Source organism: Larus michahellis, chromosome 12, assembly GCF_964199755.1.
Source record: "Larus michahellis chromosome 12, bLarMic1.1, whole genome shotgun sequence".
Lineage (NCBI taxonomy): Eukaryota > Metazoa > Chordata > Aves > Charadriiformes > Laridae > Larus > Larus michahellis.
In genome coordinates this window covers 15920709-15990987 of record NC_133907.1, presented here as the reverse complement: position 1 = coordinate 15990987, position 70279 = coordinate 15920709, and the positions used below count along the sequence as shown (strand labels likewise).

Here is a 70279-nt window from a genome sequence, read left to right as displayed (position 1 = left end):
TCTAAACCCATTTCTCAGCTGAACATCTGTCCTGAAGTACAGGGTTGTAATTCTGCTGTTGGACTTGGATCATGGATTCATAGAATAATGTAGTTAGGAAAGGCCACCTGGAGGTCTCTGGTTCATCCCTGTCCTCATACCAGAGCCAATTAGATTGGGTTGGAGATAAGCTTGCCCAGGTGAGTGTCAGTTGTCTCTGGGGACAGAGATGACATAACCTCCTTAGACTTGTCTCTCAGTATTTGACCACCCTCTAGATTAAAATATTTTTCTGTATGTTTAACTGGAATTTTCTGTGTTGCAGCCTACATTCATTGCTTCTCATTTTATCCCTCTGCACCTTTGAGAAGGGTATAGCTCCATACTCACTGCATGCTTGTGTTAAGTAGTAATAGGCAGCAGTAAATGTCCTGTCACCTTCTCCAGGTTGAAGAAACTCAGGTCTTAGTCTCTGTGTGTCCTGTGCTTCAGCCCACTGATCATCTTGGTGGCCCTCTGTACTCAGATGCTCTCAGGTATGTCAATGTTGTTGTCATAGTGGGGAGCCAAAACTGGTTGCAGGTGTCTTTAAAGTGCCAAACAGGGGAGAAGGATTCCTCTTGACCTGCTGGCTCTGCTTTTGTTTTGTTGGGACAGCTCCGGATAAACTTTGGCTGCTTTACTGCATGGGCAGTCAAGGACCTTACGCTGAGGACTGGAGGAAAGCCAATGTCACTCCAGTCTTCACAAAGGGCAAGAAGGAGGAGAAGGGAACTGCAGGCCGGTCAGCCTCACCTCCATCCCTGGAAAGATGATGGAACAGCTCGTTCTGGGCCTCATCTCAAGGCAAGTGGAGGAAAAGAAAGCTATCAGAAGTACTCAACATGGATTCACCAAGGGGAAATCATGGCTGACTAATCTGATAGCCTTCTATGTTGACATGACTGGATGGATAGATGAGGGGAGGGCGGTAGATGTCGTCTGCCTTGACTTCAACAAGGCTTTTGACACTGTCTCCCACAGCATCCTCATAGGGAAGCTTAGGAAGAGTGGGCTAGATGAATGGACAGTAAGGTGGATAGATAACTGGTTGAAAGACAGAGCTCAGAGGGTCGTGATTAGGGGCACAGAGTCTAGTTGGAGGTCAGTGACGAGTGGTGTTCCCCAGGGGTCAGGGGTCAGTTCTGGGTCCAGTCCCGTTCACTATATTCATCAATGACCTGGATGAGGGGATAGGGATAGAGTGCACCTTCAGCAAGTTCACCGATGACACAAAGCTGGGGGGGGTGGCTGACACACCGGCAGGCTGTGCCACCATCCAGAGAGACCTGGACAGGGTGGAGAGTTGGGCAAAGAGGAACCTTATGAAATTCAACAAGGGCAAGTGCAGGGTGCTGCACCTGGGGAGGAATAACCCCCTGCACCAGGACAGGTTGGGGCTGACCTGCTGGAGAGCAGCTCGGTGGAAAGAGACCTGGGAGTCCTGGTGGACAACAGGATGACCATGAGCCAGCCATGTGCCCTCGTGGCCAAGAAGGCCAATGGCATCCTGGGGTTTATCAAGAAGAGTGTGGCCAGCAGGTGGAGGGAGGCCATCCTCCCCCTCTACTCTGCCCTGGTGAGGCCACGCCTGGAGTGCCGGGTCCAGTTCTGGGCTCCCTGGTTCAAGAAGGACAGGGAACTGCTGGAGAGCCCCTCACTATGGGAAAGACATTGAGGTGCTGGAAAGTGTCCAGAGAAGGGTGATGGAGCTGGTGAGGGGTCTGGAGTGCAAGTGTTATGAGGAGCAACTGAGGGAGTTGGGGGTGTTCAGCCTGGAGAAAAGGAGGCTGAGGGGAGACCTTCTCACTCTCTGCAACTCCCTGAAAGGAGGGTGTAGTAAGGGGGGGTTGGTCTCTTCTCCCAAGGAACAGGTGATAGGACACAAGGAAACAGCCTTAAGTTGCACCAGGGGAGGTTTAGATTGGATATTAGGAAAAAATTCTTCACTGAAAGTCTTGATCAAGCATTGGAACAGACTGCCCAGGGAAGTGGTTGAGTCACGGTCCCTGGAGGTATTTAAAAGATGAGTAGACGTGGTGCTGAGGGACATGGTTTAGTGGTAACTTGGTAGTGCTGGGTCGATGGTTCAACTCTTTGATCTTAAGTGCCTCTTCCAAACTAAAGGATTCTATTAAATGACTCAGCCTTGTTGCTTGCTTGCTTTTTTGTTGGCAAGAGCACATCTGTCACTGAGAGTTCACTAAATCGTTTACAACTAATTTTTTAGCTGTTTTATCTTTTTTTTTTAATCTACATCCGATTAATTCAGTATTCAGTCTTGCTCGAAGCTGAGCATCTTGGTTCCCTGAATACGGACTGTCAGTCCCAGAGCGATTACCTCATGATGGTTTTAGCAGGAGCTAATGAACGAAGAGCAATCGCACCGAAGAGAGCCCAGCATCTGTAAGGATCGAGGCTTGCGGGTGCCCCCTTCCCGGCGCTGAACCCCCCTGCATCAGCCCACATGGCATCCCACATCTGGCGCCATGAGTCACAGAACAGTGACAGACCACAGCTTTTCTCACTTGTGCGACTCTGCTGAGCAGATGTCACCCAGGCAGGGTGAGATGTGAGCCGCACGCTCCCTGGGTCTGACACAGGGTCCCGGAGAGGGGGGAGATGGGTCATTGTGCTGTATTGCGACTACAGAGAGCTTCGCACAGGCAGAGATGGGGGGTGAAGTGGGGAGAAAAAAAAAAGATATGCAAGTTTCATACTCAAATTTGTGAAACTTGGCAGGTCTGGTGTACGGACCAGCAGGGTGATGCGCTTCACCGTAAGCTGGTGGATGTTCTCTGTGGAAGGTACAGTGAGGAGGCTGTCCCGAGCGCTTCTCCCCTCTGGCGTTCGTCTGGCTCGCATCCTCAGCCAGGCGGAGCAAATGTAGTTAAGGCTTAGAGCAGCCCGGTTCATCAGCCTCTCCCTCCAGTCTTGTTTGCAGGCTGGTTTTGAAAGGCAAAAATCAAAGTGAGAATTCCACCTTATGCATAAATGAGGTCCAGTTTGGGAAAGTGCGGACGGTATGTCAGAGGGATGTGGAGAGGCGCTGTCTGCTCTCCTTCATAAAATAGGAATTGACTCAGATTGACGGCTTCCTCTCTGCCCCACTATTCCCCAAATACTGGCAACCACTGGCTGAGAACTGGGAAATGCCAAAGTCTACTCTAGTTAATAGGTGTTCCTCAAATTTAGTCATTCCTAGCTCTTAAGTTAACAGCGATTTTTAAGTAGATCAGGAAAAAATACCCTACAGTAATACAGAAGTGCTAAAACAGACTTGGTTTCCACACTGGGAAAAGGTCTTGTTTAATGCTGTGATGAATTTCATGTTGTCTTTTAACATCTTAAGTAGTTTCCACTGGCCCACTGCCTTTAGTGTGGCTGTGCGGTCCCAGGATGGTGATGAGCACCGTCGTCTTGGGCAGTCTGCCCCCGCAAAATGATTGAACCTGGTGTACAGGGAAATAAATGAAGGATTGTACTCCTAGGCGTTAGGCAGGTCTCTGATTTGGACAAGAAGAATAGTCACGTATTTATTCAAATCTTTCAGATTCATTTTCTGTTAATACTTTCCTTATTGTTACCGGTGAAAATACTATTCTGTTACCAGTGAAATACTATTCTCTTTAACATACAGCAACTCTTGCCGCTGTTTTTCCTCCACTGTTGAGTTGGAAGTGATAAATGGAAAAGTGTACAGCCTGTAGTTTATTTCAACCAGATACACTAGTTTCCATGATTTTTAAAAAACGACTCATTTGCAATACAATTTTGCTAAGTTCTCCTCTTTTTGGTGTTGTTTGGGGTTTTTTTTGCACAGCTGGATGCTCTGAGTAATGGAGATTGATGGAGGTATAAAGATAGCCTTGGGAAATAGGGATCACTGTGAGTGGAGAACAAAGGACGGGTGAATGAATGTTCCGCTGATGAGACTGTGATTCATGACCGGGCTTGTTTTCATGGCGATGGTTCTTTTTGAAGATGATACAAAGTTTCTCAGAAGCCAATTGTGGTTTTGAGCCTTTGGAGCTTTTTTTGTTGAGATAAATCAAATGTAGTTAACGTACAAAGCCTCAGTAGTTTTCGCAGTAGCATTGTTTGCCACTGGACAACTCTGCACAACTATAAGAAACATCAATTACAACTGAGTACTCTTTTCCTTTTTTTCTTTAAATCGCTAGCCGTCATGAGTGCTTGTGGTTTGTTTGCATGCCAACTTAGAAAAAGGAAAACCAAACAGACTGAAAGAAGAAGAAGGGGGGAAAAAAAAAAGTCCTGTGGAAAACTACTTCCAGGAGTTAAATAGGATGAAAACAAAAAGCGTTTAAGGTTCTGCAGCATCCTTTTTGAACTGGATGGGGACTGAGGTGCCTTCTGCTTGTCTGATTTCCCTGAAATTCCACAGCAGAGAGATTAAAATTGTTAGGATGTTTAGAAAGTCTATAGCAAAGTTTTTACTACTTGTTCCATCCATAGAGTCCAGAGACAGTTTCCAGCGAAGCTGTTACTTTTCCGTAGCACTCCGGTTCTGGTTTCATCGTCTGGGAAATCATTTCCTTCAGGGAATATTAAATGGGCCACATTCACAGGCATGTGCTCCTTTTTCCTGACGGAAGAGCAGCCCTTTAGAAGTAAACTGAACAGCATCTTCGTTGCAATATTGCAGATGTTGGAAGCACCTTTAAATGCTTAGTAATCAGGCTGACACTCAGATTTTGTTTGGAGCCAGTGCTTATTGTAGGTATCTGCTTTGCGTTATTGACTGGATTTCCAGTCAGAACAAACATTTGGTGGTCCTGTTTTTCTTCCCCTCCAAAAATTGCTTCCTACGTGTATTTTATTAACTTCGTATAAACTCCGTTTGACCTTTTTTGGCAGTGAACGCCTTTTGCTGTTGTCTGACCTGCCACCGAGATGCCATTTTGTAGGTAAAGAACAACACGTCTGCCCAAACCCTCGCGCGTAGCAGAAAGCAGCAGTGATGGAGCGATGTTCAACAAACTGAAGAGAATAAAGCGAAGTCAACCACCTGGCGTGCTCTTTTAGTGCTCCAAATATTTACTTCCCAAATGGACAAATTATTATGAATTGAATCACAGCAAGGAGGTCTTTTAAATACTAAAACCTTCTAGTTCTGTGCCAGGTTGTTCTGAGGCCTTTTCAGAGTGAGGGACCCCTGGCTGTTGAATTACTTTAAATGCATCCGCTCCCATTTCCAGTCTAGAAGACTTAAAGAATTGCTCTCTTTGACCAACAGGTTGAAAGACCCTTAGCCTTTAATGAATTTATATATTTTTTTTTTAATGCCACACTTGTTTATTATGGAACACAGGGGTAAGTGAGAATCTTTATTCTCATGGTTGATTTCTGGCTGTTACTGTTTTAAGCTGTATAATACTGTCATTTACCTATTTGAGGCAGCTGCGCAGCGTGAAGGGAAACCCATATGAGATCCCAAATGACATTTTAGCTGAGGAAACTGCCAAAAATAGCAAGGGTACCACGAGAACACTGTCACTGGCTAAATCCACCTGATGGCAGAGAGTGAGTGATGAAGGTGCTTATTAAAGAATATTAAAGTCAATAGAAAATTTCCACTGATTCAAAGGGGGCTGAACTGGATCACCAGGGAAGGGTATATTTTTGTCTTTGCCTGCCTTTATATTTATTAAATGAATGCCACATGTGAATTGTGTTATGACACTCTTACAGCCGTTTTAGGGCTCCCATATTTCAGGCCAGGATTTAATCTCAAAGGATTTCTGGATAGAAATACGTGAGCATATGTCATGCAGCAATTGTAATGTTTTTTCCATTTCACTGAAAAATCTTGCACAAATGACTAAAGCCTTTTTTTTTTTTTTTTCCCTGAGAGAGGTGGGAGAGGGACTTAGCCATATGTTGGCCATCTGCATATCATCTGAGAAGTTTGCCAGTAAAATCTTTGTATTACCTCAGAGAGTAATCTGCAGACACCATGAATTTAAGAAGGGCACTTTGTGAGCGATTGACGTCTCTTGCAGGGAGCCCCGTGTGTCTCTGGCCTTGTGAGGCTGCTCCAGATGGGGATGGTTTCTTAGAGGTCCCATGTCATATCTGCCAGCCTTGCATGGGTGTTCCTGTTGGATGGAAGGTGGCACTCGGTGCTTGCACTGATGCTGCTGAACTGGTCCTTTTGTGGAAGTCTGTTACGGGGGGGGGAAGGGGGTGTGCGAAAAATTTTTATATTCTTCTCCTTAGCTTCTTCAGATATAACTGTGCAAGAAGCAGAAAATACCCAAGCATGTTCTGGAGGACCAGAAGAACCTAAACTAGCCCAGTATGCCAGACTGACATTTGGGTGTCTTGGCCCTCAGATCAGGGTAATTTACTGGGGAAAGGGGAAGAAAATTCCATCAAATCCTCCCTAGGTATAAAACTTCTCCCACTATTGTTCAATGTACTGGAAATAGCTAATCAAAAACAGAGCTCTGAACTCCTGCTCACTTCAGGTTCCTCGATATATTAGAATCATAGAATGTGTTGGGTTGGAAGGGACCTTTAAAGGCCATCTAGTCCAACCCCCCTGCAGTGAGCAGGGACATCTTCAACTCAATCAGGTTGCTCAGAGCCTCATCCAGCCTGGCCTTGAATGTCTCCAGGGATGGGGCCTCCACCACCTCTCTGGGCAACCTGGGCCAGTGTCTCACCACCCTCAGTGTAAAGAACTTCTTCCTAATGTCTGATCTAACCCTGCCCTGCTCGAGTTTAAACCATTGTCCCTCATCCTATCACTACATGCCCTTGCAAACAGCCCCTCCCCAGCTTTCTTGTAGGTCCCCTTTAGGGGCTGAAAGGCTGCTATAAGGTCTCCCCAGAGCCTTCTCTTCTCCAGGCTGAACCCCCCCAACTCTCTCAGCCTGCTCTCGTAGGAGATGTGCTCCTCTATGTTGTTGGATCTGAAGAAATCAGGAGCGTTGTTAAAGCTTGTTAGATAACTTACCAGCAGAACATGTCTAAGCTGGAGCTTTCTGGAGCAGGTGGTGGTGATGTGTTCGAGAATGGCATTGAGCATGTTATGAGTGCTGGGATATTAGAACAGGTCCTGTAGCTGTCTGTGTAATTAGGGTGAGGAGCCACAAGACTTTGCTTCCACTTTACACGCTTAAGGAGCTACTAAGAGTGAGGAAATGCCTCGTGGGTCTCGTGTGTGTGTTCCTGTGCTTTATGTGTTGATGGGAGCTAATGATGCCATTGAAAAATACGTAGTGAAGTCCAGATACTGGCAAAATGAAAGCTGAAACAGCTCAGAGTGGAGATTGTATGAACGGAGACAGAAGGAACCGCTCATGGTGGGCCAAGATTCAGCACTGCCCATGCGTGGGCACACCCGTGATGCCCCCAGTGTGTTATTATGACCGTTATGCGTTATTGTGACTTGCTAACTGTAGCCTTTAGCAGGCTGGGAGACTTCACTCCCTGCCTTTGGTGGGGTCCCCATCAAAAGTGACATTGGACTTTGTCTCATCCCGACGGTTAGAAAAGCATGCAGTGATTGAGGTGGTTTGCATCTGACGCAGGAAGCAATTATATTGACTATCAAACGTATTGCAAAAATCTAAGATTATGTTGTTTTTTCAGAAATGAGTAGCTGTTTGTTGCGCACTTTGAGTTTTGGAAATTTACTGTCTGTGACTGATCTGTTCCAGGTATGGCAGTGGCAGTTGGGATTTTGCAAGGCAGTAGCCATAGCAGGCTGTCCCACGTGTTTCCTTCTGTATGCTGGAGATCGCTGTGTGGAGAAGGCTGCCCAGAAGGGCAGCAGTTCAGAGCTCAGAGGTACACAGAAAAAAATGTGAAGTGCTCACGTGTTTGGTAAGGGAGGCCGTCTTTAATTATTTTCTTTTTCAGCACTGATTCTGCAACTCAGTCCTGTCTGAGTTAAATGGGATGCCGGATGTGAGCAAATGCTGAATTGGTCTATTTAGTGTGTTTATAGAGTCATTTCTGGCCATAGAACCATCTAATTCAACTTGAAATGCTCTAATGAAAAATGTTGTGCTTTCATGCTTTTTTGCATTGGCCTTGGATGTCATTTTTAATGTCTACACCCACGCAGTGAGTGACCTCAAGACTGCTGTATGTCATGAATAGCGTGTCCCACAATACTCAGAGAAGCGTGTTTGCCGTACGGTTATGATAATGTAATTTTTGCACTGTAAAATAGAGCTCCCGCAGAGTTGGCTTTGGGCACGGCATGTACAAGTTCTTCCTTGGCTCCTCAGTTTGGCTATACACATCTCCATCTGGTTCTCCTGTAATGCATTTCATCATGAGGTTTTCACTCTCTCTGCATCCTAAAGGGACTCTTTTGAATCTTTTGTCACCATCATCCCAAGCAGCATCACAGATGCTGTTGACTCCTCTATAGAAGTCAGGAAAAATTGTTCTACCTTCCATCAAATCTTTCCTTGAGCAAGAAGATCCTAAAGATTGACATGGAGACTTCTTTGTTTTCCTTCTGGGGTCTCCCAGAGTTTCAACAATTAGTTTGGAAAACTATGAGGTGTTTAGAGCTAGTTTGGTATAGTCATCAAGATGGTAATTCTACCGTTTGTTTTATCGATCAGGATAAACTTGGATTTTTATGGTCTTTGAGTGTGACAATAAGCAATCAGGTCAGGACTTTGGATGGGAAAATACAGTGTCTGTTTTAAATTCACACAAGATAGGCAACATTTGGAAAAGCTAATAGTGATTTATTTGTGCTTAATCCTACTAAGCTGTAATTAGGGTAAACTTTCCATTAGTCACTAGGAGCCAAATGACTCTGTCCTGGAACATTACTGGGTCTGTCTCTAAGCTTGAATTCCCGTAATTTCAACATGTGACAACTGAAAATTAAACGCTCCATCTTTGTCCCATGTATGTTTTATCATCTGTGTGCTGATGACGTTTCAGATAGGTCCCTTAGGGAACTCTTACACTTGCAAACAACTCCTCAATATAAATATCCGTTCAAACTAAATACAGGAAGCAAATATTAGGTGTACATGTTTTACTCATTTCTGTATGCTATCAATACCTCATGCAACGTGATCTTTACCCAGAAAAGTAAAGTCACTAAGGCTAATAACAATTCCAGAGTACTTGAATATATATATTCTTTGGTGTGATAGATGAATGGCAAAGAAAGCGTAACCTCTTTCTAATCAATTCCAGTTACAAAAAAGGCTTATTAATAAATCAAATTTGTCAAAAGGCACTACATATAAATGCTATGTTAAAAAATATGTGCATATGTGTTGAAAACCAAATCCTCTTGTCCTCATATGAAAGGATCTTTCCTTTTCCTTCATCGCATACGTGCACCATCCTGTACTTCGCCGGTTCAGCTTCCTTGTCTCTGCCTCCTCGTAGCGAGTCTTGATGCTTTCCGCTTCCTTTCCTGACGGCCATAAGCTCTGGCTGACATCTTCATTAACGACTGGGGTGATGGGGCAGAGTGTACCCGGAGTGTACCTCAGCAAGTCTGCGTGTGACAAACCTGTGAGGAGTGGCTGATACGCCGCAGGGTCCTGCTGTTCTCCAGAGGGACCTTGCCAGGCTTGAGAAATGGGCCTGGCAGGAACCTCATGAGGTTCAACAAGGAGAAAACACCCGCCGGGGAACAAGCCCAGCCATGGGTACGTGCTGGGAGCCACCCAGCTGGAAAGCAGCTTTGCAGAAAAGGACCCCAGGCTCCTGGCGAACATCAAGTTGGAGACGAGCCAGCAACGTGCCCTTGCAGCTAAAGGGATCCTGGACTGCGTTAGGAGGACTGTTGCCAGCAGGTCAAGGAGGTGATCCTTCCCCTCTGCTCAGCACTGGTAAGGCCACACCGTGGGTACTGTGTCCGGTTTGGGGCTCCCCAGTACAAGAGAGGCATGGACATACTGGAGAGAGTCAAATATCAGGAAAAACCAAACACCTACCTTTTTTTTTGTGTGTGGTGAGGGTGACTGAGCACTGGCCCAGGGAGGCTGTGGAGTCTCCCTCCTTGGAGATATTCAGAAGCTGTCTAGACACAATCCTGGGCAACCAGTTCTAGGTGACCCTGCTTGAGCAGGGGTTGGGCCAGATGAGTTCCAGAGGTCCCTGCCAACCTCAACCGTTCTGTGATTCCGCAAAGCTGGAATGGGAGCTGCTGTCTAGAGAACAGCTGTTTTCTTTGGTTTCTGGCTCTTCTTCCTTCCCTTTCCTCTCTTCTTGCCCCCCTCCACCCTGATAAAATATAATTTTCCTGACCAACTGGATATTCCGGTAAGAAAATGAGATTGTTGCCACAAAAGAAGTTGTTGTGTGATTATTGATAAGATTTTTGCATCAACCAAGGACAATTTCTTATAGTTATGAGAATTTTGAAATAACTTGATAGGAACCTACATCTTTACCTAGTAAAGGGAGGGGCCAAATTCTGTTTCCTGAGCCCATTGCAACGTATCATTCTTCCTTCCCATCCTTTTTATTGTAGGTGAATGGCTTACAGATTGCTGAGCCAGGATATCTGAATAAAGACATACTTATGTATATTTAAAAAAATTCAACCTTGCCTCATACGTGACAGCTGATGCATTTTATAAAAGACCAGGAACACAATAACATCCAGTCATCGCTTGGGCTCTTTCCTAGGTTAGTCTCTGCCATCTATACATATCTCTAAGACAAACAAACATTTCTGTTAACATCTGACCTGTGTTTTGGCTTTGGGTTGATTGTCAGAAGAAAAAAGTTCATAGGCCTTGAACCCCTTTATAGTGTCATCCGTATCATCTTTCCCTGCCTGGCAGTTTTTTGTAGCCCTCAGCTATGCTTAGAAATAAATCAGGAAGGAAATTGCCTCTTACTTAGACCTGCACAGAGCATTAGAAAACGCAGTGTTTGGATTAGAAATTCAAGGTTAGAAAATATCTGATTGCGAAAGTTAAAGAGCACTGGCAGGGGCAGCGGTGCGGTCCGCCAGCAGGCAGGCGGAGTGAACACGGAAGGCACGGTTTTAGCCCTGGGCGTGCACGTGGCTCCTGTGGTGACTGGCAATAGCAGTGGGCCGAAGGGAAAATACTAAAATCAAGAAAGGCCAGCAGAAGAAAAAATTGCGTACAGGAGTCGGGGGAAGGAACGTTGTAGACACAGAACAGAGGAGGTAAAAAGCAAGAGCTGGAGTCTGGTAGACGAAGAGTCTTCGATGTTGGGGACAGCTTCTGGGTCCGCTCCCTTCTTGCTCCCTGTGACCTACCACATCTCTCCTAGTACTTAAACTAAGGGCTTTCTTCCTGTGCCATCGTGGATACCTCAAGATTAAGGCAAAGAGCTTCAAGGACAGGAGAAATATGTCTTCTGGACACCTGTTTGCTGCTGCCTTGAGCTTCATCCGTATCTTCAGAGCTGTTACCGAGCCTTTAAGGGTTGATACAGCATTTGATAATGTTTTTCCTCCCTGTGGCCACTGGTCGGGTGCAGAACATAGAGACTGCCCCCTAAATTCATGCCTGGGGGAGGTGCTGGGAGTTGCCCATAGTAAGGCTGGGCAAAGAAAGAGACTGATTGCTTGTAATGGTTTTCTTCAAGATGTACGTATGGGATACACATTCATTTTTTGCTGTCCTTTCCTTTCTTCCTCAAAGTCTTGGAAATGTGTTCCTGCTTTTGGGGTCTTTATGCGTTGTGTCCTTGGCAGCAGGAGAAGAAGGACTGAGGACTCTATTCCTATGGATGCAGCTGGGGAAAAAATTCTGACTTTTAAGTCATGAGGCACAGATACATTCTGGGTTCAAATACACGTGTATTACACACCTTGGCGATACTGGTTACTGGCAGAATGACTAAAAACCCTGGAGGTGGATGTACCGATGCTCAGCTGGGGATGATTAAAAAAACTGCCTTATTGATTTGGGTCTGTCTGTTCAGGTAGAATAATCTATATACATTCTTGTCCTGATTTTTGCTGAGTGTGTGAAAAGGGAGTTAACCCTGAAACCTGCATTTTCAACATGGTATTTTGGCTGTGCTGGCAGCTGGTGCTGTGCTGCCCTTGTGGGCAAACCCAGGCTTTGGTCCCTCACTGGATTAACTGGTCCTGGTTTAGCGTGGCTGTTTGTGTGCCGTTGGTGCAGGCTTGATGGTGCCAGTTAGACAAAACTGCAGTCTCTGGTTAATATGACCCTTCAAAGAACAAACAAAAAAAACCCCAAACACACGAGAAAACCCCAAACCAACAAGAACCCAGAATTCTTCCTAAAAGGTGGGTCAGTTTTGCTAAAAATAGCTATTCAATGTCAGTCTCCCCGGTTGTCTGCTCCCTGAAAAATCATCCTGTTTTGATAGCATTCACTCCATGGAAAAAAAACTCCCATTGTCCATTTAATTTTAAGAAGGGCAAATCCAAGCTGTTTGCTTCAAAGCTCTCTACTTTGATTGCTATACACATGGGGCAGTTTGTAAATATACGCTTGAGAAGCTAATGAAAGACAGAAGCCTTATTGTGTTCCCAGTTTGGCTTAGCACTTTGGGTTTAACATTAGACATTGGCAGATGGTCTGAAAAATTCGGCATTTGCACAAAGCACAGTAGTGACAACATGAATTCAAGTGTGGTTTGCAGGTTTTGAAGTTTGGCACACAGTCAGCAGCTGGTGTGGGCCTTGGTTTTGGAGATGTCTTCGGTTCAGCATTTTTCTAGAAGGAAAAAACCCATGAAAATTCATATAAATATAAAATGAGTCTGGGTCAGAAGAAAGCATAGGTGGAAAGAAAGTGAACCGAGGGAGCTTCTGGTTTGAGATGAGCATGCGGCTGTTAGCAGTATACAGATGTGGTGGGACTGGATTGTGGGAAATGCTGCTTGAGACCAACGTACTGAGTAAAACGTCATGAGCCCCCTATTTTGAGCAATTAGAAACACGACTGAACAGAGCGAGCGTTGGAAAATGCTCTGTAGGGAAAAATGAGGCAGCAGCACAGAAAGGGACGCAAGGATCTGCAAAGTCACCAATGTTATCAGGAAAATAAAGTAAGGAATTACTCTGGGATCCCCAAACTTTTCAAATGAAAGAGTGAAACCTTTCATGGGGCTTGTTCCCACTTTATTTCCCAAGCTGTGAGCCTGAGAGAGGGGAGGTGACTTGGCGATGCTGTGCTTCGCGTGGCTTGTCAAGCTGCCTTTGGGGCTCGGGAATCCTTTGTGCATCACATTTGTGCATGGGAATCCTTAACTGCAGGCACGGGTGAGAGAGCTGAAAGAGATCTCTCGGCCTCCCCAAGGAGTGCCGCTTCTGTCTGGGATTTTGAAAAGTGGAAAACTTTGGGTTGGTCAGCACGTGCCCGGGACCTGGGAGAGATTCTCTGGAGCCCAGCGGCTAGAGGCACCCAATGTTCTTCTTTAACTTGGTAGTTTCTCAGAAGTTCCAATTTTAAGGTAAGGTGTTCAGTGGTCTTTGGCAAATACTTTGACAAAGTTTGATGGCAAGAATGTTCTGCTTTGAACCGGAGGGGTGGAACTAAGTGACATCCTGAGGCCCCTTTCAACCTGGGTCATCCTGCGAATTTAGGAAGCGTTTCAAGGAAGGTTAACCACACAAGACTTCCATTAGAAAGGAAAAGGAGCTCTAAATGTTTCTGGTTGCAGCAATGACTGATTTGGCTATAAGTGTCTATCAAGATATACAAAAAATAAAGTAAAAATGCTATTTTCTACTCTTCTAGACAATTTTTGTAAGATCGGAGCCCAGCCCATGTAATACTTCACATTTAAGACCTATGGGTAACATCACATTAAGGAAATCTATCAATCTGAATCTATTGATCTGATAAAATTGCTAGGTTAACCCTTTCAACTGAATACCAACTTCTTTGTATGCCTCTGCTTTAATTATTTTTGGCAGCTGTGGTTAAAGATCAGCAGATATCGAGTTTGTGCCCCCGGGCTGCAGAGCCTGTGCAGTTTATCCACTCGGTGTGACTGGGAATGATACCGCTTTATGGTGGATGCCTAAAGAATCTCACAAATATTTCAGCCAGCTCAAGGTTAAAGTACCTTTTGTGTAATAAAGGACTGTAAAAAAAACAAAAGCAAAAGCAAATCCCGCGAGACCCACCCCCCAACCCAAACAATAACCTCTGACTAATCTAAGATGACATAGTTTTCATTCCACCATTAATGTTTTGCATCGGCTTTATTTAGAACTTCAAACTGCATGTCAATTATTTAAATTGGGGAATGGCTGTAAAAGCCTTGCAAATGAACGCACAGAGGAAAACTGTAGAAGTCACAAACCATTCAAATTCAACAATGTTTTCTGAACTGCCACTTACCTTGGAAGATTTCTTGTTCTCTGCTTCTTTCCTGCTGACTTTCTGGGATCTTTTAGTTAAATCTTCAAAGAGAACAGCACAACATAACATTAAATCAATTAAATGTCAATTAATTGAGACGCTTAATAGCGCTTTTGTGGGACAGAAGGCAGATAAGCTGCACTGCCACCTCGTCGCTGCGTGTTTTGCCGCGAAGCCGTTTGGCCACGTGGTGTGGCCGAACCCCTGCCACCCACGTGAGACAGAAGCGCTTGTGTTTGAATAATTTCAGAGAAACAAAATTAAAGGACTCTGTGTAAAAGGTGGGGGTACTTCTGCACATTAGTCGCGTGAACAAAAATAGGAAAAAACTTTAGAATTCCCTTTTTTTTTTTTTTCTATTAAAAGGTGGGGTTACCTGCGTAATTTAGGCAGGAACTAACACACGTATGCTGGTTTTCACAAGCAAAAAACCTCTTTGCTGATTTGGCGTGAACTTCATCTATATGATGCCACCTTTCGTTCTTCAGTTCTTTGTTCCTTCTTCGCTCGCCATCTTGTTTTATGAAACGTTACTTGCAAAGGCGTTTCGTTAATGTACCTGTAGCTCTGAGAGGTTTGTGAATATTTGTAGAGTCGAAGCTTGGATCTGGTAAATTTTGGGGGGGTACTGAGACTATGCCTGATGTAACTCTTTTTTTTTTTCTTTTTTTTTCCTTTAGATCAAATCACTAGTATTTGTGAACTTCCTCACACTGTCCCTTGAGGACTAATAGCATTTACTGTACTTGTTGTTATTATCATATCAGCTATAATGCTATTTATTACTCTATATAGTATATTACTGTATACTATATAATGCTATTTATTACTATATATATTACTATATATAATATATATATTTATTACTATATATAAGCTCCATGACTAAGGCTTGTCTTGGGATCTAACACAGTGAGACTGTTAAAGCATGAGACGCTTCCCAGCTCACTAATCTCTTACGGTATTTTTGCTGCCTTTATTCCGTGTGTGTGAGGTTTGTAACAAGCACCACCTGTATTTAATGAATGATTGGGATAAAAAATTTATATATGCCTACTGACGAATGGTGGTTCCTTGGCTTTTCCGGTATTTGCTATCCATCTCTTCTTGAATATTTAATAGTTACCAGGATTTACAGAATGAAGAAAAGACATTTTGGGTGGGCTGGGGGGGGTGTGTGTTCATTTATTATCCTTGCATCATTGTAGTTAGGGTTATACATCTCTAAGAAACAGTGGGAAGGAAAACTATACTTCAAGCATGTGAAGTTATTGTCACTGAATAAGAGCACGTCTTAAAAAAGGCATTGCACTCACCAGGATTAGCGGTTTACATCCAGTTCCAGCTGGCAGATTAAGTTGGGTTTGCTGTGCTGCCCTTTGAAACTCTCTGATGGTAACCGAGATGCTTGTAAGCCGTTTAAACCTACATTACTTTAACTTTTCTATTTGTACAGGATTGTCTGTATTGCTTCGCCTAGAAAATTTTTTCGATAACGTTCAGTTAAAGAGTACGTGATGACATTACACAGAGATTTACCCGTTGGTGTGGTGTAAATGTGCTTGAATTATTCCAAGGGATTCGGTAAAGAAATGATGCCCAACGGGTAGATGATAGGGAAACGTAGGGTTTATTTTGGGAGTTCAGTGCTGTAATTGTCTCTTCTATGGTTCCTCTGGGTTGGGTAAAACACCTGCTTTTCCCAGCTGGCCTCTAATCTCATATTCCTCATGCTCTACCTACTGTGTTCCCAACAGCTGCCCAGGTGACCAGCTCCTTGCACATCTCATCTGTGGCGACACGGGAAAATGTAATACAGGCTTGGGAAAATATTGATAACACACACCTCTAACCCCTGTTGATAAAATGTGATTTGAAGTGCTACGAAAAGCATGTATTAATTAGATGATGGCACATTTTACTAGTTGATGCTAGCAAATCTGCTTACCTTTTAGGATGTGATTCAACTCCAGCCTCGGGTTTTATTGAATTTGACCCAGACATAACATCTTTTGACACCGTGAGCACTGTGATTGATTGACGGGTGTATAATCAGCTGATTGCAAATGAGTTTTATTACGTATGGCTACAGCAACACTTAAAAACTGGGCTGTAACATGAGTGCCTTCATCCCTGCTCCACGTGGCCAACCAGAAGGAACAGGACCTTGTATAAGAAAATACCACTGAGACAGGAAGCTCTATCGAAAATGTTGAAACCAAGCTGACAAGAAATTTTTCTGTTAGATTGTACAAAAATAGGTTGTACGTGTCAGCATGACAAATTATAGCTGATAAATCATAAAGAAATTGACGGTATTGGAAGAGGAGAGGAGGCTGTGGTTATTTAAACACTCTCTTAATATTTACTCTAAATTAGTTGTTTCTGTGGCGGTGACGGGACAGACCAGCCTGTCAGCCTTTTGCCATGACGCTGTTGTTATAATAAATATTACTATTTGTGGCACCATTGTCCCCCCTGGGTGCTGCAGGGTTTCTCTGGGGCTGGAGGAGCCCGAATTTATATGTAGGTTATCAAGTTATAATTCAATTATTTTAGCTAATAAGTGCTAGAGGTGATGTGGCTTCTGGTTGTCTGAAATAAAACCCAGAAAGGTTTGAGCACGTGCCACATCAGCTCCAAAATGAACTATTTCAAAACCTAGGTCAGATTCTATTGAATGAGAAAAAGGTGAATGATTCGTCTCAGTTTTATTACTCACTTTGTATTTTTTCAATTTTCTTTTGGCATGGGGCAGTGGAGGATCAGACTGGCCTCTCACCTTTGAATGAATGGGCTGCAGGAAGGCCTTGGGATACCTCTGGAAATGCCTTGTGCCCCGAGAAAGTGGGAGCAGCCCTGGCCAACGGTGTTACAGGGGGTTTTGCATCCGTATTTTCCTTTTTGGAACAGTCAGCAAGGACAAGCAGGACTACGGAAGAGGTGAGCGTTATGCCAAGATCTACTCTTTTGAATTACTCTTGCGTTTTCAGCGTCAAATAGTCATTCTGTTTGTATGCATGCAGGAGAAGAACGGGTGGAAGGGTGAGCCAGAGGTTACGCTGTTCAGCCCCTTGGTCTGCTGTGGATTTCTTTCCTTACCTTGGCTAATTATGTCGTCTCTCTGTTGACTATGAAATGGGAAAGCGGCGCAGCCAGGCTTCACCACGGAGCGGTGAGGCTACAGGGATGCTCTTGCAGGTCACCAAAGGGGGCAGAGAGGAAGGATGGGTTTTTGTGAGGCATCGCAGTAGCATCCAAAGCATGAGAACCTGTCAGCATTAAGGGGGTTTTGCTGTCTTGGGTGTCTGTTGGCAAAGCAAGATGGGATGATGTAGCTTATCTGCCATGTTTACGGCACGGGTGCGTGCGAGAAGATAAACAAGTTGAAGGGAATGTGTTTTATGTCTCTGATTTTAATTGGAATAAAAAAAATCATTGGAAACGTGAGACTGAAGGCATCTAGGATTGCAAGGACCATGAAATGATATGGCTTGGGAGGCTGCAGAACAGCACAAGCTTTAATAAACTTGTGGTCAAACAACCTTGAGTTAACTCAAGATTCAGCGGTTCAGATTTCATTGGAAATGCACGTGTGGGGGAATGGTTTCTCCTTCAAGAAACACTCTCCTGAGCAAGAGTGCAGAGAAAATGCAGGAAACAAGGTAAGAAACCAACCTGCTTTAAGCAAAAGCCCTGAAAGCCTACAGAAAGGAGCTAAAAAAGAGAAGCTTTGTTTTTTTGAATTATTAAAATTTTGACACAGTTATGAATGACAATCTGCAGCTAATTGTCCCCAAATACCTGTAAGTTTCTTGAAAGAAAAAAGTTGGCCTAAATTATGTTGCAAGGCTCAGGGCAGACACTAGGAAAAAAGTTTGTGAAGAAAAGAGTTAAGCGTTGCCCCAACATGGTTCTTCTCTAACAGGGCAGATGGTCACCTGCTGGTAATGGAAGGGACAAGCTGGTCCTGTCTTGGATAAAGGGGTGACCTCTGGCTCTCCCTTGCAGTGCTCTTTTCTCCCCCTGGTTGAAGATTGCTTGGCACACAGGTAAATCGAGGTTATATTAATACCTTAGAGAACTGCTGATTTCTCTGCCACAAGAGCGGATCCTAAAAACCCAGAAAGTCATGTTCACTTTTTCTATTTGCACTAGTCTTTCAAAGGAAGATGAATGCCCATATTAACAGAAAAACACTTATCTTCAATATAAAAAGCCTTACAGTATGATAGGACCTGAAGTGAAATCTGTAAAACTAAAGTAAGTTGCCTGATGTTTGGTTTTTTTAATACTCTGATCTGTGGTTTCCCACATTGTCATTCTCGGATGCTGTGGCTGCATTGCCGCTACTAAATCATTTGTATTAAATTGCAATGTTGCAGTAAGCTATCAAAATAACCCATATCAATCAATAATTGTATTTTCTGCAAATCTTGTTAATTTGGCACCGAATGGCAGCTTTTACTAACCTACTATGGAGATCGGTGGGAGATCTTGGAGGCTCATTTTGTTGCTCCTTGGCAGGGTGCATTCCGTCTTCTCTTCTATTACCATGTGAGAACCGGCAGCTCTGAGCAAACTGTAGCAGAGCAATAGGCTTAGGAAGAGGTTCTTACTTTCCATCCTGGGGAGGAAAAATTCCATTGTCATGAAAACCAAAGTCGGTCAAAACCTGCATGTAGAAGAGATGCAAGGATAGGAATCTCAACAATGGCTTTCCGTCATGTGGTGCAGCTTTAGCAACATACTTTCAACGATTCTTTTGTTTCCAGCACTTTGCCTCTGATACCAGAATATGTAAGATTGCAGATGCCTGAGTGGAGAAACGCTATCTCAAGAATAACTCTTTTAGATGGTCTTTGTTTCTCGATTCTGTTCTCAAAAGGCTTGTTTTCCCAAAAGCTGTGAGTTCCCCCCACTGAGCTTTACAGTGCTGTCAATTGTACGACCAAGGGGAAGAGAACTGCTGTCACATTTGACAGCTCAGTCACATCATCACATTTTTCCCAGAAAATCTTGTTTACAATTTTATGCTAGAAAACCTAGAAAAATAATGATAATTTAAAAAAAAACACACACACAAATTATGTTTCCTAATAGTTTTTTCCATTTAAAAATAAGTCGTGAAGAAATACCTTCTTTTATTATACCCTGACGTGGCTGCTCTGTGATCCCATAGTGAATCACAGCGGTAACTCAAGCATATTATAGACGGCTCAGCATTGTAAAGCATTTATGGGCCTTAGGGCTTAGTTTGTACTTGATAACTTCTAAGATGCAACCAAGTCTATGGGATTTGAGCATACTTATGGAGAAAACTGAGCTTTGTGGAGTGTTGGCCATATACCTTGGAAGAAGGCCATTGGTCGTGGCCAACCCTGCTGTGACGCAGTGCAGCCACCCAGGGTACACAGAGCGTAGCACCATCCCAGGCTCCTTTTCTTGTAGATCCTTAATACTGTTGAAGTTCAAAGTTGATTTTTATTTCCATGGGCATTAGTTTCACGCTGTGTCAGAGTTATGGGAGCCTTCCCCCAGAGGCACTGCCAGCCTCCTGATTTATTGGTGGCTTTTTGTCAGCGAAAAGCTACTAGTAGCAGTAAGAAGAGGGAGTGAAACCAAATATTTGGAGCAATTAATCTGGTTGTAGTGACTTAATTACTGGAGAGTTAAAAGATGAAGAATTTCTGCATCGGAAGAGCTTCAATCTAATCACTGAAAACTGAGACTGTGTTACACTTGCTTTTTAGATAACCATTTAGGTCATAATCATAACCATTCAGGTCAAAATTAGAGCTTCTTTTTCTGTAATTTTACTAACCTGAGTATTCCTGGTGATGTTCATATTCTAGGTGTATGCTTAAAATTCAAAAAAAAGAGATGAATAATGGCTTGCGTCCCCCAAAGCTTGTCTACATTTTCCAAATATGCAGTTGGTCAAACAAAATGTATCACTTAAAAATCTTAGCTTGCTTGACACTTAGTATACTAATTTTTGCAGGATCTAGGCCTATAGGGAAGGAAGAAATTTTTTACGCTGAGGGTGGTGAGCCCCTGGCCCAGGTTGCCCAGAGAAGCTGTGGCTGCCCCATCCCTGGAGGGGTTCAAGGCCAGGTTGGGCGGCGCTTGGAGCAACCTGGTGTGGTGGGAGGTGTCCCTGCCCAGGGCAGGGGGGTGGAACGAGATGGCCTTTAAAAGTCCCTTCCAACCCCCAAACCATTCTGTGATTCTATGATACAGGGAATGCCTATGACAGGTAGATATAGACGTTAGGGCTCTAATTCTTTCCATGCTCTGAGCTGGAGTGACGAGAGCAAGCTGTGAGCCGTAAGCTGTTTAGATTTGCACATAGAGGTGTTCACACTGTAGACTTTGCTTTTTTAAGCAGCTTTTTAGCCCAGTTGCAGAATATGCTCTACAACATACCTACGATCTTCAGATCAGTGTGTGCTGCCCATCTGGAGTATTGGCGTAGCTGGCACATAAACTGTCTGCTGGAGACAATGTCAACATGCCCCCAAAGTACTGTTTAAATAAAATTCTTCTGGACCAAAATGTTATTTCCACTGTATTTCCTTGTCCTTATCTCAGCAAAACTGCCAATGAATGCAATTGCGCCTGTGCAAATGTAATAAAATAGTAGTTTGACAACTTGCATCTGTTCACTTCAAACAGAGTGACATCTGAGTGACATCTGGATGGCCGTGCCCAGAGAGTTGTGATTAATGGGGTGAAATCCTCTTGGCGGCCGGTCACCAGTGGTGTCCCTCAAGGATCAGTTTTGGGGTCAGTTTTGTTTAATATTTTTATTGATGATCTGGATGAGGGGATTGAGTGCACCCTCAGTAAGATTGCAGATGACACCAAACCAGGTGGGAGTGTTGATCTGCTTGAGGGTAGGAAGGCTCTACAGAGGGAGCTGGACAGGCCGGATCCATGGGCCAAGGCCAACTGTATGAGGTTTAATAAGGCCAAGTGCCGGGTCCTGCATTTTGGTCACAACAACCCCGGGCAACGCTACAGGCTTGGGGCAGAGTGGCTGGAAAGCTGCCCAGCAGAAAAGGAGCTGGGGGTGCTGGTGGACGGCCAGCTTAACATGAGCCAGCAGTGTGCCCAGGTGGCCAAGAAGGCCAACAGCATTCTGGCTTGTACCAGGAATAGCGTGGCCAGCAGGAGCAGGGAAGGGATGGTGCCTCTGTACTGGGCACTGGTGAGGCCTCACCTCGAGTGCTGTGTTCAGTTCTGGGCCCCTCTGTACAAGAGGGACATTGAGGTGCTGGAGCGTGTCCAGAGGAGAGCTACCAGGCTGGTGAGGGCTCTGGAGACCAGGGCATGTGAGGAGAGGCTGAGGGAGCTGGGCATGGAGAAGAGGAGGCTGAGGGGAGACCTCATTGCCCTCTACAACTCCCTGAAAGGAGGTTGGAGAGAGGTGGGGGTTGGCCTCTTCTCCCAGGTGAATAATGACAGGACCAGAGGAAATGGTCCGAAGCTGCGGCAGGGGAGGTTTAGGTTAGATATTAGGAAGAATTACTTTACTGCAAGAGTGGTCAGGCACTGGAACAGCCTGCCCAGGGAGGGGGTTGAGTCACCATCCCTAGAGGGATTTAAGAAACGTCTAGATGTGGCACTTCGGGGCATGCTCTAGCGGCAGAGATTGTAGGTTGTTTGGTTGGACTCGGTGATCTCAAAGGTCCTTTCCAACCGTGAAGATTCTATGATTCTATGAACACGCTCTAGTGTTAAAATGCAAACCTAGCTGCAGGTGTTCATTTCAATTCTTATGCACGTGTGTTCTTTTTTTGCCAAAAGCACTGAAGTGGTAGGAATTTTACAGCCTTTGAGCGACTGCTTGAACCTGGAAAATGCATATACTGGTGAATATGCTTTTCATCTGAAAACTATACCAACTGGTTAGGAAGGTAACACTCCGCAGAGCAACAGAGTCTGCTAGATGTGTGCAGCAGAGCCCATGAAAAGGTGAGAGAGGTGGAAAGTGGAACTGGAAGTGAAGATGAGAAAAAGGTGCGTGTAATCTTGAGTTTCATCTTTTGCATCGTATCACGAAACTCTTGCCCATGTTTGCTTTGTTGGTTATTCTGGCATTAAAGAGATGTTTACTTTCCAATTTTGACCATTATTTTCCTAATTTTCTTTCTGTGACTCATCAGAGGCTGTTTAAGGCAATCAAACTGTGTTCCTTGGCTCCAGCATGCTTCACATTTGCTTTGGAACAAACACTTCATTTTAAAAGAGTTTATTTTCCTATTGACCTCCTAACAACGTAGAGGTAAATTGCTTAAATAGTAGTATCTTTAGAGGGTTCCCATTTATTGCTTTAATGAAGCTAAAATGTACTAGGAGAACTTTAACACTTTTTTTTAATTGTTTATGGGGACTTAGTCTCGCACAGCGCTGAAATCCCGCTGAATGTTAGTGCTGACCCTTAGCTGCAGTTCAGCAAATTGTGTAAGTAAATGGTTAACGTGTGGCAGTGCCCTGTATTGTCAAGGGAATGACAGAAGTACATTTAAAAACAAAACCAACCGTTTAAAAGTTTGCTGACTGTCATCAGAGATGGCAGTACCCTTTTCCGTGCCATTTCCTCTGTGCTTTGGCCTGTTATGTTTGATATGTAAATAAAGTATTTTAATACTTACCCCAATTGTTAGCTCTCACGAGCCTTTTTCCTGGATGTACATTTGGAAAATGACAGATGATGTGAAACAGCTTTTGTCTCTTTTTAATCTATTTTCCATAGTGTCATGTTAAAAGCTTTCATGAAGAAATTTGATTTCCCCTGAAATACCCCGTACGTTCAACACTTTTGAGGGGAACTCATTTCCTGTCACAGATGATTTCACTCTATTTGGAGATTTATCCTCATACAACAACAGAGTGAACAGTTTGAGACATTCATACATAAAGTCTGCCATAAACACTGGAAGGGACAAGTTGAAATTTTCTTAGGAGGTCTGACAAATCTGGACCGACTCATAAACAAACCTGCATCATTATAAAAAGCTGAAAACAGCTGCTTAGAATAAGAAAACATTAAAGTACATGAACAAAGGAATATAAAGTACTGAAAACTGTGTTACACTGCTCAGTAACTGGCTGACAAATCTTCACTTACGCTCTGCTGCCGTGCTCCTGTTTTGAAAAGGATAGGACAGAAAAAGAGGGAACGCAAGGGAAAAGGCAAGAATCAGTGGATGCCTTGAAAGATGTTGAGATGTCTGGTGCGGCTTGATATAATGGAAAGATGTATACATGCAACAACCATAAGAGCTGTTTTAATTCCTGGCACAATTCCCTAAGATAGCTACAAAAATTTAAAAGCTATTCAGGCAATCAGGTTGGTCAGGAATGGTTTGCCTTTGGTATATCCATGCTTACTCTTCGCAATTCCTTTTTTGTCCTTCCCGTGGCTGGAAATGACTTCAAGGAGTATTTCCTCTACCCTCTTCCCAAGGACTCATGTCAGCCCGGCTGACCTGTAGTCCTGTGGATCCTCTTCTTGCCCTTTTTGAAGATGGCTGTGATGTTTCCTTTTTCCGGGCATGAGGAGCCTCCCACAATTGCCATGACCTCTCAAAGTGAGCAGCCTGGCAGTGGCATCAACCAGCATCTCAGCACCCTGGGACGCACTCTGCTTGGTCCCATGGACTTTTCTGTGTCCAGCCAGTTTAAGGGCTCTCTGCGCTGTACCTTTCCCTGCAGTGGGTAACAGCAAGTTCCCAGAGGCTCTGCCTCCAGGCTCAGGCCAAAAGCAGACCTGACCAGTCTGGGGAAGACATCAAGTACTTCATCTTTTTATATACCTCTGATCCACTGACTGCTTGATCACTCTGGATATGCCCAAAGCCTCCCTTGGCTGTGTTTTTGTTGGCTGTGTGGTTGGGCAGTGACAGGTATAGCATGAGGGTCCAGAGGAGCCTTGGCAGTATCTCTGCCACTTCCCAAATTTCAGCCCCCAGCGAGCAACAGACCTTTGGAGTTTGGCAGACAGGGACCTCCATGTCCAGGAGGTGTCTCTGGTGACTGTCTCCTTGTCCTTCTGGATGCTACTGAGTCTGCTAACCCACTGCTGCAGATCCTTCACCGGTGAGGTAGCATCCCAACCAGTGTGCTCCGCACAGAGGTGTGAAGCTCGAGGGGACGCCCAGGACACCCCCTGCGGCTGAGACCCAATGGCCGTATTCTCCTTGTAGGTGGTGCAACGTGGCAGTGCCAGCAGCGTGCCAGCAGCACCACTGTCCTCATGCTGTCCAGTGTAGTCTCGGGTGGCCTCAAGCAGTGCCTCCAGGGTGTCTTCGCATCGAGAGTTCAGTGCTGTGATTCACACTGGTCAGCTGCTGAACTCCAGTGTGTCTCCGCCGATCCCAGTTCCCCCATGTATGTGATGCTGAATGGGCTACTTTCACCTAAACATACTCATAACCTCACCACCGACCCATAATCACCAGAGCAAAAGTACTTTTATGGTCACTACCCTGGCAAAGACGAATGACAGTGGGCCCCCTCATGCGCACATCCACCCCCTCCCTTTCACCTTAAGTGCAGGGTCAGTATAAAAGGCTTTTTCCTATGGGAAATACACCTTATACCACCATCTGCTACTCATCCTAATACGAAATCCTCAAAATACTCTATAAGTTTTCCTCTTTTCTTCAGGACAGCTAGATGTAGGATAATAAATACCACCACATTCCCTGGAGAGAACTTCCCTCGCTACTGCCAGCCCTACTGTTTGCATCTGTTTTCACAGGCATATCTTGGCAGGGTTTGTTTTTCACCCATTCAAATCACTTGCATTTATAATTACCACAGCATTTGAGTTCTGCCAAACTCGGCTGTTCTGGAAGCCATGAGAGCAACGTTAATTCCACTTACCAACAAGGTTTGACATTGAATCAGGAATTCAGATTTACGTTTATGTGGATCCCTCATTTATAACTGTGAAAAACATTGCGCAAATGCATTTTACACAAACCATAACAGCCATTGTGTTTTTCTGAACATGATTACATATTTATAAAAGCCAACAATTGTTGACTTTTTTTATTTTTATTTTTTCAAACTATCTATTTCGTGTTAGTCAAGGGCCAGGGGAATTATCGCTATTTGATTGTCCCATTTGTCTAGTTTTTTCTGGGCATCTTCCATTCTAACTTAACTTTTCTGATTAGCTTTTAAAAAATTGCCTGCGATCGTAGAAAACCAGCTCCATGTTTAAAGAATCTGTTCCAGTCTGCTACCTCGTTTGTTATTTGATCTTCTACCTTTGCATTTTGGCTGGTTGAAAAAAACGCAAAGCGCGTAGTTGAGGTGCTTGGGTCTAACCTCAGTGTGGTTAAAAAATGATCTGTGCGCTGTCTATGAAGATAGACATGTCTGCAGCTGAAAAGCAACCTTTTCCACGCTTCAGACAAATTTAGATCCAAGCCTTCTCTATTTTAAGAGTAGTCGTTGAGACTGTTTTTATAGTTCTCCTCTAATACCTCTACTTAATGCTACCACCTGGATTTCTCCTCCAGCCTAAATCATAGAATCATAGAATGGTTTGGGTTGCAAGGGACGTTAGAGCTCATCTAGTTCCAACCTCCCTTTCATGGGCAGGGACACCTGCCACTAGACCAGGTTGCCCAAAGCCCCGTCCAACCTGGCCTTGGAAAGCCCGGAGCCCCTTTAGGGACCGGAAGGGGCTCTAATGTCTCCCCCGAGCCTTCTCTTCTCCAGGCTGAACAACCTTCATAGGAGAGGTGCTCCAGCAGGCTTTCTAGAAATTACCCTGGAGCCAGAATTGCATGTGAAGCTCAGTGCTTCCATACCCTTTGCTTAGGGATTTCATCGATCTGCCCAACCTGCTGCCAGAAAAGCACGTGCTCCTGCTTTTCAGGACCCTCGCGTGGAGCATGGTGTGATGGCAGGACACCCAGTTCCCCTCTGCTGTGGACAGGTGGTCGCAAGAGCTCACCTTTCTCTTTCTGTAAAATCGGTTTAAATCCTTATTTACCTGTATAAAATCATAGAATCATCTAGGTTGGAAAGGACCTTTAAGACCATCAAGTCCGACCACCAACTTAACACTGCCAAAACAACAGTGCAATCTTATGGCATTTTTAAACAAAAAAATGATATGACATGACACGAGTAAAATTTTTATGGGATGCCAGCGTGTTACATCAAAATTTCTGCTTCTTTTCTCCTTTAAATTGAAAACAAGCTATAAAATACTATTGACCAAAGACAAACTGGCAAGTGTCATTGGAGGGCTTCTCTCAATTCATTCTCATTCCTTTTGTTCTTTCTTCCAGACTCTTTTCTCTGGTCTTTTGTGTAATTATTTTTTCATTCCCAACTATAGGGGCTGAGCACAAGGGGCACTGTCTTTTCTCTAGTTTCTCTGTACCAAACCCACCATCAGTTTACTACGATGAATTGTATGTGTTTACGGAGATAAGTGCACCAGAGAGATTTCTGTAGTGTTTGATGCAGTTTGTTAAGTTTCTGTGCAATTTTAACTTTAACATTTTTTTTAAGTTAATGAACTCAGTCTACCCTTCTTGCTCCCCTACTCCTTTCATTTCCGTTTTCTGGTTCTGCCTTTGGGGTGGCATTTTTTTTTTCATTTTCAGTGATCCACTGTGCCCTGTTGCTTTTGACACGAAGTTTCCTTTAGAAAAATTTCTCTTGCCTTTTGTGCATTTAGTTCTTTTTCCTTTTGCACTCTCTCATGGTTTCCCTACCTTGTCCTCCTCATCTGCAGCTGGGTAATGCTGAGGAACGAAGCAGTGAAACTGGATGAGATGCAACAGTGCAGAGGCCAAGTTCAAACAGTGAAGCTTGAGAGCAAAAAAAATTTCTGAAGTTAATGACTTCTGAGTTTCAAATGATAGAAGGGGAAGAACTGGGTGTATTGCTTACAGCATGACCAAGAGTGAAAATGTGATGCAGCTGTGAAAAAAGCAAACTAGTAAATTCAATTCGAGGGTGTATCAAGAGAAGTATTTGTAACAGAAATATGAAAGCATTTAATATTGCGTGCGGGATACCAATCTTCATTTAGAGTATTGTGTCCAATTTTGGTTACCCATGTGGAGCAAAAATGCATTTAAATTAGAATGGATGCCAGCAAAGAATAACACAATGATTACAAACTGCTTGACATATCATGTGATCTAGCAATATCTCCAATGACACTGTCCCATACGCCCAATTTCTTCATACTCCACCTGACATGACTTAACAAGGAAATTGGTGTGGGCCTCCATTCCCTCATACATGTTCATGAAAAATGTGAGAACATTTTATTTACGCTTGTGATAAGCCTAAAAATTATCAGGCAAAAGGATCTTTTTCTATGTCTAAAAACAATGCTTATTACATCTAACTGCACAGTTTTAAAAGCATCTTACTAACATATATCATTATGGACCTGTTGGAGCGGGTCCAGCAGAGGCCACGGAGCTGCTGGGAGGGCTGGAGCCCCTCTGCTGTGAGGACAGGCTGGGAGAGCTGGAGGGGTTCAGCCTGGAGAAGAGAAGGCTCCGGGGAGACCTTAGAGCCCTTTCCGGTCCTTAAAGAGGCTCCAGGAGAGATGGGGACAAACTTTTTAGGAGGGTCTGTTGCAATAAGACAAGGGCTAATGGCTTTAGACTAAAAAAGGGTAGATTTAGACTAGATATAAGGAAGAAATTTTTTACTGTGAGGGTGGTGAGACAATGGCCCAGGTTGCTCAGAGAGGTGGTAGATGCTCCATCCCTGGAAAGATTCCAGGTCAGATTGGACAGGGATTTGAGCCACCTGCTTTAGTTGAAGATGCCCCTGCGGATGGCAGGGGGTTGGACTAGACGGCCTTTGAAGGTCCCTTCCAACCCAAACTATTCTGTGATTCTATGATTCCCTCATTTTCTTGGTTGCATTTAACTGTTTAATTGTATTTTCAATAAAAGTAAAATAAGCTGCTGTGAAAATGGTTTCAAACTTCCCTCTTTACTTTGAAAAAGGAAGGCAATTCTTAGAGTATCTGAGACATGTTCCATCTCTGCAGTAAACTCAGTTGTACTGACTTTGAGCTTTATTCTTCTCGTGCCTAATGTTACCTGTCCCTTCATTAAACAAAGAATAACATAACAGTCCCTTACGTCCCTTCAAGTCCCTAAATCCTGGAGGCCTGCAGTGCTCCAATTCTGGATGGGTGGTGGTCTCAAAGTCTGGGGCAACACGCATTTCATTAACTGAAGCAGGAGGCTTTACGGCTTTCATGCCTTTGGGTATCTCTCATCATGCATATATATTACAAAAGCATCAGTATGAATGCTCTTCCTGTTAAGAATATTCATATAGTCTATTCCTGTTAAGAATAGTCATAATTTGATCAACGGAAGAACGTGGGCTCTTTATCTGCGCCTGATAACCATACACACAGATGCAGTTGCAAAAGTCGTACAGTCTGCATTGTCCCTTCTTAGGACCTCAAACTGCTTGGGGCTCCTTGACAACTACTGAGCAGTTAAGAAAGACAAACAAGTCACACAGACTATCTAAAAAGATTTGCCATGTGCAGGAATATGGAATGGCAGGGATAATTGGGCTTGTATATATTGAAAATCCCTGATTTACAGATGCTGTGTGTATTATTTTTGTAGATATATACAAATTCAGTAATTTTTTACTCTCTCTCTGTGTCTGTAAGGGAGGGGATAGCTTGGCACAGACTCTTTCAAACCACCCTGGATGTGTTTTTCTCTCTGCAGCTACACTCATCTATCAAAGTCCCTGTAATTAGGCCACATATCACGCTGTTTAGACCAAAACCATTTGTGCTCAGTTGGGCTGAAAAGGAAGAAAATAAATTTCCATCTTGAGGATATTTAGCTAAGTCCACTGTGCCATCATAGTTCGAATATGTGGGTGGTAAAAAGGGTGAGAATCACTCTTTCTGGCAGCTAGAAGCCAAGACTCACTGGGCTTCGGAGGTCAACTATGTTTGGACTAAAAAGGAAGAGTCTTATTAGAAGAAAAGCTTGTCCATCACAGTTCCTATAACTCCCTATAAATTACGCTGCGTGCTCTCCTCCCTTCTGTCGCTCATTCAGAGCCACCCCCATTGGCTCAGATGCTGCATTCCTTGTTGAGGATGGACATGGCAATAAGCGGCGGCTGGAATTACAGGAGGAAAGGTTGAGATGAGACATAAGGAAAACCTTTCTGATGTTCAGGATATGGAAGCACTGAGACAGCTCGCCTGAAGATAATTATTCATTGTCCAAGGTAGAGATGTTTAGGAATGAATTAGACATATGTCTGTCAGTCAAGTCTGCTATGTTACTTCTCATATTCAAAACTAACGCAGATTAAAAAAACACCCCCAAACCCAGACAAAACTACACTCTCTTAAAAACTACCCAGTGTGATGGTGCATATAAATCAAAGGTTTGGGTCCTTGTCTCACTTTGCATACAGACGCTAGATGCCACAATTGAGGATGGAGTGAATTTTAAAACTAAAAATAGACTGAAATAATAGAAATACGTAGACACAACTAATGTCAAAAAAAGCAACTCTGAATGACAGGAGCTGTTGTTCTACCCAAGTGGAAAAGGCACAGGGAATCAATAATTTTTATGCCTGTTTGTAGTGACCAGTACGAACGACGTGGTTCTTGTAAATTGTTCCATGGATACTGCCTGTAACAGAGCTGCTGTGCTCGTTACTATACGTTTACAACGGATTTAGAAGTGACTGTTGAACTGACGATTTAGAAGAGCTCTTGGGAAAGTAGCCAGAAGCCCCTGGATAAACAACGTGCTGCCAAATATCTAGGAGAGAGCAAAGCTGTAATGAAGCTACAGGCTTACAACAGCAAAAAGGACCATTGTGATCATATGGTCTGACTCCTTCTGTGGCAGGCTACAGACCCTGCCTTCACTGCTTAATTCTAAATTAAACCAAGTGATAAAGTGTCTGGTAACTTGTTACCTTAAATTTATCTTGTTTCAGTTTCTAGGAACCAAATCTGTCTAAACCTTCCTCTTCGCTGTGAAAAATGCCTTTGTTTTATTTTTCTTTCCCCCTCCCAAGAGGTGCTTGGATGAGCAGGTAGCTTTCTAATAGTCTCCCAGCCAGGTGAACAGGTTGAGCCCATGGAATTACTAAGTATAAATTACTTTTCTCCCAGTTCTTCTGTTAATCACATGGCTCTTTTGTTCAGTTTTCTAACTTTTCATTAGAAGCAGAGGCGGTGTTCCTCTAGAGACAAATAATTTCCCAAATATTTCCCAAAATATTTCCCAAATTATTCTCCCAAATAATTTCCTTACTCCACTCTAGTTATTTTTAAACAAGTTCTCTGTTTTCTACTCCAAAATTTTTCTAGGGTCTGAGTCAAGCTAATGCACATATAATGGCCTTATTGTCCACCTAGTCATTTAAGTTATTGAAATGGAGCTTCCCACCCAGCTTCACCAGCTTAAGAGTTAGCACCTACTTTAAACTGATTATCTAGCCTTCCTTCAAGGATTCCACCAGTATGGGATGAAACCCTGGGGCTGTGGTTGGTTGGTTGGATGGATCAATCGATCAATCAATCAATAAACTTATTACAGAAGGAATCCTGATTCCTGCCTTAAGAACTGCATGTGGAAGGAGTACTCCTTTTACTCAACGCTGGATGTGCATCTCAGTCACGAGAAGCTCCCTGTTCAACAACCAGCACGTTAAATTCTTTGTAGCAAGTTATTTAGACCACTTGACTGGTGGAAGGTAAAGTGTTTTTAATATCTGGTTTTACTCCAAGAGTGAATGGAATAATTTTTTTGGGAAACTTTTCCTTTTTCTGTGTTATTTTGCTTTATGTTCAAGTCGTATGCTATTGTGTAATAGCATTTTTAGGGTGGCTTATGCCCCGTGCACTCTACAGGCCCTACTTGGAACTTAATCTGCCTGCCACAGATTATAATTTTGCTTCTTGTCGCTAAATAATTCTAGTATTCTGATCTATTTTTACTAACATCAACATCTTATAATTTTTATCCTTTTAAAATTTCTTTAGAGCAGCATTCTCCTGGTCCTCAGGCTGTTTGGAGCTCAGGGACAGGACTCTCTGATTGTTTGAAAAGGTACTCCCACCTTTGTACTGGGATTTAGGGCACTTTATAAAGCATTCTATAAGTGTTCTGGGCTGTCCCTCATTTCCTGCATGTTTAAATCTTTCTCCTAGATCATTTGGAAGAAATATAAGTTAAAATTCTTTCCGTCTCTATGGAACTGCCTCTAGGAGGATAGGCGTGTTCTCAGAAGACGGGAAGCTGGCAAAGCGTCTCTCTTTGAAGACTGTAGGAAAGAGGAAGCTGTGAAACTATTGCTGCTCTGTATTCACTTTCCAGAGAAAATACTACATGAAATACTTATGCCTCTATTACCCTGTAAGTGTAAGAGCTTACATAGTGTTTTGATTAGGAGGCATTACATTTTTGACACTTCCTTCTACTCTCTTCTGAGGCATGACTAGATACAGGCTTCACAGACGCGGGTACGTGAGATTTACTATTTGTATTCACTACAAAGCTTCTATTGTCTTAAGTTTTGTTCTATTTGTACATTCAGGAACAAATTGGTTTTTATGTTACAACCAAGACATTTAAAAGGTGAAGTTTTTTTGTGTTGGTTTGTTTTTTTTTTTTAATAGGAGGCAATTTATGAGATATTTGCTCTATGACTGGTGGAGGCTGATGGTGGATTAGCTTCAGAAATCATTTGGGCAAAAATAATCCCTCAGGCAATGATGGCAATGTGATAAATAAGTACAATCGTTGATATATATACATCTGATGGTAAAACCAAATAAAATCACTCTCTGGCTTTTCCTGCTTATTAATTTTAATCGACTTGCTTGAAAGTCAGAGGACAGGGAGTTTCCTCGGTGAAGGTAATGGAACAAGAAGAAATGCCGAGTGCCATATGATACCTATTTGCAGTGGATGGAAAGCGAAGAGTAATAGATGTAGTGATGGTAGAGGTTCCCACTGTGTAGTACATACATCGAAGATGGGGTACAGCTGTGGTGATCAGACTTGGTGATCAATCCAGGATGTTATATCTGAGAGGCTGTTGGGGCCCTGAGCGCACCAGCCAGGTCTGCAGCCTCTTCCCACTGCTGGTGGTTTTCCTGCCAGTGTCCGAGGATGCTCTGATACAGAGCAGCTGTAGCCTGGGCTCGGGGTGCTGGGGAAGGGCTGGGAGATACCCCCTCAGGGGGTCCCCCCTTCCCTTGGGTGCCATGGAGAAGGCAGGAATTCCTCCTTAGCTGATGGCAGTAGGACCTGCAAAAGGGAAACTTGAAAGGGCTATGAGTAAAGGGCTACGTTTAAAGAAAAATGATCAAAGTTTTTTATTTGTTTTCCATGCATAATGGAACTTATAAACATCCTACTCTTCTGCTTGCCCATATCCTTGACATCCTAAAGTAGAGGGTTCTGACTCGTGTTAATCTTTGTCTGGTAATAAGCATAATTTCTGCTTGAAGGTACCACTTGCATATTGGTGACGCGTGTTGGCCTGTCACAGCCAGCAAAGTGCTGAATGGGGGGGAGGGGAGACCTTTCTGGTGTGGTCACTGATGACCATGGGGAGAAATGGAGGTTTCTGGACATTCCTTCCAGAATCTCCCAATTCTGGCTTGTGTTATCCTGACTGTGACGTGGACTAATAATAACAGGTAGAGCCATAAAGGTTTGCAGCTACTTAATGCAAAATCAATTTGTTGCACTTATGTGCCCTTTCAGAAATGAGGAAACAGAAAATAATACTGGTTGCATTGTCTGTGTGTGGAAAAACCTGGCATCGGTGACTCAGGCATCGTGTACCATATGCAAAAAAGATGTCGGAGCAGTATTGGGTATCTGCACAAGATCAATGAGAGAGCTGGACTACCTCTACACAGTCCTGCGAGGCACAGCTTCCTTCATGGAAGAAGGGAAACGCATGTGTGGGCCATAAGTGGGAAATAAGGATGAAGACAAATGTCTGGAAGATATGTGTTAATTGATAAACTACCCATAGGAAAACAACGTGCATTCTAAGAATGAAAAAGTTATGGACAGACATCTAAGAAAGAAATGAATATTGTACATTCAGGATGGGAAATACTGTTCTGGAATGCAATGACCCAAAAGGGTTTGGGAGTTGTGATGGAGATGAGCTCACAGTGTAACACTTGTCAAAAGTGCTAATGTAGCTCTTGAATGAGGAAATAGGACCAACTTCAATAGGAGAGAGAATATTTATTTGCGATTGGTATGGCTATGTCTGGAAGACGCTCCAAGAACACCACTAATTGAGCAGAAAGAGTTTGGATAAACCATAAAAATGATCAAAGGAATGGAAAAGTATGTCTAAAAAGAGCTCTCAAAGCTCAATCTCCTTAATATCAAAGAGAAACTGTAGAGCGTGTCAGCTCCTGGACGTACCCGCCAGGGTTGGAGGGAGGATGGGGTGACAAAGGGTTTTCAAGCAAGATGACAAAGGTTAATGAGATGAAGTCACCAGAGGTAGAAAAAGATTTCCAAGATCTGGACTATTCTGGCTGACTTAACAATTACGTTTTAGAACATCCGTGAGGGGCTGATTTACGTTTTCTACTATAGAAACTTAATATATATTATCTCTTTTTTATTTTTAACTGAGAAATACAAATTCTAAGCCAAACTGGTGGAAGTTACACTGTTGTCTGTGTTATGTGCTAACTAGTGATTAGACCTTCAGTTTTGTTTATGATATTACAAGTCTCCGAATCTGTGCCAGGAGCGTGGATGCTCACTTCAGCGAGGGCATGCTGGGGACAGGCTTCTCGCCGATAATCCCGGAGGCAAAGACGTTGCTTTTACAGTTATGGCACTACAGTTTTCTTACCAACTTGACTTACCTCTCCACATAATTATTTCGAAATGTGTTATTTCTTTTCTTTTTTTTTTTTTTCCTTCTTTTTTTAAAACCCTGAGATCTCTGAAACCTCTTTAGCTCTAGGGAAATAAATCATACTTGTCTCCAGAGCATCTGGCTTTGAGTCAGACCTACTGAAGCAGCCCATTTAAAAAATCAAATAAACAAAAAACCACCAAAAATAAAAAGCTTAGGGTGAGTCCCTAAATAATATCAATGTGGATATTATTTATGGATATATATATGTGTGTGTATATATATATGTATCTATCTATACATATAATATGTAGTAACTGAAATGTACTTTTTTTTTCATGCATTGTGTCCCCTTGAAGTTACTTCTCTGCCACTTTGTGTTTAAAAAAAAAAAAAAAGTGACAGGAAATACTAACTCATGTTTTTAATCGATCACAGGAGTGAACCAGATCTGCTCAGCACAAAGCTTTATTTCATTCTATCATGTGTCACAACCGATGATTCATTGTGGGTCACTGTGGATGGTTCCCCACAGTGGCATTGGTCACCTTCCTAATTTTTCTTTTAAGCCAACACATTATCACCACCAAGAAACAAGAAACACAGGTGTCGCTACCAGCGGCAGCCTTCCCAGAGGGGCTTCCCTAAAAGAACATACCTGCTGCCATCAGCAGCTGGATGCTGGGCCTGCAGCTGCTCCGAGCAGAGCTGTTTCGGGGTTGCTTTACACTGGTACAGGAAATAGCCCTGTTACAGACACCTCCGAAAAGTACATGGCAAAATTCAGTAAAAACTCCACTCTGCAGGTAGAATAGAAACAGGCTTCTATGCGTGCACTGAGCTTAGTCATTTTTAACTAAGATAATTCTATTGACAGAATGAAAGCATACTTAATGTTTTGCTAAACGGTTAAAATTATTATGTTGGCGCTGGTCAGTGCTGCCTTCTACCTCCTTATAACTCAAATTGAATTAATTAAATAAAATTTTAACCACCCGGGTCAAAGATTGAAGAGAAACGGCGTGATTTGAAAAAACAAATTTCATAAGCAAACGCTATTCAAAAGGTCGGTGGGTTTTTCTGTTAAAGTTGCTGTTTTTAAGAAATGCTAAAACTTAAAAAAAAAAAAAAGTTATACAATATTTCTTCTATGAAAATAGGTATACCACAGGAGCATGCACACTTAATCAACAAGATGTTAACTACCTAGTCAAGGATTTTAGTAGGTCTTTACCCTGTAAAATACTGGGGGCAAATTCATGCCCGTAGCTCTACTTATGAGTCTCTTTGTGCCTAATACGTTAAAGGGAATACTGAAGATAAAAACCTGTACTGAAGCTGGCAAAATCCTTCCTCAGTTTTCGGTGAGTTGTTTTTTTCCATATATAAGAAAAAAATAACCTATTTCCCTAGTTATCATCCGTCTCTGTGATGATTTGTGTGTTTTTGCAGTTAGGCTACAATGCTCATGAAAGCTCCCTGGGTCTGCGTCAACGGAGGGGAAAAAAAATAGCTTTTCTGTAAAGTGGAAGGTGCACAGAGAAGTGCAACTTCAGCATTCGGAAAGTCAAACAAGAGACGTGTTCTTTAAAAAAACAAACAAATAAAACCAAAAAACCCCAAGCAACAAACCAACCAAAAAAGGCCCAAACAACCGCCAAAAACAAGCCATGGAAATCCACCCCCTAAAACCCTAATAGCCTCAAAAGACCTTTTTGAGAGTGACCGTAACTAAAACTGCCCAAAACATAGACCAGAGAGACATCAAACTCTCCAAATAAAATTCGCGTAACCATAAACGGGGGGGAGGGTGGAGCAGACCCTACCGTCAAATAATGCCTCCAGAGAACCCTTCCTGTCTCTATCAGAAGTGTTTCTGATATTAAGAAGATGGCCCAGAAACTACGAAAACGCCAACAGAGCAACAAAGGCGCTTCTGAACAGGATGAGCTGTCTTTCGCTTTCATCTTATGGCTGAAAGTCAAAAGAAACACAGCTGTATAATATACACGGAGAAATAAAGCAGGGGGGGGGGAAAAAAGTAGACAAAACCAGGGAAAACAGTTGGAAATGCATCCATTTAGGAAAATAACAAATGTAATAAAACGAACAATCTTATTGTAAATTTTCCAGTGACTGAAGTCATTAGAAAATTGATAGAAGTGCTGTAGAAATTTAGGCTAAAAGGAAAAACATTAGAATTGCAAATGGCAATCATAAATTCTCTCTCTCAATTTCTTACCTTGCTAACTACGTACAGCAACCGTTGCTTGCTAAACTTGCACAAAATTGTAGAATGTTATGAATACTGGTAGAGAATGAGACACTTGGATATGTGTAGCGTACAATTACTTTTTTTGTGACACCCTATAGAGAGAACTTACAGGGCAGATTAGAAAAGAATTACAGTCTTTACAGAATTACAGAAGTTTGAAGAGAAATATTACTACTTCCAAAACAAATAATCTAAACCCTTAAAATCTTTCAAGAGTCATAAAAGCTTCAGGAAAATAAGGATTTTATGACAATATTATATAGTCATTTTATTTACCTCACTTGGAAATAATTTAGCCAACCAATTGACGCAGTGTAAAAACACAGGATAGGAAATGCACTTCATTAACATTAAAATCACACAGTAAAAGAGCGTAGAGAGATACTACAACGTTTAAAATAATTTCAGGATAAAACTCAGATGCAAGTAGACGGAACTAAAATTTGCAACAAAAAAAAAAAAAGAGAAGAGCCAGATACAACAAACAGAATCAAAACAGTCTAAATCATGGGCAGCGCTGAAAAAGAAGTATTTGAAGTTGGACAGAAAACTGGAGCGAATAAATGCAGAAGAGCAAAAAGGTAAAATATCAAAGTAAAGAGAGTTTGAAAACTTTACTGCTTCCCAGACCGGTGAGATAGATTTACAGCACTGATTCGAGCGCAAAGGAAGACAAATCTCTGCAGTGCCATGTAGCAGTAAAACACGATCTTTTTAAGTTCAAGCAACACGGGGGAAGTTAAATGCCCCGTAGAAGAGGTTAAATGTTTTGGTCCTACCGAAACAGTAAGCTGTTCTCCTATTCATCAGGCTCTAACGAAATGCATCTGGTCTCCCTTGGTTGGCTGATCTGCAGATAATATAGGCAAAGCTTTTGGAGCTGTTTGTGCTCCCATTTGATGGCTGAGCAGCCTGCTTTTAAATATCACCTCCTCCCGAAAGCAAGGCAGAAGCATTTACTAAACTTTAGCTGACAAAATTATAACGAGGACGGACAGTCTATTCTTTCGTACTTCAATTTCAATTTCTGATTTTTCTCAGTGCAGTTTTTTTGGGTTTGTTTTTTTTTTTTGGGTTTTTTTTTTGTTATTTTTTTTTTTCCCCGCCCCCTTCTCTCTTTCACTGTTGCTCTGAAAAAAAATCTGGTGGGAAGTTGACTGTCAGCCCCTCCTTTTTCTCCCCATTTGAAAACTGTAGGGACCATCCCAATCCAGAACTCTTCAGGCAGGGATATTTTGAGCTGATGGTAGCTAGTTTTTTCTGTTGCTCAGGTGGAAAAAGGTACGTAACGGGGGAACGACTGGAAAGACCTGCTGATTAAAAATAAATAGATAAATGAAAAAGAAATAAAAACAAAATTAAAAAAAAAAATAAATTGTTGTGCTCTTTAGTGCTTGTTTAGGGCTCATTACTGTGAGTTCCCGTATCTGGCAAGCTCGTTCCCGAGAAGGATCATTAGAAATGCTGGGCATGTGAACAAGCAGCTCCTCAGCGGTTCCGAAGCAAGGGAATAGCGGAGTTTTCCATTGATTAACTCCACCACAATGAGATACCTTTGTGGAGTAGCTAAAAGTAAACACATAGAGGAGGAAAGGCTTTTTTTCTTAAGCTTGGTCACAGCGTGTACGAAAACCAGATGAGTTTACCAGAATGTGGACACAATTACTCAAAACTTCTCAAAAGTCCCTTTATAATTTCAAGGGTTTAATTATACATTTCACTGGTACATTAATAACTTTTGTTGGCTGTTTTACAGCCATGTGCGTGTCATGTGTGCCATGAGGTGTGTTGTTTTTTTTTTTTTTTTTTTAATGCCTACTTGGTAACGTTGTGTGCAAGGGGATAGATAGAAATAAGGAACCGTTGAGCTATTCAGCTGCTGACAAGGTGGCTCCTGTTTGCAGCCTGGGGCACCGCGAATTTCGGATTGGAATAAACGACAGAGCGTCAGTGGGTTTTTAGAAGCTGAATGATCAGATTTGAATTAACGGCCTCAAGAGTGCTGATATGATAAAAGATGATGGGGGGTGGGGTGGAGGGGGAGGGGGAAGGCCCCACTACGAAACAAAACTGCAGCCCCTTTGCATTTCTCTGCGTGATTCCAAGTCTATTTTTATAAAGGCAGTTTTTTAGTGTTCTCTCAGGATCTCATCGGGACCGCCCTCAGGTTGGAAAAAATACCTCTTTTGGGAGGTCTTTTTATTATTTTGTGTTTCTTGGTAGGCCTCCCAAAACGCGGTAGTTTAGGTGAGAATGACGATACTGAGGTAACATGAGCTGACTTTGTAGGACTTGAAACATTTGCAAAAAACATGGGGCAATGGGAACCGCTGCGTTGGGAGTTGGAACCGCTCCTCACAAACCACATACTGCAAAATTTTGTAAACATCATAAGTTTAGAAATTAATTTGTTTCACTACTTCTGATTTAAGGCACTAACAGATTGTGAAGTTGCATTTCTTTTTTTTTTTTTTTTTTGAGGGCTGTCTAGAACATAGCATACTTTTTGCCATATTTGAAGTCTTTCAGTTTCCATGTATTTAATTGCAGATCTCTTCTGAGAGAGAGCTAAGACACTGCAGACTCTTTCTTTCAAGTAAATTATCCCAACTCTTCACTGACTGCAGCTGTTTCTTTGCTTTGTTTTAAAATACTGTGCTCTTGTGATTGTCCTGAATATCCGTCATGACCGATTTCCTAGGCAGCTCCTGTTGCTAGCAGCGTTGTGTGTATATTCCACAAGCAGGCTGAATTTATTTATTTATTTTTTTCTTTTCTCCATTTTTGTGCCAGGGTTTTACTTTTCCAGTGTTACAGCTTCAGTTCTCTTTTTCCATAGTGAAACAGCAGAATGAACAGACCACGGTGGTGCAATTTAAAAAAGGATTTTAAAAATCCTTTATTTTTTAAAATAAAGGATTATAAAGTAAGACTCCGAGGGGACGAAACCCCACGTAACTATGTGCTTTAGAGTACGTAGGTAAGCTATTAAAATGAGGGAAGTTATTCAAGCACTTAAAAGTGAGCGTGGGCTTGTACACTTTCCTGATCTGGGGGCATTTTTTTGCAGAGACAGAAGTCTTAAAGTAGTTTTAATTAAGTCATAATGCAACAAGTCCAGATTTATACAGAGGTGATTAGAGCTGGAGAATAAAATTTGACTAAAAATCAGCTTTTCACCGAAGACTTATACAACCATATTATATCACTTTACGAATACAAAGCTAAGGAGCATTACCACTGCAGTAAGCTGATAGCACTAATGTAGTCTTTCAGCATTTAAATTAAACCCCGCCAGAGTGAAAAAGGTCTGTTAAAACCTTTTTGCTTCAAACTGAATAACTTCACCAATCAAAGAAAATCTTCTGCAGCCAAGGCGTCTCTTTTTGCAATGAAGTTTGAAGAAATGTGTTTTTCCAGTCTCTGCCCTGATAGTCAAATGAAAATCTATAAGCGCCTTCAAAAAGGTAGTAATTCAGAATTTAATATTTACATCAGTACGCAATAAAAGAGGTAACTAAGCCGCACGTTTGTGACACTCTTTCAATGTTCTATACTGAGGTATGTGCTGTTGTGTGTGACAGTGACAGTGAAAAGATGGGATCAGGAGCTAAGTTTTTAATGGGGAAACCAGCCATTTGTGGCCAAGCCTCTGGGCTTTGCCAGCCAGCAAAAAGGTACAAGGACTCAGCCAGGTGATACACAGAGGATGAGTTATTTGTCAAGCGTGCATATAGTGAAGTGACTTGTACCCTGGAAGACTGGGATACTCGGGGCACTCGCGCGTGCGTAGGCCGTTTTGCTTGTAATCCTTCGGACGTCTAACTGAAAGTTAGTTTCCCCATTTGATTTGAAATGCGTGTAGATAATCTTGCCTAAATTTTCTGACGTCCATTTAAGTCACTAAATCCAGTTTGAGCGTTGCTCGGCTGTTACAGAAAAATACAGCAAATCCGAAAGGTTTTCACAAACTGTCATGTTTCCGCGAAAATGTCTACGAGCAAAATGATACTGCAGAACACCTGGGGATTTCTGTTCCTACTAAAGGGCATGCACAGTGATAAACCTCGGCTTTCCAAAAAGCATCCATGCATTAGCTTGGATCCTGGAGTGCTTAGGGATTTCCCCACAACTGAGTTCTCACACGAAGGAAAGTTGTGTCCAGCAACCAGAAATGTGGGCAAAAAAAAAAAAGTGTCTTCTCTGAGTTACCTGAAGGTGCTTAAGATGCTTGAGGAGCAATGTTTGAGGGACCAGATGGAGACGAACACGGTGAGCAAAAATAACTGCATGGTGCTCTGAGTACATTCTCGGAATAGCTCTGAGAAGAATCCTAGAACAGCGGGAGGAAGACAGGCTTGCAGAAACATAAAATATTTCCGAGGCTTTTGAAAGGACAGATGTGTTTTCCCTCGTTGTTCTCTGCTTCCATTGCTTCACTTTCGCTGTGTGACAAACACGAAGCGGCGCACTTAGCGGTAGAGCTGGTTGAATTTTGGAGGGCTAGAATGTTCTCGGTTGTTAAAATTGACATTTATCACACGAAAACTTTTATCAGCGACCAAATTTTCCAATTGAAAGAATTTAAATTAAAAAGCTTTATGTGCTGATATCTGCAGGGGAATTTACAGGATCAGCAATTTCCTTACTTTATTCAGGTTCAAAATGTTCTGATTGTATCTTTTTTTTTTCCATTTGAAATAAAAAATAACTTAGTCAAAATTTCCCATAACGGAAAACCTATTTTTCAGTCACTGCTGCTATGTGAATTAGGGCCAAATTCTGCTCTTAGCTTCTAGCGCTGAGGCACCAAATTTACATCTCATTATATTGTAGACATTTATGGGATGTAATTAATTTTCTCATTTAGAAGAGAAAGAAATACTAGGGATTTGTTCTGTGCTGCTTTGAAATGGAACTCAGCTGCCACTCTGGAGAATGTTTTAGGTTGTCAGCCATGGTGCAGGAAGGCAGGTTTGCATTCACAGTACCAGCCATTGTCTCCTTGTGAAAAATGTGGGGTGTGTGCGCACATTTGTGTGTCTGTCTTTTCTCTGGTCTCAGTCAGCGTTTCATTTTCTCCCGGTTTGGCTCATTATATTTTCTATTGTTGTAGGTTTGCCAAAAAAAAAAAAAGAACTTATTTATTTTGCCTTTCCTTTTCCCCCCGCATTTCTTCCTTCTTTCCATAGTTGGCACATCTTGGCTTTTCTTTCTCTCCTGTACTGTCTCATGAACATACTCTTCTGTGACATTTGTTTTTCCACATTTATTTTTCTGTATGACTGTTTCCCTTTCCTCTCTTTGATATGTTTTCAGACTCTCTTTTCCGTCTTTCCTTTATCCACCTGATTTTTTTATTGTCCATGCTTTTTGCTCTGTGTCAATCCCCCTCCCCCCTGGTTTTGTCACCCTCTCAATCTCTTCACAGTTTCTTCCGGCTCCCTCACCGTCCCCTTCATCACAGTTTGGTGTCCCCACCACAGACTGGCGCGTGACACCCTGACTCTTTCACGCCAACCTCCTGCCTGTCCCTGGTACCCTCCTCATGTGCTCGTCTCTCTGCAGATGTCGTCAGCTGCATTAGGACTGGGCTGAGATAAGAGAAGGGCTTTTTCTCCTGTTCCTGTAAGGATCTGCCTACACACGTGGTCTGTTTGCCATTCCGACAGGGATCGGTGTGCATCCACCATCTGCAAAGTCCACGGACTAGCCCGAGGAGAGTTGCAGATCATATTTTTTAACTGCCTCATACCACCTTATAATAGGATTTGATGTCTTTCCTGGGTATATGAGACCCGACTCCTCTTGGCCACGTCTCTTTGATTTTGGAGTTGTGTTTGCGTGGCAGAAAGCACCCTGATCCGCCCTTGTTTTGCTGCATTTATACGATGCAAGGATGTAACACTTCAAATTTCTTTCTTTTTTCTCGGTTACGAATGCTTTTATTGGGAAGCCATTGCTATTCTGAAAACCTTTGCAACTCGGCTTAAACTGTTATTTTCTGTTGTACGAATACAAAAGTTAGAAGCCCAGCTTAAATGAAGTTGCTGTTGTTTACAAGGCTGTCACTAGTTGTCGTAGGAAGAAGGTTCTCTGCTTCCGTGGCATGTTAATATCGGCAGATGATCTGAACAGATTTGCTGGAAGGGCAATCTGAAGGGACAACTACAGAATTCGCATGAACCCACTGCTGCCCTCCTCTAAGAGGAGAAATAACGTGTCTTTGGGCAGCAGTTCATCTTAAGGATGGGAAACTCCGTCTGAGCAAAATCATATTTCCACATTTCCGTACTTTGAAACTCTTCGAGGCTTTCTGAATCACTTTAAGTCAATGACACGTCTAATCAGACATTTTCTGATTAGAAACCTTTATATTTTTCAGATACAATGAGATCTGGGAATGCAAATACGAAATAACTGGCACCTAACAAAAATCTTTTAATAAAAGGAACATAAGAGTGGAAATATGTACCTAATATTTTAAAAAGAGAACATATTATTGCATGCAAATAAATCCTAATCCGTGCATGACAAAATGGATAAAAAGAATTAAAAATAGAGTAATGAAATGCTTGAAACAACATGCTAGGATGAGGTTTGAACGATACGATCTGACATGAAAGAGTTCCTTCGCAGAAGGTGTATCAGTTCTCAGTGAGGCTTCTCATTCTCTTAAATATGAGGTCCTGATACCTCCTGAAAAACAGATCACTTGGTTAAACACCTTATACCTGATCTAGTTCTTGCTTTTGTATGGGAATAGCTGTAATGAAAAAACTCAGAAATACCACTTTACGCGCACCTGGCTTTGCAAACAAGTCAGCGGAAGGCAGTTTAGGAGCATTATTATTTTAGTGGTACATCTCTTGCTGCTGGTTCTGTGGAGCTGAGCAGCTACAAAATTAAGAGGTTTTTTCTGTAATAAGTAATGGAGAAGATGGGCATATTTGGAGAACAGTCAGGGAAACCTAACCTTAATTTGGAGAAGTGACACATGTGAATAGTGCAAGTGAAATCAATCTGATTTCTTCTTCTGAGTAAAATAACGTGAGTAGTTGCATTACATTTTGGTAAAATAATATTACATCAGTTCAGAAGAATGTCTTATCTTTAGGCTTGAGAGGTCTGATGTTGAATGGTTCATCCTCAAATCTGAGGAATCAAAGAATGCTATTTCGCTGGAAGCAGGCAAAAGGAGTAAATTCCCCACATGGCTACAGGTTGGGGCTGGATTTACTGCTGCGTTCATGCAACATGAAAACCCACCACCCATGTTGATGTGCTGTGGTCGTTATTACCACGGCTTCTCTCCTTCCTTTTTGTTGCTAGGAAATCTATAACGTGGGCTGTCTTTCACTTTCATGATGATCTAAAGTCTTTCAGCCAGATTTGACATTATGCCTTTACCCGTTGCCCTAAATTTCAGAATATTGTGGCCAATATGAGATACGAAGTTGCTTTGCAAAGTAAATGCTTTATTTATCGGAGAAGAGAAATATAGAGAGTATGTTGATCATAGGAATATTGAAAAGGTCGAAACTTTTGGATTGGAACAACTCTAGGCAAAGTATTAATTGAAAAACTTAAAAAATTAATCCATGCCATCTTTCATGATGTTTATTTAATAATGGCAACCGCCCATAAGCAGCTAATCCTATATTTTTTTTCTTTCATACTTAATCAGAAAGGGGCTTAACTGAAGGCTAAATATTTCAAATTAGTGTTATAAACTTATCTGGCTTGCTCCCGCTTTCATACAAAGAAGCGGTAGAACATTAGAGGATGTGTCCTCCGTTAAAGGTTTCTTCATTTGCCTGGAGAACAAAGACAGCAAGAGCTAAACAAGAGCAAGAGCAGAGTGTTAGGATAATGCAGGGAAGAAAGAGGCATAAGAAGTGACATAAACTTAAAGGTGGCAGACATATGTTAATTACTGCCCGTACTATTTGCTCGATTTGCTACTCGTCGCATCTGTTCCGGCTCTGATCACGTCTGTGGTAGGTTTTCGGGACTTTAAATTGTAAATGTTTTTAGGGAAGGGATTTTCATTACTCTCTGAAGTACCTGCTGTATTTATGATCCCTGCGAAACTAATATATGGGGCATGACTATGCCTCAAAATGTCAAATATATGCTCTACATACATATGTTCTACATATATAAAATGAGGCTTGGGAAGCGCTTCAATTATTTATGTTGAATTTGTGTATTCTTTGCATTTTAAATTACAAGCTCTAATGACAGTTGTGACCAACCCATGAAAGGAGAAATAGTATTTTGATTAAATAGCTAATTTGCATTCTACATTCGTCGCTCTGTTTATTCATGTTACAGTCGTAACATTTTTCACACCTTAGTGATTTACTGCGCTTTGAGGGATGTATTTAAGCACCAAAACAGGCTGTGCTGTCGCTATCTTGGAACCTCCTAAATGAATTTTAATAGTTCTGCTACACCTACTTTCTAACTAAACACAGAAGAGGATTTTAAGTACCCCATAACATTCCATTAATATTCCCATATTTCTGTCTGTTGCAAAACATTTTGTACTGGACAGTGCTCCGTAGTGCCACTGTATGTTTTCAGATAAATTGGTACATTTTTTGTTGCAAGGGAGTTTGAAAAGGAGGGAAAAAATTCCCTCACAAAACCAGCATTACAATAAATTTTTCTTCCTTTTTTTTTTTGTTTGTTTCATTTTTTTCTTTTCTACCATTTAAAACTTAAAGCTACTAGAAATGATGGTTGTTGATCTAATTGCTCTACAAAAAGTTATCTGAGCTTGCCTTCAAGAAATGGAGTGAACGTTCTCGGAAACTTGCTAGGATTAATCTTAAAGCATAAAACTTCTTTAGCGTTTGTGCGAGAGCCACAAAACTGCACGCACATGAAATCAAGCATCGCATTTAAGGAACTATTCATTAAATTCTTCAAATAGTCAGAACTCCCACCTTCTTATTTTCTGTACAACAAAGGCAGCAGACATCTGATCCTTGTTAATACCATCAGCGTGTTTACAGGTTTCAGAATTTTATGCATATCATAAAAGCGTCTTGTATAAACCTGAACATATTCAATGTATAATGTTTATAAATAAGAGCTGCTAGCACTGGAAGCAGGCAACAAAAAATTTTGGAAATGTCTTAAAAAAACAAACTAACATTCAATGAAATCACTCCTGAAACAGAAAACAAGATTTAACTCTCCACAATGGCAAAACTACTTATTTTTCCACTATAATATACAGAATTTGAGGCCGGTACAAGGCAAAACTCTAAAAGTAGTAAAAGTATGCTTCATATGAAAAGATATTTATAAGTCTTAACTGTTCAATTTCTAAAGGCAAACTGAAAGAAAAAGAAAACACTATCTTGCCCATAAAGGAGAGTTGCAGAAATTCATTTTTTCATTTAACTAAAACTTGTTGTCTCCTTTTTCAATATATTCATTTTTTATTTCACAAAAACTGGTAAGTAGTTATTACCCTTCATGTTTCAACTGACCAGGGCTATTATTTTTAAAGTAGATTATATCTATTAATGTCTGCATACATATAAGCATATTGTTTAAACCATAGATTTCTCTGTCCCTTCTATTTTCATTTCAGCTTGCTAAACAAATCCATATTACACCTACAGTTCTCGTTGGAGCTGTATCTCCCTAAGCTATTTTGTTGTAATTTAGAAAAACAATAAAAAACCCCAACGTATGAATAATTCATGAATAAAAGCTAAGCATGCACTTAAATAACAAATAATTTACTCACCCCAGGCATGTAGCTGAGGAGAATGTACTTCCAGCCAGATTGAAAAGTCATAACCGAAGTGCTGTATGTTGACTGGCAGTTCTGGCTTTTCTCATTGCGAGAAATTTCACTGCAAGTCAAGTGAAGCTAATCCTGCTAAATCCTTTGATTTATCTAGTGCTTCCTAAGTAACTCAGGTTTTAAGGCCTTTCTATAGATCTATTTTTCTTAAAAATAAACCACCGAAGAAAAGGAGGTAGCTCGCATTAAGGCATCCCAGCACTGTCGTATCAGTCTAAGGGCAGCGAGGGACAGCAGGATATGCTCAACACATTTTATTTAGCTGCATCAGAAATGAACCTTCAAACCCATTTACCACGTACCTTTCTTATAGGTCTTCTGCTGTCTGTATTTTTAACGTTCAGGTTCTGCTTCCTTTTCATATAAATCAGAAGTTAACCTTCAATCAGTGAATTAAAGATGTGAGAGATCTTGCTTATATTGAATATCCAAGACCCGTTGGCAGGGGCGGTACTTTGAAAGGGTTATGATTTTTTTCCCTCGCTCTCCAATGAGACGTCAAATGGGACTACTGCTGTCAGTTCTCGTGGTCCTTTGTACTTACACAATAAGAGTTTATATATCAGGTATGTAAGACACAGGAGACCCAGTGTGCACTTCCAGAGGAGCAAGCAACTGATACTATAATTTAGTTCTACGATGTACAGTTATGTTTCTATGGCTGTGACCTCTTGGTTATTTGTTTTGTGCCTTTGGTGTTGGCAGCTGTTAAAAGTTGAAAGCAAAAGCCTAGAGACTATATTCAGTATCGTCTTGATAGAAGGTTATTTCTACAGACCCATCCCAGAAGGAAGTCTACTGGTTTGGTACCTTCCTTTTTGGAGGCATGACGGGGCAGAACGTTTGGTCTAATGGGGTTTCCAGGTTTTCCAAAAAACCACACCCCCCAAAAAAATTAGGTTTTGCTAGATATTTTGCCTCCTCCGGGAGCATGAGGTCTCATGGCCTCCAGAGCCAGAGCCTCTTTTCACCTCAGTAATGGTGGGCAACAGCACTGTAACCTTTGAGCATCCAATGCTAAAATCAAGCCACTGTGTGCTGGGTTTCTGTCAAGTTTGTAGGCGATTAAAACAGGTCAATGAGCTTTGGGGGACTGCAGAGGAGGCAAATGCCTCTTGCTGCCTCCTTTGCTGGGTTCCCTTGTCAGGAGGTTCTGATTTAGCCCCGGGGTTCTTCCACCAAGGATGATGTTGGCTTGTAGTACGATGTGCAGCTGAGGACTTGGGACTGCTTCTCTTTTGCCCCCTTCTACCATTGGAAACCTCTTCCTTCCAGAACAGAAGAGCATTTCCTTCCCTCCTGCCCCTAGGGCACTCGCTGATCCCATATGTACTGCAGCTCTGCTCAAGAAACGGAGGAACACCAATGGCTAGGGGAAGAGGAGGGCAAGTGCAACCTGGCTCCAGCTCCTCTTCTTTTCCCATTCCTAAAGTAGAGAAGGACCACACTTGTGGCACTGTCATGGCCTGGAGACAGAAGATGGGGCAGGCACGCACCAAGGTCAAGTATTGCAGAAGAGAGTCAGCCTTGGCCATGTAGAGCCGCAGGGTGAAGCACAAAGCTACCATAACGAATACTGTGATTGTAATGCACAGTTAGCATCACGCTACTGCCAGGGTGTCGGTGCATCATCCATCCTTACACAGGAAGCGTGGGCTGTACAGCAGCTGGGTACAGTCAAGGCTGTGCCTGGGCACTGCTGACAGGGGTCTTCAGAGATGCGGCCAAAAGCCTCTCATGTTGGGGAGCATGTGGAAGAGCCCATGGCATTTTGTACAGTCCAACTCATGAGGCGTTCAGCTTGTACAAGCCATACTCAAAGATGCAGTTAATATTACAAAAGTTGTACTCCTTTCTCCTGCTGTATTCTCCTTGGTCATCATCCTCCACTGTGTGAGTCAAGGACTGGGAGGGGAGGCTGTTCTTCACAGCAACCAAATGGATCTTGTCTTGATGATGAGAATGCCAGGACAAGGGGAGAGGAAGAAGTCTGGAGCTCCAGCATCCAAACCAATTCCTGCTTCCCCGATGGCTGGGGATGACATTTTGGTGGAGTCCTGCTTCTGCAAGACCAGCTTGACTGGTCCCTCTGCATCTGCTAACAGAGCCCGGGGTAGGTTCTCCTCTTACATTCCCCTTTCTGCAGCTCTGGCTTTTTCATTTATTTGAATGGAAATTTTTATTAAGCAATTACTAAGCGTGAATAAGCGTTGTGCAGTCTTAAAAACCTTATCCTCATTTTGACTGCATGCAAAACTTGTTGATTTTTATTTTTGCTAGCGGCATGACAGCAGTACTGAGCTGAAGGCATTGCACATGGAGAGCTGTGCTTTTTCACAGTCCCGAATGTACCACACACAGGCTGCAAGAGCACGTCAGCCCATGTTAAATAAGGGGATTGGAATTACACATGTAAGCAATCTATTCATTCAAGTTTTCCCAAGAAGGAAATAAGAAAACAGAACAACTTAAAGCAGATAAATGCTTAAAGATTGGAACCTTAAAAAAAAGATGGTGAAATAGTGTCTTGGACATTACAGTTGGATACGAGACATTCAGAGTGAGTTCTGCAAGGTGGAAGGGCACCGTCTGGGTGAAGATACAAATGCACTCCTTCAAACCACAGTGTTTGATGGGTACGTCTTGGACATTATTTCAGTGAGAAGAAATTTCTAGGGTCTTTTTCTTGAGTGTTGGGGCTGTGCAGGCTCTTGGACACATATTATCCTCAATAGCTGGAAGTAAGGCTTTCAGTAGCTGAAAATATTCTCTATTATCTAGTTATGAAATTGGTTTGGAACAACTTTTGTTGTAAGCTGTCAAGACAGAGAACCAAGAACAGTTAATACTGAATTTACACTTTGGGGTTCATTTCGAAATGTAACCGTGTAAAATCCTTATTTCATTTTAAGGGGAAAATATGTAATTTCTCCTCCTTTTCAGAATTTTCCCTGCCTTTTGCTCTTGTTTCAGTTTATCTGGTTTGCATCGGGCTGAACCTGGCCTAACATATGGCTAGCATATAGCCTGCCCAGAACCAGCTGGAGCCTCCTCACAGTTGCCTGAAACCTCTGGCAGTGATTACGCAGGGAATCTCCCCTAGGGAATTCGGTTGTACATTTACCAAACATGCTGCTTAAGTTGTATATTGGAAGAAAATTAAGCCGAGAAGGGCACAGATATGTTTTTGTCACGGGCATTTAAGCAGAACCTCATTTTTTCCCCTAGAATTGTTTTAATTCTGACTGCATGAGATGCAATCTCTCCCCTCTCCACAAGCTATGCGTTTTTTCTACTGTCCCCTTTCACACAACACATTTATATTGTTCAATTTTTCTGTTAGCCTAGAAGTAATAATATTTAGTACTGAGTCAAAATATTTAATATTGAGGACCAGATCTTCAGGCGATTAAAGTTAATCGCTCCAAATGGAGCTGTCATTTTAAACCATCTGTAAATCTTGACATCAAGGTTCTGTGTAGCTGGTGTAGAAACTCCTAACAATACCACGTTGAAAAGCCTCAGTGCATATGGGCCCGCAGGACCAACTTTGAAACAAGCAAATACTAACTTGAAACAAGGAAAAATGTGTCTTTTTTTTTTTCAGGATGGCCTAATTAACTCCACAACCCCATCAAAATCTGCAAGAAGGCTCTTGCCTTTGTGCTCGCTTAAAGACTAAGTGGTAAAATTTTTATGGCCAGGATACCCTATATTGCCTATCCTTTTTGAACACTTCTGCTTGTAGTATTTACCACCTTTAGTTCTCTTTTTAGTTAGAGTGGGATCTCTAAGATAAAAAGATAACATCCTAATAAAACATATATGAGAGGTCTTCCTGAGAATTATGCATTCAGTGAAAGCAGGATATTGCAGAAGAAATTCCAATGCCTTGTCCTTAAACACGTACAGCAATTTGTTTCAGGACCCAACATAGCTCCTGTTGTGGAGTGTGTATTTCTTCTCAACGCCGTAGAGGGAACACCCTTTTTGTCCGAATAATTTCTGCTTTCACAAGCCGGTGATCTCAAGGTGTCCGTATTAGCTCAGCCGGCCGACACCGCAGCTGGATAGTAGGCAGGAGAATGAGACAGAGCGGACACAGAATGAGTTCTGCCAGGTGGAAGGGCACTGTCTGTGTGAGGAGACAAATGCACTCCTTGAAACCGTGATGTTTGACGGGTACAGGTGTGTCTCTCAAATGCTATACCCCGCAGTACTTATCCAGAACCTAACGCAGCATGTTACAGGGGTTTGCATCTGAAGGCAGGCTGATACTTTGCCCAGAGGGCCAGGTAGCTTCTAATGCCAGCAGCTTCTCCCTGCAGCTGCACAGCCCCACCACTGGTCAGGGTTCCTTCCAGGTGAGTGATGCTGGATGTTTTTTTTTTATTGTCCAGATGTAACGTTTCCCAGCAACGTATCTATCCTTGGTGGAGACCAGGCCAGGAGGCCTCCAGGAGCCTTTCAGCTCCTCCTATGGGGTCCTGGGAGTCCGCTGTCAGGAGAGTTTACATGGGTGTGTAAGGCACAAAGCTCATTTGGAGATACATGGCTGTCTGAGTCCCTGCGTATGTGGAAAAAAGAGGTACAAATAAGCTTGCAGTGTCATCAGAACGAATTAAAATCTGCTATAAAGCAAAGGAACATGGATTGTTTTAATCAGCTTAAAGAAGACGTAGAAGTTAAATAAGCGTGTGGGAAGCTAGACAAGAAGGAGATGACGCCCAGTTTCGATCTTTTCTCTAAATAGATGATGACAAGCAACTGGCAGACAATAGTGCTGTTTGCTCCATCTGAGATTGCTGCGGTTGATTGGCACCACAACACCGCCAGGTGGACAAAATAGTTGCATCTTGGAAAGGGAAAATGCATGAAACATTGTAAAATAGTTGTGTAATTGTGAAAATACTATGGGCAGAGTGGGCTGCACAGCCCAGGGACCTCTCCTGCCCCTTGGAGCACACTTTCCTCCCAGTGCGGCAAGTACGATTTAGCACTTACAGCTCTTCTCTCTTTACTGGCCATACTCTCCTTCGTTTTATCTAGGGAGTTAAGAACTATCTTTTTTTCTTTTTTAAACTTTCCAATCATGTAGTACTTCAGCTTACATCAATTTTCCCTCAATAATAAAATATCCCATTCCTCTAGTCTATTAGCTGCCCTTCTAGTATTAGAGCGAAAGTGGCTAAGAAAGCTTTTTTTTTTTTTTTTTCTTTCAAACCTCCTGTCACATCAGGGGCTTTTTACAAGGGCATGTAGTGATAGGATGAGGGGTAACGGCTTCAAACTGGAAGAGGGGAGATTTAGATGAGATATCAGGAAGAAATTTTTCACTCTGAGGGTGGTGAGCCCCTGGCCCAGGTTGCCCAGAGAAGCTGTGGCTGCCCCATCCCTGGAGGGGTTCAAGGCCAGGTTGGACGGGGCTTGGAGCAGCCTGGTCTGGTGGGAGGTGTCCCTGCCCAGGGCAGGGGGTGGACTAGATGGTCTTTAAGGTCCCTTCCAACCCAAACTACTCTATGATTCTATGATCCATTTTAAAACCTGGGATAATTTCAGAGTGTCGGGGTGCCGAGGGCTCCCCAGCCCCAGTGGCCTGGTCAGTGTCCCTGGCTCTGGGAACGGTGGAGACCTTCGAGATGGAAGAAGTGGTAAAGCTTGGGGGAGCCCCACTCCAGTGTGGCTGCGAGGCTGATGGGTCCACACATGTGGTGGTGTTCGCAGAGCGTGGCATGAGCTCCAGCTTGGGTGTTTCTGCCTCACCTGCATCACGCAGTGCTGATACACTGAAGGAATCACCTTTTATCTCTGCAGGACACCAAATAGATGTGTCTCCCAGAAAAAGTAGGCACGAAGGGCCTTTCTGAAGTGTTTCCACATTTATGTCTTCTGGTCATCATCCAGCTCTTCAAAGAACCAGGGGCTTCTGTGAGGCATGTTGTCTGGTTTTAGCTAAACAGGCTCCTCTTTGCCTCCTGACTAAAAGATAACCGGATGCATTCCCATAAGGGTTTTTTGAATGGGATGTGCTTCTCTGGACTTCCAGATGTTTTCTAGGGTTATAAGTCTTATTTATAACTAGTGTCATCTGTAAAGTCAGATTTCATTTACGGAAAGTTTTATATAGGAGAAATGTATGCTCTGTTTCTTTTTTGACTATGGAAAAAATGTTAGCTGTTGCCAAGAAGTTGCAATGCTTATATGGCTGGTGGCAGGTCCTGCCTGCGAGCTTTTTTTGGGAACTGGGAAGAACAAAAGTCTCACCCGAGGTTTGCATGTGCTCAAGCCAGTCAGCTATGAAGTACATTGTTTCCCTTTTCGTAAATGGCTGGAAACTGTAAAATTAATATGACAGATTTCATTGACGGGAGGTTTCTCAGTTTTGCTGAGTGCATAAATTAAAGCTACTGTTCTTCTCTTTTTGTTTAGGGTAGGGTGCCTCTACTCCTGTCCAGAAAGTCCTGGGCAGAAATCTGGGAGTAACACACCGGGAGCAGTGAGATTTGAGCGGGGAGAGGCGGGTTCGCACGGGCACAGCTTTCTCCCTGGTGTCGCGCGCTCGGAGCGGAGATGCTGCTCCTGCTCCAGCAGGGCTGCCCCATGCCTGGGGACACGCTGCTCTTGCCAGTGCTCTGCCACAAATGCGTCTGTGAACAATAGACGACATCATCATCATGCTGGCCCTAAACGGTACATGCACAGCCATTTCCCTGCCTGCGGGCAGTCCCACTGGAAACACTGCTACTGCGCTGAGTGGATTGCCAGCTCCGGGAAATCCACAGCAATTTCCTCATTTCTCCAGCCTCTCTTCCCCTTCTTCCGCTTGAGCTTTCCACTTTCTTTCCACTTTCCAATGGAAAAACAGGGCGTGCAGCCCCGCAGATCTGGAAAAAATAGATTACTTGGCAGAAGTTTCACCGGACCTGGTATTTTCGCCAAACGCTCTGATTTTTATCTAGGTGGAGTTTTACAGCAAAAACTTCAGCGAAGTGTGCTCGGCTGAAATGCCGTTACATGCCGTGGGCGTTGTTATACTGCACTGTGACTTCCCTGCGCAAGCTCTGACAGACTGGGGTAATTGCGGTTGTCTCTTCCTGCTCAGAGAATACACATATTTTTACTGTTTCTCCCGTTGTAGCAATTACGTTTAGTATGATACTGTACTCAAACTATTTGCTAAACAGCAAAATAGTAAAAAAAAAAAAAAAAAAAAGTAGCAAAAAAAGGCTAAAAAGTATACAACTTCTTAGAAATAAAACTTGTATGATACAGTTATTTTTCTTCCTTTTTAACCTTGTGAAAAATTTCCCGTTTCTAGTGAAAATCATTGGTAATTAGGAAAACACATGATTACAGCACTAAATAGATTTTTTTTTTTTTTTTGGTTAAAACTTGTTTCATCTCAGTGGTACTTGTGTTTCTGAGGGAGAATATGAAAGTCCAAAAGATATTAATTTCGCCTATAAAGCAGTTGCCTACTAATGTACACAGCCAAAGTATTTGAAGTAAGTGCTGCTTTAGAATGGGAGAATTTGATAATTTCTGTTTATTTTCTATCTGACTTTTGTGTTAGTTCACAAATATGGGCTCTGATGGCACTTAGTGCGGCTTTGTTAATGTCTGCTTAAATAGGGAGGCCATAAATATGGAAGACTACGTATAGGCCAGCTAATAGTCTTCACAGGTAAGGGATTTGCTCAATAATTGAGTTTCTTTGCTCTCCTTTGTTATCTATGCATTTGACATGAAGAAGACTGTTGGGTGTCCCACACAAGCCTGATGGGAATAGGATGTGTTTCATTTTCTTCCTGAATAGCATTGTGCTTACCCTTCCCAAAGTCATGCTTTAAACTCATTGGCAGTAAGTTTATCACTCGGGAAACATGAGGTCAACCTCACAATTTCTAGGTGAAGTCCCCTTGCTTCGAACACAGGGTCTACAAGAGAGTCGCAGGTACTACCCTCTTCATCTGGAGCTTTTAAAGCAATAGGTAGAAATATTTACTATTCAGTCAGAAGGTAATCCATACCCCTTATGGATAGGATTCGTGTAAATAAATGTAGATGTCAACAACTGAGCTAATCAGCACACAACTCTTATCATCAAAAGATAGAAAATGGTGCATTCAGCGTACCTTTTCCTAAAGGCTGAGGGAGCTGGGCATGTTTAGCTTGGAGAAGAGGAGGCTGAGGGGAGACCTCATTGCCCTCTACAACTCCCTGAAAGGAGGTTGGAGAGAGGTGGGGGTTGGCCTCTTCTCCCAGGTGAATAATGACAGGACCAGAGGAAATGGTCTGAAGCTGTGGCAAGGGAGGTTTAGATTAGATATTAGGACGAATTACTTTACTGAAAGAGTGGTCAGGCACTGGAACAGCCTGCCCAGGGAGGGGGTTGAGTCACCATCCCTAGAGGGATTTAAGAAATGTCTAGATGTGGCACTTCAGGGCATGCTCTAGTGACAGAGATTGTAGGTTGTTTGTTTGTGTGTTTTGGTTTGGTTTGGTTTTTTTTGGTGTGTGTATGGTTGGACTCGATGATCTCAAAGGTCCTTTCCAACCACGAAGATTCTATGATTCTAAAAGGAACATCTGATACCAATTGGATGACCCACACCCTGGAAATGTCAGTTTTTCTCCACTGCATAAAAAGATGTATTTGCAGATGTCGTAACTGATATGCAAATAAAAAATAATATTGCATAGACTACTTGCAATTAATAATTTGGGCAAGTCAACTAAAGCAGAAAGCTTTGTTTCAACAGAAAACATTTTGGAAAGCCTAAGTAAATGTATGTTTATTAATGAAGCAGCAAAGAATAAGACTAACAGGAATTTTCCATTAGACAGATGTTGAGCAGTAAGAAGTAATGTTAGAATAGTTCTTTCAGACAACATGTAGCAAATGATTCCTTGTGTATGTTGGTATCTGTGCTTATGGTTTTTCTATGAAAATTATGAGACTTCTAGTAAGTTGGAATTTGGCTGTCTGACAATGTAGATAGTGAGTGAAGTGCAGAAAACCTTCCAAGATAGAGTCTCCAGATACAGAACTAGTGGGTTCGTTGGAACACATGTATTAAGCACTCAGAAAGTGGAATTACCATGTTAATTTCTGGATTCTGTGGTCTTTCTAGGATCCAGAACAACTTTTGCCCCATTTTTTTAATTCTTAAAATGAAAACAATATTCATGTCTTTGAACCAAGTTTTGAAAGGCTTAATTTATCAAGGTTTATTGAAGAACTGAACGCTTGAAAAAGGCAATGGAAGGAAAATACTGTCACGATTTTAGGCTGACTGTAGAAGCCTCTGAGATGTAGGTTGGATAGATTCTGGCGTTTGAAACCCTGCTCTGGTAAGGTCACATTCCCTTCCAGATGCTACATAAAGTTTTTCTTTCAGTTGACTTAGACACAGGAGGTGGCATCTCCGCATAACTTGTCAGTTTGAAATGGTACCGTCTCCGAGTCTGAGGGGAGGGTTTCATGGCAAAAATCTGGCGAGTCCTTGAGAAATAATTCTTAGGCTAAGAATGCCCTTTGTTTTTGTACTTTGGTTCTTTGCAAAGAAGTCAATGCTTTATTGTTGTTCTCTTAATAAGTGACACATTTTTTTTCTTGTTTCTCCTTCCTTAAGGGCTCGACTTTGTTAAATATTGCAGTGCTTTGTCTAGATTTCCTCCCTTGCCCCACGTGGGTGTAGATTTTCTTAAGGATGGGCAAATTAACTGAGGCATATACCACTTACTATAAAACGTACATGGAGCCCAGCACTATTTCTGTATTCAGAATAAACATATTTTAATTAGTGGGGTGGTGTTATTTTGTCATTGTTTGGTTGTTTTTTGGGGGTTTTTTGTTTGTTTGTGGGGTTGTTTTTTTTTCTTTGTTTTCTTTTTTTTTTTTTATGGAGGAGCAGATCTAGAGGCTCACCAGAAAAACATGCAGGTCATGGGGGTTGCTTTCCTTTTTAGAGCAATTCCACTGGTTGAATTGCCCATAGAGCTTCTAAGTAGGTAAATTGCACTGACTGGAAACTCAGGATAATCAGAAATGCGGTCTGAGCAAGTAGATTACCCTATTCCTTGTCTGAAAGATAGAGACAACTTGGCCTAGATTGATGACTGTAAGTATGGAAGGCAAATTAATCAGGTTCGTTACATGTGGAGCAGAGAGAGAACCAAGACATCCGACGTTAGAGGTGTAGCGCAAGATCTGAGCAGGAGGTGGGGGACAGAAGCAGAAATAATCATACTTGGTTGCAGCTGAATGAGAAATGGGAGACAAGTCCAGGATGGAAGTTATCCTGAATGATTGAAAGTACTATTACTGATCTAGTCACAAATCCATGAGAAAAAGGAGAAAAAACAGGGTTTGAACTCTCCACATGCGGTCAAGAAAGTCTCTTCTACTCGGAAGTAGGTGATTTAATTTTTTCTGAATAGAGTCCTAATAAAGTAAACTTCAATTTGATTCATGGTTGCAAAGCAATTACATTTGGTTATCAGTAGACTAGTGGTCTTTCTAGCTTATTGTTCTCCTTTTTAATTACAATTAGAATTATTGTGACTTCTGCTCAAGTTGGCCAGACAAATTAACAAATAAGTCCTCTAGTGACAGATAGGACCGAAGACAGGATTTATTTTCACCAGGAAAATAACAGAGTTTGCTGGGGTTGTTCTTTGCCAGGAAAATATTTTTCAAATGCTGTGGTGTTTTCTCTTTTAAGTGAGACGTTTTGCAGAAATACAGGAATTATGGTAAAATTTCTTTTTGAAGAACAAAAGAGTTTAGTGATATTGAAGTGGTCCACTTTTTAACTTCTCTAGGGTATAACACTTTGCTTTCGCATTTCAAGACAGCATTTCATTTCCAATTGTACCTTTCAGTTTTGTCAAACCAAAGGATTTTTTGCTAACGCAACACTATGTCTATGATACGGAAAATCTGGTTCCTCCCTAGCACCAAAGCTTTTTGTTGGAAATACTGTTATTTGATGTCATGATAAACAAAACTTGGGCCATAAGCCTTTGAGATGTGCTGGGTTGTAATGGTTAGATCTAAAGCTGAACTCAGTTGTTAGGCTGGGTCACTTCAGTGTATGAAATTTATTTAGTTCTTTAAACCACGTAGCCCCCAACCCCCCACCGTTACCTTGGTCAGAGTAATATTTGACTTCTTTTCACAAGGTACTGTAATTGCTTTAGAAACCTGCAAACTACAGCTTGGAATATATTTGGTTTTGTCAGTGTACTCAGGATGCACTAAATTGTTCTGAATTTGCCTTTTGTGGGACTAGCCTTCTAAGCTGAAGTAATAGACAGACTTTCTACAGATTCCCCTCAGAATCCACCAACATGTGCAGAGGTTTTTTCTGCTGGCTGGCTTTGGGCTCTAGGGTCCAAAATGTTCTGTCTTCTAATTATTTTTTTTTTTCCTCTACCTGTTGATGGCAAAGCTGCCTCCTTTATAGAGTATCTCTGGATACTATGTCAAAAACGAAATTGGAGTGCTTGCTACCAGTCTCTTTTATTGGTAAATGCTGTGCCAAAAATGTGATGCATGCTCCATTAGTGTTCCTGTAACAGTCTTGGAAGCCCAAAGGCTTCAGTGCATATATGATCTTCAGAACATTGTCTCCTCACACAACATAGACTCCACAGTCTTGTACTGCCAAGCAAATATCTACCCAGTGATCACATATGCTGATGCCAAACTCATTTTCCAATGTCTTTAGCAGTTCAGCAGAAGAAACTGATGTGGGAGACTTTCTAAGTAAGTGCAGTGTGTGTTGTCCTGGCCCTTCAGGATTAGGATGAGGATTTAAATGCCTCATCCTCCATTTCTGTGAGCACTTCTGGTCTTGAGGAGGTCTTGGTCCTACCTGTTTCTTCTTTTGGGTAAGACCTAAAGCAAAAACTTGCCCAGCACATTTGTTTGGGGAGCTGGAGAGGCTGTACACCTCCTGTCAGCCCTGCTGGGGGGGGGTACATATATACCCTTTCTATTTTTGTGTGTAAGGAGAGGGTAGTCACATGAAAGTGCAGTTCTGTTGTCCAGATCAGGGCCATGGCTATATGTAGATTCTGCCATTGTTGTAAGACTGGTACAGAGCCACGTGGTTTGCAGGCTATGTAAAATTTGCGTATCTTTTTAGGTCTTGAAAGGACCACTGTGATAACAAGAGCCTTATTGTGATAGATGAGCGGGAGAGAAAACACCGAGTGTCAGATGTGCTGTCTGCGCTGTCCCCGTGTCATGTCTAGTCTTTAGAAAGATCTCATCGGATCTTTCTTTTAAGCTAGGAGGAATGCCTTGAGTACACACCACAGCAGGCTTGCGAGCTCAGGGTCCCAGGGAGGGCAAGAACTCTATTTACCTTTGCTGAGTGGCATTGCGACTTGGACCGAGTACAAAACCAGGGAAGTGATGGAGGAAAACCTGCTGTTAGCTCAGAATAGAAAGAGAAACTCAGAAGGGTCTTTGTAATGTGCTGGTCCCGCTGGTAGCGAGGGCTGTGACAGCAGTGTTCCCTTCAGGAGTTCCCTGGAAAAGGTAATCCTCTGGAAGTGGGCTGCAGTTCGATATGTGTTAGAGACGGGTGTGTGTAATTTAAATTTGTAACTTTTTTATATGTTTTGATTTGCTGAAATTGGTTTCAAGGTGTGGGGTTTTTTTCCTCTTTTATTTTTTTTTTCTTTGTCTAGAATAATCTTGCTTTCATTAACATGTTTACTTGCTGATTAATTCAGTTGTCCCCAACAAACCAAGGGTGTCTCAGCTTTCATGAAAATAAATAATCTGAAGAAAGCAATGATAAAGACAAACACATGAAACCAAAGGAAGGTACTTATCTCTGGATATACAATTTGTTTCCCAGCTTGGGGTCTGACGCGATCAATCATCAAGGGAAAGCCCGAACTGTAGATCTTAACTGACATTCCTTTGAAGAGGTGGTCCACAATTTTTAGTTATTCTGTACAGATTCAGTCATGCTGCACTGCTTCTCAGCGGTTTCATAACAGCAGCTTGTCAAATTTTTAAGTCTTTAACGTAAGAAGTTCATGCAAACTCTTCTTCCAGACCTCTGGTCTGGAAGCAGCTTCAGCTTTAGAGAATTCACAGTTGTGATGGTTACGCCGCTAATTTCAGAGAGTTAGTTAGTCAGAGGAGGCTTAGCTGAAAAGTAAAATTACTAAAAAGAAAATTATGTTTTACCTCAAACCAGGACATTATGATGCTCTGAGTTGCTTACAGATATTTGTTTTCTTTTCTCAAAAATCTCTTGGCCAACGCTCAAGCAGCCAGAAAGCCCTATTATACTGAGAATGCTCGAATGCATCTGCAGATTTGTAGGCTTGAACCAATTTAATATCTTTCAAGTGTAGACCGGAACTGAGCTTCTTCAGCTGTGCCAAAGGTTGGACGTGTTTCTTATACTTCCACTGGCTACGTTCAGCTGACTGAGAGGAGAGCATATGCTGATCACTTGCTGAGCTTGCATTGCTGAAAGTTAGGAAAAAACATCTTTAAACAATTAAGCTGCATGCACTTGATAGGGAATAATTGGAGGGTAATAACTTGGAGCACTGCTGAAATGTATTGAAAGAAAAGACGCATATTCTTGCTCCAAGTCCTGTTTCTGACTGCTTTGTTTATTTCTTAGCGGACTGCGTCAGACTCGTATGCCTCACAACCTTTTATGTGTAATTTGATTTTGTATTGCTCTGTGGTGCTCTGGGCTGGATATGGCCAAATCATGGTTCCAGTTGGCTGAATCATGACTCTTCCTAGAATACTTTAATAATCTAAGCCCTGGAAATAGAGTGCTTTTTTTCTTTTTGTTTAAAGGACACTTTATTATGTCCTTTTAAAATCCTTTAGATGACCCAGCTGTGTATATTTTTTAGTCTTTCATAATGTTCTTATGAAATAATGCTGGGAACATTAGTGGTGAATGCAGTGTCTGGAGAAATAAGGTATTACTGAGTAGAAGATTCCAGAAAGGTGGATGGATTTTTGAATGGCTTTGTAATTTTGCGGATGGGATTTGCATATTTAAACTATAAATGTCATGCATGTAGGGAGCAATTTAACAATTTTTTATTACTGCTGCCATTTCTATGGGAAGTGCTGAAACAGAAAATACGTGTTTGTGGAGATTGGTGTTTTTTCTGCTTTCCTCGCTCATTCTTTTATTTGTGGCAAAATGTCCCATTAGTGAGTCTTCTTCAGCCTCTTCCTTTTAGTTTTTCTCATAGGCTAGACTTCAAGGAACACTTCAAGCCCCCTGGTATGGCTACCGCAAGAGGCAACTTCACCTTTCTTCTAGCCCCCAGCAGCTTGTGCCACTTGCTGATGACAGTCTCACCCGGCCACACCAGTGCTCGTGCCAGAGCAAGGGAGGGAGGGCAGAGCTGAGGCAAAAATGAGGAGCTTGTCTGGGAAAACCTTATTCCTGTGGAAATGTTGCTGTGCATGGCTTCAAGCACTAGTGGGATTCCAGCTTCACTTTCTTACCTCCGACTCCTCATTTCCTCTCTTTTGTATGTGTCTGAGAAGGATGTTTAGAAAGAGAGAAAATAGGGGAAAGGAGAGAGAAGAAGAAAAGGGAACTCCCTTCTGGTGAAGGTAGTTTGTCATTTCCTTGCTGGCCAACATTAGGACTTGCCTGGGTATGGCATAATTGGGGGAAACCCCTCAGACCTACATTAATAGGAGCGGGGACTAAAGATGATATGTAAAGTGCAGGTAGGAGCTTTGCTGGTTTGAGGAGAAGAGCGGAGTCACCTGCATATAGAGGCACTTTCATGGCAAAAGACTAACTTGGGACTCCTATAAGATTGGGTGAAACAGGACTCTGGAGATGATAACAGAAGGCGGAGCAAAAAAACTGGTGTTCCTGGTCTTGCTCTCAAGAGAGTGAGCGAGGATATGATGCCACAGGGAAGTTTACTAGGGATTTTTTGACAAAGTGAGGCGTTGTTTCAATGAATTTATTCAGATGAAAAAAAAATTCATAGAGATATAGTACCCCTTTCACCAAGGGTACAGCTTTGCTAGCAAAACAAAGGAATGCTTATGTATACTGTAAAATAGTATCTAATTTAGGAAGAAGGGTATCTGTTCATCATCAAAGTCATCAGATTGGACACTATGATTTTAATGTTCCACTTTCCACAAACAAACATATTCTGCTGAAGCAGTTAGTTCTGAATTTAAATGTGGACAGGCACGACTATGTAACTGGGGGCTCAGGGCCTTTGGCTGGGGATGTGGGAAGCCCCAGTTCAAGTCCTGGCTCAAAAAATATTTATTTGTAACATGAGCAGCTTGAATCTGCATTTGTGCTGCACTTGAGTGGGCGCCGTGTTCTCCTGATATGTGGTGCTGGGAGCTTCCTGTTGTGTAAAAATCTCTGTTTTGAGTTGGGTAGAGCAGAGGTGTGTGCACGGCCATCTCCCACCTCCCAAGTGAAAGCAGATATATGGGTCCTCCTGAGACCACAGAAGATTTAATGGGATAAGATTTGCTGTTTTCTGCCAAATACTTCAACCCTTTGGTGTCAAAGTACGTGCAACTTCAGCCATTTTTGTTGAGTAACAGAAACTTTCCGTTTGGTAGACCTTTAATCTTTTGTTTGAAGTCTATCTCTAATATTAGCTTTTGCCAGGGTCAAAATAAAACCTTATACCGCGCATTTACCTGCTTTTTCAGCTTCTAAAATGCATAGGATAATCTCTTATTTGACAGTTTGGTTTCTTTCAGGATGTTCAAATATTCTGCATATGTTCTAATAACACATTTTCTCTTCCAATGAACCTTTTCTGGCTCCTTTGAAAAAGGTTAGGGAAGAATGTAGTTAGTATATCCAAGTGATTTATTAGAGTCTGCATTCACTTAAGTATTAGTTTATATAGAATTAATCTATATCAGAAGTACTCTTTGACATCATTACTAAACAAATTACCACAGTATATCATAGCCTGTGTAAAATCAGGAAGCATTTTAGCTTTGAGGGTTATTTGATATGGCTCAAATAAGGACTCTATTAGTGTGTCACATTTTTGCAGCACTTAGCACTAAAGTTACCATCCGCTTTTGAAGTCTTATGGGAGTTTCTCAATTTCATAGATTCTAGAATTTCAGAGATAAAGCTCTGCTCTTTTTCTAGCTGAAAAGAAAAACTTCAAGGAAACACTACTCTTTTGACACTTTAAAAATCAGCGTTGATTGATACATGGTAGTCAGCAGTTCATAAAGTAGTGATTGATGGAAGCCTGCTTGAAGACGTTGTATACGAGTAGTGTCTGTGAATTACTGTATGCAATTAATACATTTTGTTTGCAGATCCTTATGTAAAAAGCACGAGAGAGACGCCAGACAGTGAGAACCGAGATACTGTACAAACCAATGACTAGAAAGAAAAAAAATCACAACTTGTGTTCTAATTGGAAACCATTCTGTGTTACCCTGTTACTGATTTGGAGGAAGAGCACTGAAATATTTCATTTAATGTCTTGTGAAACTTTAATATTGTAGTTCTATGTCTGTTGTCTGAGAAGGCTGTGATTGATTTCATGTTCCATTCAGCATCTACCCAGGGCTGGCTGAGAACTTGGACTTAGTCCCTGGCAGGGTTCTGGCATCCTACTTTTCCGTAAACAAAAACTAAATTGAAAAGTCTTCCAGGATGGGTAGCTGGACCTTTTCATATTCCCTGAAAAAACTTAGCGGGGAGGCTGAGATGTGAAGAAAAGCATTAACGTTTTTCCTATAGAGAATTTCGGTTTTATTGAAGGCATTTATTTTTTTTTCTTTTCCCACCTGCAAATCAGTTTGAGTGAACTTTCTAACTGTCTCTGGCTGTGCCTGCCTTCCCCAGTTCATTTGCAAGTAGATGGAAAGAGTTTTGTTTCTTGTATTTCTGTAGTGGTATTATGTTTATATGTTTTTTTTTAATTCCTTTGTCATGACATGACCTATAGATTTTACTGTGCTTTTCAAGTTTACATTTTAGTACCAATGAGATTCCCTGAAACCTTCTTTTCTCCTGGCTCAACAAGTCCAGGTCCCTCAGTGCCCCCTCACAGGGCAAGTGCTTCAGTGCTCTGAGCATCTTTGGTCACTTGCTGCTGAACTCTGGTTTGTCAACGTCTGTCTTGTACTGGGGAGCCATAAACTGGATGAGGGATTCTACGCATGGTCCAGTGAGCGTTGATATGGGGGACAGTGAGGATAGAAGGATAATTGCTTCCCCTTATCTCTGGGCTATGCCCCATGTTCAAACACAGCCTAAGCTGCCTTTCACCTTTGCTGCCAAGGCACGCTGCTTGTCTTCAGCTTATTGCCTGCCGTTGTCTCCAGGTCTTTTCCAGCAGAGCTGCTCCCCAGCCGGTCCGTCCCCAGCCCGTATTGTTGCAAGGGGCTATTCCTTCCCAAGTGCAGGACTTTGCATTTCTCCTTGCTGAATTTCACAAGGTTCTTCTTGGCCCATTTCTCCAATCTACCTAGGTCCCTCTGGATGGCAGCCATGCCCTTGAGTGTACTGGAACAGCAAATGCTGCTGCCTCCTCCAGGTCACTGATAAAGATATTAGAATCATAGAATGGGTTGGGTTGGAAGGGACCTTTAAAGGCCATCTAGTCCAAGCCCCCTGCAGTCAGCAGGGACATCTTCAACTCAATCAGGTTGCTCAGAGCCTCATCCAGCCTGGCCTTGAATGTCTCCAGGGATGGGGCCTCCACCCCCTCTCTGGGCAACCTGGGCCAGTGTCTCACCACCCTCAGTGTAAAGAACTTCTTCCTAATGTCTGATCTAACCCTGCCCTGCTCGAGTTTAAACCATTGTCCCTCGTCCTATCGCTACATGCCCTTGCAAGCAGTCCCTCCCCAGCTTTCCTGTTGGCCCCTTCAGGTACTGGAAGGCTTCTATAAGGTCTCCCCAGAGCCTTCTCTTCTCCAGGCTGAACATTAAAGAGAATAAGTCCCGGAATAGGCTCCTCCAGCACTCCTATTGTCCATGAAGCACTACTCGCTCGGACCAATTGTTCCACTAGTTATTTTACCTATCTCTTTTTTGACCCATCCAGACTAGATTGTCTTAACTTGGACACAAGAATATTGCAGTAGACAGTGTTCTCTGCTCTCCCCCCATCCACAAAAGTCAGCTTCCTGATTTCTACTTAACAAACCTGTGAGTCTCTATTAATAGTTTCAGTGTGACTATCAGAAATTAATCCAACTAAGTTAGTATTAAATAGACTACAGTATTACCCTGATCTGGTGATCAGCAGATAGAAACAAGGGTGAGCAGCCAGGGAAGATAACCCTTTCTGCTCCTGCAGACTTTGGCTATTTAAAGCCATCAGCAATGACGCATATGCTCGCTGCTTATGCTAGAAATATTGAGTTTTGCAGCCTTTCCCTCTGTCTGTTGTAAAAGGCAAGGTAAAAGATCACAGACCAATATTTAAATTTGTCTTGAGACTCTAGACAATGTTCAGCTGGATGAAGGAGTGTTACTGACATATAGAACATGGTATATCTTGCTAGTGTAACCTTTATGCCTGCAAATTCCTGTTCTGTCTTAAGTTTATTGACTTGGCAAGAACACATATCTTTTTCAGACACAAAAACTTTATTTCAGATGGAAGAAAACACAAAACCCTAGAAAAGAGGAGGTCAGAAACGCCATCCAGCAAGGTTGTCAGCATAGACCTGAGCAAGATGCCTATGCAGTGCCGGCTACGCAATACTTCAACTCAAAGAAGCAGAGCTTAAAAAAAGCAACAAACAAGCAAAATCAGAGCAGCGTACTAACTAACAGTATGTTTATATATCAGCATGTTTGTCCTACTGTAGTCCTCTCTTTCAGTCCTCTCTCTAGGTGGAGTTTGTTTTAAAATGCTCTAGGAGCTAATAAAAATTTGTTTTCAGTTTGTTCTCCTCATAGTTATTCCGGTTATGAAACTTACACACTTATTGCCCCAGACTTTATGCCTTTGAAGTTGCTAAGGTTTTTATAACTTTGGTACCAAGAAGACCAACGTGCACCAAAGACCCTTAGAGGAAATGAGAGAAATAAACCCTCTCTTGCTCAGCCCCGCGCAGCGTGAAGCCTGAGGAGCTCTGTGCTGGCAGTGGCACGTGCTCAGCACAGCACTGCCCTTGGGCACGCGTAGAGCAGGCTGGGGAGCTGCTGTGCCATCACTACAGGTGTCCTCTGCCATCTCCTCTCTGCTTGAAGAAAACTGTGCTATTGGAAGGGACAGGAGCATCTCTCCGCTGAGCAAAGGCTGGGAGACCTGGGGCTGTTCAGCCTGGAGAAGAGCAGGCTGAGAGGGGATCTCATCAGTGCCGATCAATATCTACAGGGCGGGTGGCAGGAGGAAGGAGTCAAACTCTTCTCAGTGGTGCCTGGTGGCAGGACAAGGGGCACAAGCTGGAACACGGGAAATTCCATCTCAACATCAGGAAAAACTTTTTTCCTTTGAGGGTGGCAGAGCCCTGGCACAGGCTGCCCAGAGAGGTGGTGGAGTCTCCGTCTCTGGAGATATTAAAAACCCGCCTGGAGGCGTTCCTGTGCCACCTGCTCTGGGTGACCCTGCTCTGGCAGGGGGTTGGACTGGACGATCTCCAGAGGTCCTTTCCGACCTCTGTCATGTTGTGGGACATGTCCAAATAGGATAATGTTTCCAATAGCTGTCCTGGCTTTGTCCCTACTTGCTCTGCGTATTCTCTCCTACTTCAAGGCAAACTGAACATATTCAGAGACATTATAATACAGAAGAATTAGTAAGAATAACTGAAACTTGTAATGACGGATGTCAGGTGGTGAGAGCAGAAAGCTGGTTCCCTGGTTCTGATCTCTTAAATAAACTTTGCTTAGACCTCTAGAGAATAAGCAGTACTTGGGAACAGTCCTCTTAGAAATGTCCTCTTAGAAAGCCTGGAAAAAGCACAGAAGGTGTTCATGGGATGGAAATCCCAGAATGGGGCTTGGAAAAAGATTAAAGTGTCCAGAGGGAAATAGGGGCCTAGGAGCACCTGAGCTCTGCCATGGGATTCAAGTTTGTGTGTGTTTGTGTGGCTTGAAGGGCAGAAATTGAAAACCAAAAGTTGGGCTCTGTTAAATTTTTATAAGATACCTAATAGAGAAGGGATTTGAAGACGGTCTACACAAAAGTCAGCATCTATTTTTATGACCCAGTCCAATTAGTAACATTCTTTTCCTAAGTGGTCTGCAAACAGTTTATGATTTCCTCACATAATCACTTATCTGATTCTTAATTAACTTATTGTGGACATGTGTTTCGGTGCAACACGCAATATCTGAATAATATTGGAGACATTAACCATTTTGGGAGGAAAAATCCTTGTGACTTATCATCTTTCTGATTGCGTGAAACCAGGTCTTTTTAGGTCCCAAAGCAAATGCAGTGACATCCAAGGGGAGTCTCTGGAGGTATTTTTCTGTGTTTCATTCAAAGAAGCCGCCTGTAGGGACTTTAATCTGGTAGTCGTTTATTTCTGTATCTCTGCAGGGACTGGAACCTCAGCTGAACACTTTCAGTATTTGAAGAATTTTATTTTTCTTGTTTGCATAAGCACGACTTTGACTATATGAAATATTGACTTGGTTTTAAGCCTAAGTTTTCAGAATTATCATTTTGCAAAAATGACAGTTTGAGAGCTTGCAATATTTTCCAGAGTATGGAACAAGCATCTGAATATTTAAGAACAGTAAACATCGGTGTTTACAAATAACAGCTAATTCACTCTGCTACAGCTGTTCTCTAAAGTATTTATTGTGTAGATTTTTCTGAGAACAAATAACGAAATAATATGCAAAAAAGAAAAAAAAAAAGAATGGAAATGTTTCATACCATTTATACTTCTGGTGAAATAAAACATATTGTTTTCTTTAAAAATTCTTGCTGAATTCAAAGTGTTTGATCATTATTAACTTCCAAAATAATAGGAATAGTGGGGGGGAAATAGATGAACTTTATACCTGAAGTAAAGCAAGACTTGTTTTTAATCAAATTTTGAAAGAAATAATTTTTCATGGAGATGGGAATATATGGTCCACCTTATAAAGTGGCTTGTGGGATCAAGACGCAGTTACTCCTGTATTATCTAGCTGAGTTTGGGTTCATATAACAGTCCTCTACTGCTTATTCTACGTGCTTATTCAATGAAAAAGAAGTTCAAGGGTTTTTAAACATGTATTTTCAAACTTGATCATTGATTGCAGTTTTATAGAGTGAAAATTTAACCTATCAGTCAGTTTTGTAGTAAGATTCCGTGCCGAGCTGAGGGATAGAAAGAGGGTTGTCTGCGAAGCATGAATCTACGGAGAAATAAACTACGGTTCTCTGCTTCTCCTCAAAGATAGACATACACAAAACTGAAAAAGAAATAAAGCAGTTCTTTGAACTTCAAAAATACTGCTTAAATAGATTTCTGCTGAAGGCAAAATGTTTACAGACTGTAGCATGAAGAGAAACATCTGCTTGTGGATGGCAGCTGAGAACGGAACACGTACCACGGTAGGACAACATCTGAAAGGAACACAGTGCAGGGTCTCCCTGTGGAAAAAAGAGATTTTATGGTACCTGTGCAAGGAACGTATCATTTGAAAACTGTATTCAGTAGTGCGACTGCTGGCAAACCAGCGTTGCTTTTATTGTCCCTTCTTTGTTGGCACATGTGTATGTAAACAAGTAACGCTGAGATCTTGTGATGTTTTCCAGGAGCTTCTCTACTGCAAATTCTCAGTTGAGGAATTCTCAGTTAAAGAATTCTCAGTTGGATTCTCTCTCTCTCTTGGCTTTTGAGAAGTATACTTGGATGAGGCTCATCAAATGGGTTGAAATGAAATACTGGCAGCTGAAATGTGTGGGACTTGCCCCAACAACAACAACAGTGGCTCTGCGAGCCATGCTGCAGCAAATGACCACTTTCTGCTCAAGCCTAACAAATAGCTGCTATTAACCTGCCGATGGAAATACTATTCTCCTTCCCAAAGTCATGTTGCACAGGTACTGAGTTCAGGTTTGCATCCCTTTTAAAGCTTAAGGTCTCTCAGCATCACCTGTGGGACAAATTCTTAGTCTGAATTTTCATTTCGCTTTGACTCCAGCAGTGTGCAAGGAGGGAATATTTACCAAACATCTTAGTCGCCTAGTGCAGGTGCAGAGGATGGTAGAGGTATAGGAGCAGAGAGCTGCCCTGTCTGGCCTTCTCACCCCCACCCATGTTCATTACTCTCTCAAGAAGCTCAAACTTTGATTTCAAAAAGAGAATTTAACTATCAGTGTTTGCTGACTTCCTTAATCCCAGCTTCACATCCATTCTGCTGCCACCAGCCCAATTGTTTGTCAAATTGAAGTGGTTTATACCACTGTGTGTTGGGGATTTTTGGGTTTGTTTGGGTTTTGGGGTTTGTTTTTTTCCCCCCCTTAAGTTGAAACTTGAAATAAACTTTGCTGGAATAAGAACAGTCATTTACAAAAATATGCTTGCCAGGAGGAAAATTGCTCTCCGTTTCTCATGGATACCCCTCTAATGCTGACCAGTATGGGTTGAAATGCTCACAGTCAAGAGAACCGGGCATCAAGTCAAAATCAAAACTCATAATGATGGCACAAGAGATGTGTCAGAAGGGAGCCCTCCGTTATGTCCTGCTCTGGACACTTCAGAGTTGCTTGCAGTGGCACAAATCACTCCTCTTGAAGCATCCTATTTTATGATTACTTGTGGTCGCTTGAGATGTATTTGTTGGGGGGTCCTCGCTTGGCGGCTGTGGCAGGTAGTCTACTTAACTAGAGAGCAGTCCAAACCAAACTGTTGTGCAGTACAGCGGAGAGGTTGTTGCTCTTCCTTATTTAGCCAAAGCATGAATGTTTGGTGCTTTTAGAAATAGAAAGAAAACTCTGCACATCTGCAAAAGACACTGAGCCAGAATGTTTGAAGCTTTCTTCCTGAGTGGTTCACGCGTCTTGTATTTGAAGGTTTCTAAACGAACAGCTGTCTTTATTTTTCAAAATAGTGAGGAGAGAGTGCTTACACACTTTCGGGCCCCTTTCACTAACTTGGCTTGTGTTCAGGTGATACACACTAGTGTATCCAAGCGATCTCTGTTGACTGATACAGCCAGGTCAGCTATCTTTCATCCACAAAAGCCCCATAGTTTAATATCCTGAATTAGACACAACAGAGGGGTTATATTCCAGCTGTCTGAGTTGAACCTTATCTGGTTTCCTGGAGCAGTCAGAACCCTGAATAGGTCCTGAAGGTTTTTGTGGTGGACTAGCTCTGCAGAAAGTGGAATTCATAACAGATGAGGGGTGAGGCTCATCAATCTTCCACTTCAGATTCTTCAGAGCTGCAGACATTTTACTTAATTGCTTTACTTAACTGATTTAGATACCTGCATAAAGGAAATCTGGACCTGGTCTGGCATGTTCATGGCTAGGACCATGCCCATGGGTGAGAACCACTGGGAAAGACTCTGGGTGGTTTTTTGACGTTATGCCTAAAATATTAAATGCCACTGTTGGCACCTTCCCAGGTTATAATATTGCCCTGAAGACGGTGATTCCAAGTAGCCAAACCAATGATACCTCCGTCAGTACATTTAGAACAAGAGAAGAAAATTGCCTTTCTTCCTTCCAAGGAGCAGCCATAGCAGCTGCCTGTCTGGGATACTTCTAATGTGCTGTGATTGGTATTTCTGGCGTCCTCTGCCTTCAGATACTGCCTGATCTACATATAGAAAAATGTGTCTTTTTTACATGTGATGAAAACTCTAATGTTATCTGAAAATAGCCTGCTTTGAGGCAAGAGGAAATTTTTTTATTGCTAAGTGCTAAAGACAAA

General features: G+C 42.3%; 1 protein-coding gene and 1 long non-coding RNA gene across 3 annotated transcripts; one reads left to right on the top strand and one right to left on the bottom strand.

The window, feature by feature from the left end:
- Positions 1-12091: 12091 nt before the first annotated feature.
- Positions 12092-39683, bottom strand: ASIP (agouti signaling protein). 2 transcript variants are annotated; one of them, XM_074604884.1, is made up of 4 exons: positions 37347-39683; positions 18842-19044; positions 14349-14410; positions 12092-12713 (listed from the first exon to the last, which is right to left on the bottom strand). In XM_074604884.1, exons 2-4 carry the CDS (start codon positions 19020-19022, stop codon positions 12537-12539), a joined length of 420 nt encoding a protein of 139 aa, XP_074460985.1. In that variant the 5' UTR covers positions 19023-19044; positions 37347-39683; the 3' UTR covers positions 12092-12536. The 2 variants fall into 2 exon arrangements, with proteins under 2 accessions (XP_074460985.1, XP_074460986.1); XM_074604885.1 differs by having other exon boundaries at positions 18842-18996.
- LOC141750498 (uncharacterized) lies at positions 31011-32504 on the top strand. The gene is made up of 3 exons (XR_012589681.1): positions 31011-31139; positions 31429-31495; positions 31597-32504. It is a non-coding gene; the product is annotated as an uncharacterized LOC141750498 (long non-coding RNA).
- Positions 39684-70279: the final 30596 nt, after the last annotated feature.

Coding starts and splice junctions, on each gene's coding strand:
- ASIP (XM_074604884.1), bottom strand. CDS start 19,022: ATGACAATGGAATTTTTCCTCCCCAGGATGGAAAGTAAGAACCTCTTC. Junction 14,411..18,841: donor CCCACCGATCTCCATAGTAG/GTTAGTAAAAGC, acceptor TTCTCTTTGAAG/ATTTAACTAAAAGATCCCAG. Junction 12,714..14,348: donor AGAACAAGAAATCTTCCAAG/GTAAGTGGCAGT, acceptor TTTTCCTTCTAG/AAAAATGCTGAACCGAAGAC.